Source organism: Elephas maximus, chromosome 4 (assembly GCF_024166365.1).
Source record: "Elephas maximus indicus isolate mEleMax1 chromosome 4, mEleMax1 primary haplotype, whole genome shotgun sequence".
Lineage (NCBI taxonomy): Eukaryota > Metazoa > Chordata > Mammalia > Proboscidea > Elephantidae > Elephas > Elephas maximus.
In genome coordinates this window covers 49,887,632-49,959,720 of record NC_064822.1, presented here as the reverse complement: position 1 = coordinate 49,959,720, position 72,089 = coordinate 49,887,632, and positions in this window count along the sequence as shown.

Below are 72,089 nucleotides of genomic sequence, written 5' to 3'. Positions count from 1 at the left end.
CTATGGGGCAGTTCTACTCTGTCCTATAGGGTCACCATGAGTAGGAATTGACTTGACAGCAATGGGTTTGGTTTGTTTTTTTTGTTGTTCCCTAGAGAGTGGAAGCTGTTATCGAGAATGCTAAAGTTTAAAACATTTGTTTGGTTTTTAGAATTAACGTGATGCTAAATGGGCCCTAAAGGGTGGATGACAGTTGTCTTTTACTGAAGTCTTTAAAAGAACAGGGTATGTAATAGAAATGTGCTGCTTTAGGACACAAGATGCATGGATCCTGGTTCCTCCTCTGCCATTAACAAGCTGGGAGACCTTGGATAAATCATTTAATCTTGAGTACCTGGGTGGTACAAACAGTTAACATGCTTGGCTGCTAACTGAAAGGTTGATAGATCAAGTCTACCCAGAGGTGCCTGGGAAAAAAGGCCTGGAGATCTCTTTCTGAAAAGTCAGCCATTGACAACCCCATGGAGCACACTTCCACTCTGACATACATGGGATGAGTTGGAGACAACTTGATGACAACTTTTTTTTTTTTTTTAATCTGCAAAATACCATTAGTAAAGGTACTAACGTTTTATATATGTATGAAGGAGCCCTGGTGGTGCAATGGTTAAACACTTAACTGCTAAACCTATGGGGCAGTTCTACTCTGTCATACAGAGCTGCTGTGAGTCAGAATTGGTGGGACACGGCAACATATATACATATTTAATTTTTTAAAAAATCAAGGCGACATGTTTTAGAGGCTACTTTAATAAGTTTGTAGCTACAAAAGAAGAATGAATGAAAGGGGACATATCTTAGAATTGACTGAAAACCAGTAAATCAAAGAGACGATGGAAAGATTGAGCTAAGATCAAAAGGGAGGAAAATGTTTCATGAACTGCAGCAATGCCTTGCATTCGAAGTGATATTTTAAAAAAAAAAATATTTGCTAAGCATGGCATTAGGATGGATGTGTGTGCCAATGAGCAAACTTTTTTTTAATTATGAGGGAAATTAGTTACTGTTTTAATTACTTAGAAAGTGATTATATTGAAGCGATGCCCGGCCCCCCCAACCTTGGGATGCTTGAGCAATTTACTGTGATCAGGAACATATGCACACAGAGTAGTTTCTTTAAAAACAAAACTCAGTTTCAGGAAAACTAAATTCCTGCTCCTTTCTTGCAAGACAAATACCCGTCCCAGTCAATGAGAATCTTGCCTCAACCTCATCTTGAACGTTGTGATGAAAGGTGAATTTCAATATTTGTGCAAAGCTCTTCGGAAGGCCAGGAAAATGATCAATAATAACTACGATTTGTTTCAGCTATTGTTTAAATTTCCAAGCAGGGGTGTTTGAGATATCTACTGACTTAATTGAAACCCAAGATGCTAAAAAGCTTGTTAGAGATCCTAGAATGTGTACTGTGAAGCATTGTTCCTATGACTTTCAATCAAGGACAGAAAAATCAGCCATGTATATACATACATATATGTGTGTATGTACATATATATATGGAACCTTGGTGGCACAGTGGTTAAAAGTAAGAGTTCAGCTGCTAACCAAAAGGTCCTCAGTTCAAATCCACTAGCTGTTCCCTGGAAACCCTACGGGGCAGTTTTACTGTATCCTATAGGGTCGCTGTGAGTTGGAATTGACTTGATGGCCCTGGGTCTGGTTTTGGCTATACACATACACATACAAACCATATAGGCAATTTATTTCCATCGTGTATACTATTTTAACATCCATTGCCATGAATTGTTGTTTATGTTTTGTGGCTTTATGTATTTTTTTCCTCCTTCACAATTTCCTCCCATGCCAATAAAAATCCAGACCCACCTATTGCTCCAGTGTTGCCTTGAAGGCCTTAATGTAAGATAATGAGATTGTAAAAAAGCAAAGGCAATTCCCCAAAAATTCCAAGGAAAATTCCTCATTTGGCTCAAACAGGAGTGTAAGAACCCAGCATGTAAATCAGAAATCACACAATTAGCTTGTTAAATATTTTGGGACTGAGACTTGAACCCTTAAGAGTCACCAGCCATAATGGAAGTATTTTGGCCATTTGATATTCATGAGACTGGGAGGGTTTAAGAAGAGCTAAGGGCTAAATACAAGGGGTTTGGCTTTCTAATGTAAACACCATTATCATTTGGAAATCAATTAACTCCTTGGGTGAGAGAATGAGAAGACCAGGGCCCTCTGAACCACTATTGTGAGCTGGGGCTATTTGCTTCAATTAAGAGGAGACAGAGTGGATTATTGTCTCAAGCTAAGGAGTTGGGAAGAGTCAGAAAATTACACTTTACCCTAGTCAATAACAAAGCCCAAGAAAGAGACAAGCTCTGCATCAGGAGAGTCTAAAGCAAATTAGCTTTTAATCTGAAAATTTTCTGAATAAGGAAGCACCCAACAATTAGGACAAAAACACAAAAGCAGTGGCCTTTCTAAAGCATTAGGTTCTCCTTGAGAAGCTACCCTGTTCCCATTTCATGAAGATCTGTGTGATTAACGTTTTCTCTTCCTTTGTCATCTACTTGTCAGAGATTTAGGATATATGGTAAAACTAAATTTTAAATTGGCTTTTCAGTACAAAACTGTTAGTGACATTAATTTGAAATCATTACACTAAAACTTGAATGAAAGCTGTAATACGTTCTTTGACTGGTTGAAAAAAAGAATTTGGTAAACTAGCAGTCTGTCATGTCTTCTGACTGGGTGTCCACAATCCTTTCTCTTAAAGGGACTGTCCTCTGTCAAACCAAGCTACTGAAGAGTTACAGCTACCTTTCTAATTCATTCATTCAATTATTCATTCACCCATTTGATAAATTAATATTAAGGGTCAATTTGTGCAAATTGTTAATCACAATTTAACAATGTCAAACCAAGCTACTGAAGAGTTACAGCTACCTTTCTAATTCATTCATTCAATTATTCATTCACCCATTTGATAAATAAATATTAAGGGTCAATTTGTGCAATTGTTAATCAGCTCGGCTGCTAACCAAAAGGTTGGAGGTTTGAGTTCAGCCAGAGGTGGCTCGGAAGAAAAGCCTAGCAATTTACTTCTGAAAAATCAGCCACTGAAAACCCTATACGGCACAATTCTGGTCTAACACTCAAGGGGCCACCATGAGTCAGAGTCAACCTGACGGCAAAAGATTTATGTATCACAGTCCTAGGTTGTAGGAGATTCTTGGGAATAAGACTCAATATTTTCTTGGGGAAAAAGAGAAGTAAGCATGGGATGTTATAAGCATATAGGAGAAGCAGCCTGTCTTTGGGAGACAGGGAAGGATTTGAATCCTAAAGGAGAGGTAGAAATGACTATACTCAGGGTCTCTGGGGCAGAAGAAAATATGGACCAAGGCACAAGGTGAAAGAAGTTCAAGCACTGGGGAACTGACAGTGGAGATGAGGGATGTGAGGGAGGACTGAAACAGAAGACTGGAGAGAGAGGTAAGCAGGAGCCGGATATGCAAGGATTTCAACTGGCAGTCTAACATGTTACCCTAAGGGCCAAGGGAACCACTGAAGCAAGTGAGTGCCATGATTAGATATATGTGCATGTTTTAGAAGGATCAGTCTGGTAGCAAGGTAGGAAATGGTTCACAAAGGACAAGATCGGAGGCAGAGAGGCAAATACCAGGCCTGTTAGGCTAATTCAGGTGGAATATGTTGGCCACCTGACCTGGGGTGCAGAGGAAGAAAAGAGAACTGGTATTAAGAAGGGGGAATTGGTATAACTTTGTTGTTAATTAGGAATACCCAAACCAAAACCCATCGCCATTGGGTTGATTCCAACTCATAGTGACTTCACAGAGTTCCCAAGGCTGTAAATCTCTACGGAAGCAGGATGCCACATCTTTCTCCCATGGAGCCGCTGGTGATTTTGAACCACTGACCTTTCCGTTAGCAGTCGATCACTTTAACCACTGTGTCACCAGGGCTCCTAAGTAGGAATAGAAGGGTAAGAAGTGGGGGAGTCAGAGACTACTCTGGAGTTTCTGGCTGGGGCAACTATGTTGATGGAGGCACCTACCATTCCCTGAGAACAAGCAACTGGCAAGTGGAGTGTAGGTGCTTAGCTGGGGTGATGTTCAAAAAGACGCATTTTTAGTACACTGAGGAGTCCCTTGGTGGTGAATAGTGTTAATGGGCTTTACTGCTAACCCAAAGGTTGGTGGTTCAAGTCCACCCAGAGGTGTCTTGGAAGAAAAGCCTGGAAATCTACTCCCAAAAAACCAACCACTGGAAACCCTACGGAGCACAGTTCTACTCTGACACACATGGGGTGGCTATGAGTTGGGCTTGACTGGATGGTAACTTTTTTTTCTTTTTCAAACTGGGAAACTATTATTCTAGTATATGTTGCTCTTTGTTACCTGTCTTTTTTTTTTTTTTTTTAATTCCTGACATACATAAAATAACTCCGGTTAATGCTCATAAGCAAAATCAAGGTCCTTGTCTAATTTGGGTTTTGGTTGACTAACAATGCTTCCTTAACTATCTCTGGGGGAAGATTATTTTTTTGTTTTTGTTTTTTTTCCTCAATCCACTGTAGTCACATTCTTTTGTAAAATATAATAAAAGTGTTGCAATGTCAAATTGCTATAAAAATTTTTAAATGCTTGCTCTCAATTTTTGTGCTTGTCTCGCTGTTGACCAGTTGCAAAAAGTTTCAGAAGGGCCCTGACCGGACGATCTCTCAACTTCTCTTTAGGTTATATACACGGGCCCTTGGGTATTGTTTTGCAGTTGTTTTATAAATCAGTTACAGAGACCTCACTCTGACACACTTTTTTCAGATTTGGGTGTTCCCAGTCGTCTAACTTATATCACAGTTAAGAATGGGAAATGCACTGCTGGAAAGCAGCTCTTCATCTAAAATTTGCTTCAGGATCTCTATTGTTTCCAAGAGACAAGCATGAGGTTCCATTTTCCTTTAAGAAAAACACTAAACTAAATATTATTCTAGTCAGATCCAAGAGAAGTCAGCCATGCTTTGCAAAGTTAATCACAGCCTTCCTCCAGGGTCTCACAGCTCTCAGGAAAAATTTTGCTGCTGCTGTTGCGGCAACATCAAAATATAGATTTTATAAAATGCAATGATTTCTCTTGTTTGCTTTAATGCATGTGGATTTGAGTCCTCGTGTGCCTGCACCTTTTGGTGTCGTTAATTGAAAGGGGTATAGAAAATCAATAGTGTCAGAAAGCTAGTTTAAAAGCAGATGCTCCTAAGTATTTGTCAATTGGTATGAAAGTTTTTGATATTCTTTAATCGAATAATGATCATTTCTGGGAATTTACCCTAAGAACTATCTGAAAAGAAGAAAATAGCTAAACAATGGATATTAATTGAATTGTGACTGAATATAAAAATAGTGGAAAAAGAGAAACAACCTAAAGACACAACTTTATGGAAATGATTAAGTAGGACCCATTCACACAATGGAATGATGCATAGCAATTTGAAATAATGGTTTTAAAACCAATGTAGAAGATAAAAAAAAAACTTATGTAAACGTTCAGTGAAAAAAAGTACAATTCAACCTAAGCAAACATCGTTAGCCTAAAGCACATTGTATGTGTCAGTCCTTGGTTTGCTTGCTCTTGCCTTTTCCCTGCTCTACTCTGATATGGGGTGCTGACCTCAGTAGGCTCCTGTGTTAGCTAACTTCTAGCTGGCTTCAGTCAGTGGAGGTGTAACAGCAGGCTGGAGAGTGGGAGAAAGGAGAAGCTAGGTTATTTATCCTGTCCTTTTTCTCTGACTCTGGCTGAAGCAGCATCTTTTCCATCGTTTCTGCTCTATTCCAGCTTCTGCTGGATGACTGTGGTTCCTTACTCTGGTGACATTGCCCCTTCCAACCTATGTTTTTTCCAACCTAAGGGTTGGAACAATTGCCACATCATTTCTGTTTGGCTTCTCAACTTTGCAGTCACTTGTGCTAACTGATTTTTTGCATTATTTCTCTGTACTTTAAGTACATGTGAGTGGTTTCTTTTCTTCCTTTTCTCCTTTCTTTACTCCCTTCCTTCCTTCTCTTTTTTGTTTGACCTCTGATAAAAAATATACATTTTGGAGTTTGGAGGTGAGTGGGTTTATTTGGGAGGGGTTTTCCAAATGATGAAGTTGCAAGGTAGAGGATCATAGTTTGGGAATCTGAGCAAGCAGGAATACTAGGAGTGGGTGGTGGTGGGTCGAGTGAAAAGACCACTCTGGACTTTGAAGTGGGAAATTTTAAATGATGTGCATCCCCCCACTCCTCACCTGGAACAAAGAATATGTGAGAGACTGTGGTAGGAGCTGAGAGCACTAGGGTGAAATTTCAGAGCCCAAGAGACCAGGAGATCAGTGTAATTGTATAATGTATATCCTCCAAAGGAAGCCCTAGTGGAGCAGTGGTTAAGAGCTATGGCTGCTAACCAAAAGGTTGGAAGTTCTAATCCACTAGGCACTCCTTGGCAACTCTATAGAGCCATTCTACTCTGTCCTATAGTGTCACTATGAGTCGAAATTGACTGAATGGCAATGGGTTTGGTTTAGTTTGGGTTATACCCTCCAAGATAGCCTGCAGTGACCCCTGGCATTCATGTCGTTCCCTCTGCACTAACTAGGGCTGACATGTGTAGCCAGGAAGATACTGTGAAATGTCAAAGTGTGACTCCTGAGGTTAGGCATAAAAGACATTGAGCCCTATGCCTTGCTCTGTCCTGGATCCCTCGCTCTGGGATGTCATGAGGATATTCAAGCAGCCCTATAAAGAGATCCATGTGGCAAGAGACAGAGACCTACTGCTGACAACCAGCACTAATTGGCCAGGCATGGGAGCCAGCCACCTTGGAAGGGCATCCTTCAGCCCCAGTCAAGCCTTCAGATGACTGCAGCCATGACCAATAGCTTGACTTCACAAAGGACCCTGAGCCAGGCCTCTCAGGTAAGCCACTCTTGGATTTAAGACTCACAGATACTGGGGGAGATAATAAATGTTCTTGGTTGTTTACACTGGTAAACTCTGGGATAATTTGTCAAGGGGAAATAACTTGCTACTATCGACGGCACTGGGTGGTGTTTTTATGTATTATATATATTTGGTGTACAGTATTCAAACCTTGCGACTCAAGTGTCACGTAAAGAATATGTTTTATTCTCTTTTCCTACATAATTTGTGATGCCTTCTTTGTAATATACACCTGTTGATATCTGGTTTAAATCCACAGTGTTTTAAGGTCATTCTTCCCATGACCCCAAATTTCCTTCTGTACAGTAAGTCATGGAAGTAGCAATAATCCAAGATTACTTACTTAAATTAAAGACAGAGTTCACAATTCTTGGCATTTAAAATTTTAACCTTTCCAAAACTAAAGGTTATACTAGACTTTGGACTTTTAAAAATTATTACTGATTCACTTCTGCTACTGAACACATTAATTTCCATCAGAGCATCATTAAGGCTCCATTGATGCAGCACTGATTCTAAATCAGGAAACAACTGCCGGCATTCACAAAGACCAAGGTATGGGAACAACTGTTCTGGGCTGACAAGCAGGCGTCTTCTCACGCAGCGTCAATGCTGCGTTTCTTTTGATTAACTACATGTGCATTTTCTCTTAATCCCAGTGGCAGCCTCCCCTGCTCATCTTTCTTGTTGTCCCCATCGGAAAATCCATAACCACAACCTTTCCCAGCCTTTAATCCGCCTCTGGAGAGTTAGGGAAGCCAATGAGAGCATTGTTCACTTGGCAACGGTGCTGCCCTTCAGGGTGCAGAAGCTTGGTAGGCGTCAGTTAACTTCAGGATCCTGTGAAAAGGGGAAGCCGTAGGTATTGTGCCCCATGCCAAAGGTTAGTGGCTGCTCCTCCCTGGGGAAGCTTGGCTTGGGATCGCTTCTGTTTGCAGTCCTATGTGTAACCTTGGCATGCAATCAGCAGAGAAAATATTCATTATTGCCTGTCTGCCGAAGACAATTTCAATTATTCTGGCATTTCAATGGATGAAGAAGCCCTTTAGGCTGGCCCAGGAGATTAGACTTAAAGGCTCTGTAAATTAGGAAAGTTACAATCAGTATATTATCTGGCAGGCAGCTGTGAAGACACCAGAACCGGCAAAGAGAGACAAATTGCTATATTCCGGTTGTGGTTTTGATATATCAATTTACAAGTTTAACATACACGTTTGTGAAAGAATGATTTTGCATTTCTTAAATCACTTTTAACTGCCGGCACTCGAAGTTTCTGAACCTGTAACTCTGAATAGTCTGCTTGCACTGCTGACGTTTTGTTTTAAAGCCCAATTTTAGCGAGGAAAATATATTGCCGAGAACAGAGCTTGGGAATTAATCTTTCCTAAAGTTATTCAAATAATATAATATATGGCAGCTAATCAGAAAATTCCATTTGCAGAAATGTGAATAATGTCCCACATAAATGCTTTTTCTTTAATGGAATGTTTTTCATGTCTTTTTTCTTAGATTCACCGTGATGTGATAATTATGTCCGTGTAGGTAATACATATTATTTTACCACACCTGTTTGATGTGTAAGTATAAAAGTAAAAATACTTATCACAATAACATACCACAGTACTTTACAAACAGTTAAATCAATGAGGTCTATTGGTAAAGAAGTTTTCTATGGTTCTTCAACTTTTTTCTGAATATTTGGAAATAATTCAGATTCTTAGAACTCGGATACCATTTAAACAGATTTTTTACCCGCCCCTCCCCTTTTAATGCCTCCTTTAAAAAAAAAAAAATCTTTTGACACTGATTAATTCTTGTAGCTATGCCTGAAATAAAGTGAACATTTCCTCAGTGAGTTTAAGCTATTTTTCCTTCTCAGATTTTAAGAAAACAATTCAGCTTTTTGTTCATGTGAAAACTGTTTTTGAGCTAGACAGTGAAAGTGAAGAAGTTTTCATTTTATGGTTTTCTTATGTCATTTACGGAAGGCATAAATAAGTACTAAAATGTAGATACAGTGAAACCTCTGAGATCCTGAACTTCACAGGACTGCCTTGTTTTTCCGAGTCTCCCAAGTTTTTTGCCATTGACGGAGTGCAGTTTCCATTTTTCTGTCACTCTCTATTAGTGGAAAATATTTGCGTTTTCCTTCTCTGACAGGTTTCCACCTTACATAGTTTTTGGCTTTTGCAGGTTTTACTGTATTTTTTAAGACAGCTATGTAAGCAGCATGCAGCTTTCTTATTCCCTGAGTGCCCAGAATGACTTTCTCCTGCTCATCTATGACTTTTAAGCCAAGTACATAAAACTCCAGAAGAAATTTATTTGTGTTGGAAATATTTATGGTTATTGGGTAAAGCAGGTGGACTGGTTTGGGTATATTCTCACCCTCAGTTTACTTAAAAAGATTTTTAGATTTAAGCTAAAAAAAATTATGTCGAGTATTTATTTGAAGGTCTAGGATAACATTCAAGTAGCATGTGTCCAAATAGCATCTCGCCGGGGCACTTCTCTTATGCATTGCTTGCAAGTGTTGAATGTAACAGTCCTTCTGGCAGACTGCCTCTATAGACCTTGTCAGAAAGGTGTTAATCAATCAATAACATGGGGTTCATTTCTTTCTTTCTTGTTTACAGAACTGGATCACCCACCAGGGACAGTTTCTTGTCTTTTACAATACCCAGGAAGTGCCCTTCATCACAGACGCTGGAGTTTGACTGTGTCTGTGTAGAGTATATTGTGCTGACATATTTTCTCCTGGGAACTGTGGGGCTAGTTCAGGCAAGCCTTTGCAATTCTTAAATGGACAGTTTCAGGCTGGAGAATTTAAAAGACAACCAAATAGAGTTTTAATGCCCTGTAAGATAATAATGAAAGACATTTATGAAAAAAAAAAAAAATGCAGTTGGTTTGAAAGCCAGGGCCCACACTCCGTATTTTGACAGCAGATGGATGGCTAGCTTGACTAATCCTGGTTTGCTTTCTGACTTGGATTTGTCTCACTGGCCCAGTGAGATTGTGAGGGATTCCTCCAATCTGGTTAATGTTCAGAAGCAATGTTTGAGTTTTAGACTAATTATGGGCCAACCACTGACATTTTTTTTCTATAATGTGAGGACTGGTGCCAGCAGTAACTCAGTGAGGTTTAACATAAAAGCAAGATAAAACAATTAAAGGGGGGGAATATTTGATTAAGTGGATCATTGATTTATAGTGGGGTAAATTAAAATTGAAAGGAGAGTGAACTTTTTATGGCAATCATATATTATGTTCATTATCAGAGACTCTGAGTCCTTTGTGCTTTTGTGATTTAAAAGGAATAAACCAGTTTAAGGAGAGTAATCCTGGCAGGCATCATTTTTGTCTTCTCTTTGAGTTATGGTTTCTTTTCATTGCAAAGGTTAAATAAATCATACTCAAGCAACCTCATTGCAAAATATGCAGTCAACATTTGAATAGACTAGAAAATGGAGTAACAAGGCGGCACATGGCAAAACACACACAAACACTTTTGTTTTGGTGACAGGGCCTGAAATGCATTTCAATCATCATTTATTTGGTATTTGCAAAAATTGCGGCCGTGGCAACATCCCTTAAGGGGTCTTGGGCCCGGTGTCTAGGGGAGCCAAACGCTGTGTGAGTTGGTGTCAGAGCTGGCGAAGTTGTGAAACAGCTGTGTCCCACATGCCTCCTCTTGTTCCATGACCGGCCCCACTGCAAGTCTCTCAGTAACCTGAAGTCACGTTGTTTCTGAAGGTCGCTTTGGCAGTTGCTTCAGCGTGCCCCTGACAATCCACCCACAAACTCTCTGGCACTTTTCTTATAGAAGCCAAAATTGCTTTTTCAGCGATGGTGTTGGAGTTGCAGCAGGAAAAAGGAGCTTCACAGTCTATCAGCAAATGGGGTGGGGGGGAAGGAGGGGCTGGCAGGGTCAGCACAGGTGAGGGAAAAGGGACAGCAGAGATAGATGCTTTGGGAAATTAAAAAAAAAAAAGTTTTTTTTTTTTTTTTTTGAAATTTAAGGAACTTTTAAAGAGAAAAACAAAACAGCGTGCGCCCCCCGTCCCCACACACGGAGCCCTGGTGGTGCGATTGTTAAGCACTTAGCTGCTAACAGAAAGTTTGGTGATTCGAACCCACCCAAGAGTGGCTTTGCAGGAGAAAGATGTGGCAATCTGCTTCTGTAAAGATTAAAGCCTTGGAAACCCTATGGGATAGTTCTACTACTCTGTTACATGGGGTCACCATGAGTCAGAATCAACTAGATGGCACCCAACAACAACAACACAGACACAAACCTAGGCACACACGCACACACACACATTTATCTATCTGTCTATCTATATACACATATATCGTGGACTGCGGAAATGCCGGTAAGAGAGGATGGCCCTCGGATTGAGAGACTGACCATGTGAATCTACACTGTACATTCTGTGTTCACGCTGACCGTCTTGTACAGCACTCAAAGGGAAAGAGGACAGAAGAAATCAGAAAGAGTAGGGCTGACTGTATCAAGAGAATATGCAACTGGTCAAATTGTTTAATTACAGCCTTGATTCTCTTGAGAGGACATCTAAATTGCATTTATCAAATTTTATCCAAGTGTTATGATTTTATTGCTATTTTTATTTATTTATTTATTTTTGTGTATATAGGAAGGAGCCATTAAACAGCTAATGGTTCAAACGAAGAAGTCTAAGCTGTGTTCTGGTCTTGACTCTGCCCCTCTCCAGCTGTGTGACCCTGGGCCCGTCCTGTATCTCTGGTTCCTGGCTTCCTTGTGTGCAAAAGGAGGGGATGGTACTGGGTGATGGATAAGGTTCTTTCAGGCTGCTACAGACTGATTCTGAGGTTATTTAAAGTAGGTGAAGGAAGGCTCATACTGTCAGCTACAACTAGGGTTTCAATTCCAGCTCCCCCCTGCAAAGGTTAGATGAGTAAACATTTTGAGGGCTGATGGGCAATTAGCCTAAGTTAGAGAAGGTATTTTCCACTTTTCAGAGGAAGCAGTTGTTGAAATTCCTGTGACCAAGGCATAAACAAATACACAATGGGGATCTTGTTTTTGTTGTAGTCAAAGGAGTGAGCAATGAAATCGATTCCAATTTTGTCAGCGTACTTTTTGTTGCCAAGCGTCTTCACCATGGAGCTAAGGGAGACTCGGGGCCATCTGCTCATCTTTTCAGAGACTGGCTTTTATACGGCACTCTGACATTTCTTCCCCTCGGTACCTTGCTTAGGACATCTAATTTAGAGTCATTCTAAACCAAAGCATTGATTCAGAGATGAGAAATCAAAGAGGGTGGGACAGAAGTGAGCACGTTCAAATGGGGTGGAGGTGGTAGAGGAAGAGTGTCGGCAAAGACCACATCCAAGTCACAGATAATTTTATAATTTGCTCACAAAACTGCCTTTTCTGAAACAATTTTGCCTTGTACTATTAGATCATTAATATTTTTTTAAGCTTTTAAGATCCAGTCCTTAATCACACACCTCAGATTGTGAAGGTCCTGTAAAGAAATATAAAAAAGTATATACGTCATATGTATATATGATGTATATATTAGCAGGTGCCTGCCTAACTAACGTATGGAATTCATCCAGTCACTCAACACATGTATGCTGCGCTCCTACTGCTTGAATTGCATCACGCAGTTCACAGTGGTGGGGCCAGAGACAACTTAACCCAAAAGTCCTGTGAGGAACCATGGGCCTTGGGCTAGTCTCTCCCCCTCCGTCAGTAGAGAAAACTGGGATGGTAAAATTTAGTGAAATGCTAAAAAAAAGTTGCTGTTTAGCTGATTCCAACTCATGGTCAACCATGTGTGTCAGAGTAGAACTGTGCTCCATAGGGTTTTCAATGGCTGATTTTTCGAAGTAGATCACCAGGCTTTTCTTCTGCAGTGCCTCTGGGTGGCCTCAAATCTCCAACCTTTTTGTTAGCAGCTGAGCGTGTTAACCATTTGTGCCACTCAGGGACTCCTCACTCTGTACGTGTGGTTGTTGTTGGGTGCCATTGAGTCAATTCTGACTCATAGCTGCTCCATGTGACAGAGCAGAACTGCCCCATAAGGTTTTCTAGGCTGTAATCTTTATGGGAGCAGACAGTCTTTCTCCCACAGATGGCTGCGTGGGTTCAAACCAATCTTTTGGTTAGCAGCTGAGCACTTAACCATTGCACCACCAGGGCTCTGTACTTACCTTCCTTTATGTCCTGACATAGCTTTTGGTTTCACTCTGTTCTTTGACCTGATAAACCTTTGGATTTCTGAGTTTCATTTTCTTTTTTGTTTGTTTTCATGAAGGAGTTTCAACCTACTTGAGGCCATTGTCTTTCACAGCAAATATGAGTGTGTGTGTGTGTGTGTGTGTGTTTGGAGTGAGGCTGAAATGAGGTGATGAATGAGAAGGGACTTTCTAAATTGTAAATTGTAATGTACTAAGATTATAAGAACATTTATCTGACAGGCAAGTTCTTAATAGTTATGTTTAAGTTACTTCTTGTGTAGCTCCTGGAAGAGTGCTCCACCAAGAAAAGCGAGGAAACCAAGAAAGAGGAAGAGTGGGAACCAACTCAAAAGAGGGGTGAAGTAAAGCCCCCAGGATGATGGTGACTGGAGATCCCAGGATCTCCAAGAGAACCACCACCAGATGGGATCAGGAAGACAGAGGGCCCAGGAGGAAGGTCCCCAAGATAGTAAAACTGATAGATTTTCTGATGCATTTGAAGAGAATAAGAGAAATTTGGGGATTCTTTGGGACAGTTTAGGTGTAAGTAGTGATAGGTTAAAAGAAAAAGAAGCAAGTGAAAAAGTAATCCAGGAAGGACAAGAACCGTATAAGAAAGGAAAAGCAGGTATAGTGCATCATATGGCTCAGTCTGGGAAAGTTTTTGCGTAAGTAAGAATAATGTGCACACTAAATTCTGATTTAACCAAAATTATAATATGATGTCATCAGAAAGATGGGGGTAGGGAAGTAGGGTAGACTGGGGATTGTGCTGGCTTTTCTTACAGACCTAGCACACTGTCTGGTACACAGTGTGGAGAGAAATAAATAAAACAAATTGAGGGCACACACAGCAGCAAAGAAAAGTCACAAAACCTAAAACAAATGCACCACCCTTATTCTTCTCTCTCCTCTCTCCTTGTTCTTTTCCATACCGGAGCTGGAACAATCTTTTCCAAATATAACTGACCAGGCTACCCTTTGCTTAAAACTTTCAGTGGCGTCTCATCGTTCTTATGTAAAGGACAAATTTCTTAATGTGCTCTATACTTGACTCTCCAATTTCATCTCATATGACCATCCCCCTTTTCTCTGTTCCTTGTTCTTGCATCTTGCTCCAGCGCTGGGGTCTTTGCAGTGGTCTTCTCCGTGCTTGGGATCATCTTCCCTTCTCCCTCACTCATTTCACTACTACTCAGCCTTCAGGAGGAGCCCCGGTGGTGCTAAAGGTTAAATGCTCAACTGCTAACTGAAATGTAAGCAGGTCGAACCCAGGAGAGGCTTTGTGGGGGAACAAATCTGGCAATCTGCTCCAGTAAAGATTATAGCCTAGGAAACCCTATGGGGCAGTTCTACTGTGTCATATAGGGTCCCATGAGTCATAATACACTGGATGGCCCACAACAGCTACAACATCCTTCAGGTATAAGTATCAATTCCTCCGGTGAAACTTCATCACCCTTCCTCAATCGAAGGCTTTTTTTGAAGTTTTCCTGGACACACCTTCCTTGGCTTTGTTTTGTGACAATTGCCGTTGTTATACTTATTTGTGTGATAATTTGATTAATACCTCTCTCTCCCAGTAGAATATAAGCTCCTTGAGGCCAGGAAACACTAATGAACCAGCATCGGTATCCCCTAGCATAGCACCTGACATAACGTAGTGGCTCAATAATGAGGAGATGAAGGAATAAAAAAAACAGTGCGCATTCATAGAGATGGGGGTCAAGTGTTGGGGGGGAGGGGTGTCTGCAATTGCTGATAATGTTGGTGACCGTGGTTTGTGGGCTAACTTTGTGTGTAGCATACTTACATATTTTCAGAACAAACTGGTAAGCCGCTGTTTCCCCCCATTGTCCCTCTGAGTCACTGCCCACTAAAAGCAACTCAAGGTGTGTGTGCAAACACACATATACACACACCCCGACACATTCCAAAGCTCCAGGCTCCAGAATTTCCACCCGCAACATTGGTGGTGATTCAGCATCACACCACTACAGGCATTCCTCACAAAATCAGTTTTCTGTGAATACTGACCAGGAGAAATTTGCTGAGGTGAGAGGGTCGTAGGGTTGTGGGTCGGTGGAGGGGGAGGGGAGGGGGTTGAGAAAGAGAGAAGTGGCTCAGAGATGAAGTGGAAAACACTTTCAAAAGCTTCTCAGATGTTCAAATATTTAAAATGCACATTTCAAGTTCTTGAAATAATTAGTCATTAACTTCCAAAGGTGGTCTGCATTGAAAATGAGGGTGCTGGACTATTAAATTACTGGCTGCTCCTTAAAAGCTGTGTGCTAGTTTTGAAATGTGGCTATTGTGGGTAAAAAACTGACTCATACTTTCAACATCATGAAAAGCCATTCCATCTGAGCAGCTGCGAGTGCAGTAACTGACTTTCTTATAAAAGAGACCATCCATCTATGAAAAATCAAATTATTGAATTGGCTTGTTTATAAATATAGACTTTCCCTATTTCTTGCCATTGGGCAGAAATTTACTCCTCCAAGGTTTAAAGTTGTTTCCTATGGCATTGATTTTAGTACTGTTTGCAAAGAAGATGTATGATTAAATGAAAAAAGAACATCAATCTATGAAAAGTAAAGTTATTGAACAGCTTGTTTATAAATATTAAACCCATTGCCATTGAGTCAATTCTGACTCATAACTACCCTATAAATATAGACCTTTCCTATTCTTTATCATGCGGCAGATATTCTCCACCAGGGTGTTCAGAGTAAAGTTCTTTGCTGTGGCATTGCTTTTAGTAATGTTTGCAAGAAAGATGTATAACTAAATGTCAGCTAGCTCAATGTGATTATTAAGGAAACTAAGTAATTCATCAGTATCAAAAACATGTGAGTACAGTTTTCTCAAAGTTATAGTTAGAAACCCAGAGGATTCAAGTGGTTTAGAAGTTGTAATATAGATGAAAACAGAACAAGAACATGTCACAACGCTCTCCTCCTCCTCTTTCCCCCACTGCTAAAACTAATTGTTAGACCTTTAGCTGAGAAGAAATTTGAAACCGTATATTCTTTGCCCATAATAGCATCTCTGCGGATGCAGGAGGCCCCATCTCTGCAACCCCAATACCTTCAAGCTCTCTTTGGGTCATTCCCAACTCTTTACCTTGGTCTCCAGTAGCCAATTAGTCACAGTTAAAGAGGTGCTCCTCTCCCTTTAGCAACAGCACGTCTTTCCTTGGAGTATACTGTAATTTCAAGTCTTTCCTTCTCTTTCTATATTGACAATAGTGTTAATCATATCAAAAACAATGGTAATAATAAGCATGGCCAATGTATATTGAGTTCTTGTCCTACTTCAGAAAAGGTATTTTTACTTGCATTTTTTCAGATTAAATTCTCGAAGCAAATTTATGACATGTTGTTGTTGTTCTTATGTGCCACTGAGTCAGTCGGAACTCATAATGACCCTGTGTACAACGGAAAGAAACACTGGTCCTGCGCCATCCTTACAATCATTGCTATGTTTGAGCCTGTTGTTGCAGCCACCGTGTCAATGTGTATCTCCTTGAAGGGCTTCCTTTTTTTGCTGACCCTCTATTTTACCAAGCATTATGTCCTTCTCCAGGGACCAGTGACTCCAGATAACATGTCCAAAGTACGTGAGATGTAGTTTTGCCATCCGCGCTTCTAAGGAGCATTCTGGCAGTACTTCTTCCTAGACAACTTTGTTTGTTCTTCTGGCAGTCTGTGGTATGTTCAACATTTTTCACTATACCATAACTCAAAGGCATCAATTCTTCTTCGGTCTTCCTTATTCATTGTCCATCTTTTGCATGCATATGAAGCGATTGAAAATGCCATGGCTTGAGTCAGGTGCACCTTAACCCTCAAAGTGACATCTTTGTTTTTTAACACTTATTATATAAAGAGGTCTTTTGCAGGAGATTTGCACAATGCCATATGTCGTTTGATTTTTTGACTGCTGTTTTTGTGGGGGTTGATTGTGGTTCCAAGTAAAATGAAATCCTTCACAACTTCAATCTTTTTTCCGTTTATCAAGATGTTGCTTATTGGTCCAGTTGTGAGATTTTTGTTTTCTTTATGTGAGGTATAATCCACACTGAAGGCTGTAGTCTTTCATCTTCACCAGTAGGTGCTTCAAGCCCTCTTTACTTTCAGCAAGCAAGGTTGTGACATCTTCATATCTCATGTTGTTAATGAGATTTCCACCAATCCTTATGCCACGTTTTTCTTCATGTAGCCCAGCTTCTTGGATAATTTGCTCAGCATACAGACTGAATAAGTATGGTGAAAGGATACAGCCCCCATGCACACCTTTTCTGATTTTAAACCACTCAGTATAACCTTGTTCTGTTTGAACGACTGTTTCTTGGCCTATGTATAGGTTCCTCATGAGCACAATCAATTGTTCTGGAATTCCCGTTCTTTGCAATGTTATCTGTAATTTGTTATGATCTACACAGTTGAATGCCTTTACATAGTCAGTAAAACACAGGTAAACATCAGCAACGATATCCCTCATTCCACATCCTCTTCTGAGTCCGGCTTGAAATTCTGGCAGTTCTTCATTGATGTACTACTGCAACCATTTTTGAGGTATCGTCAGCAAAATTTTACTTGCTTGTGATATTAATGATATTGCTCAATAATTTCTGCATTCTGTTGGATCACTTTTCTTTGGAAGGGACACAAATGTGGATCTCTTCCAGCCAGTTGGGCAGGTAGTTGCCTTCCAAATTTCTTGGCATAGACAACTGCATCTGTTTGTTGAAACATCTCAACTGACATTCTGTCAATTCCTGGAGCATTCTTTTTTGCCAATCCTTTCAGCGCAGCTTGGACTTCTTCCTTAAATAAAATTTACGACATACTGTTCCATTTTGTAGATGAGAAAAATGAGACTTAGGTTATGCAACTTGGTAGTAAGTGGTGAAGATGAGGTTCAGATGAATTAAACTTTTTGATGCCATTCAGTACTATCCTAACCATAATAACACTGCCTTTCATGTTTCCAATTATTCTACTCTGGACAGTTAGGGTCAAAATTCTATGTTTGACTCACAGTTGACCCACTATAACCTTCTTCTAGGTGAGGAACGAAGACCTTGAAGACAAGAAGGGTGTCCAATTCATCTTTGTATCTTTAATCTTAGCCCAGTATGCAGCATAGGATAAGTGATTAATAAATATTTGGTAAATGAATAAAAAAAAAGTGCTGAAAAGAAAAGGTCTATTAATCACTGCTACCATTTTAAAAATTGATGCTTTCTTCTATTTTTGAGGGGATGATTATATTTTCTTTTTTTGTCCTGTGTGTATAGAAAGTGAAAAAACCATGATTGAATTTTAGAGGCAAAGCTCTCTGACTTTGGGAACAGTAGTAGAAGAGAAAATCTTGAGTAAATTAAAAAATGAAACATACTGTTTTCCTTGGGATTGCTTCATAAAGTAGCTCTGTACCTGATACATTATGGGCATTTCTTGAATATAGATTGATAAATTGGTTCATGAGCTTCAAATACATTTCTGTTTGATAATCAGATCCTGCCTTACCTCCTTTCCAAATACTTGAATATATATCTGTTCGAAGCCTTGATTTAAGAACTTAAAAAAAAAAAGCACAAGACCATGTGTTTAGTTTTAATCCAGTAAGTAGAGGAGTGTCTGATCCTTGCTCATTTTTCCTATGATTATCTTAGTTTGAGTTGAAATTACTGCAAAGCTATTTACTAGAACATTCACTAAGCTACTTGGAATGTTAATTTTCTTGAAGCAAACATTACATATTAAAGTATATGACCTTTGATATAAAGAGAAAGGGCATTGGTTTGAACCTTTTTTCCCGGCTCTTTCCTTCCCCTTACCTTCTTCACCTTAAGTTTTCTATTCTGCCCTGTTTTGTTACTTCTCACTTTACCACTGCTACCATTCTCTGCCCCCTACTTGCCCCAGGTTCCATATCTTGGGTTCACTACTCTCCTGGAAATAAATATTTCCTTTTAACAGACAATGAAACAGGATTATAGAAGTTAAGTGACTTGCCCAAAGACACAGAGCAAGTAAGAAGCAGGACCAAGGCTAGACGTCATGGATCAAATTTTGTCCCCCAAATATATGTGTATCAATTTGGCTAGGCCATGATTCCCAGTATTGAGTGATTGTCCACCATTTTGTCATCCGATGTGATTTTACTATGTGTTGTAAGTCCTTTCTTTACAATGTTGATGAGATGGGATTGGTGGCAGTTATGTTCATAAGGCAGGACTCAATATACAAGACTGGATTGTGTCTTGAGCCAATCTCTTTTGAGATGTAGAAGAGAGAAGTGAGCAGAGCGACGGGGGACCTCATACCAGCAAGAAACAAGAGACAGGAGAATAGCACGTCCTTTAGATACAAGGTTCCCGTGCTGAGAAGCTCCTCGACCAGTGGAAGATTGATGACAAGGACCTTCCTCCAGAGCCGACAGAGACAGAAAGACTTCTCCTGGAGCTGTCAACCTGAATTTGGACTTCTAGCTGCCTAGACTGTGAGAAAATAAATTTCTCTTTGCTAAAGCCATCTTCTTGTGGTATTTCTGTTGTGGCAACACTAGATGACTAAGACACTAGGACTCAGATGAAACTCAAGTTCATATTTCTTTTACTAGAAACCTGCTTTATTAATTACTAAGTTAGCCTTCTTCCCATTTTATATTTGCCTTCTGTTCTGATTAATCTGACCTTTTAACATCAAACAATACAAAAGAAATAGTTTTATTTGAATTTAAATCCTTAGCTGCAATAATTGGATTAGTAAGAATATACCACAGTGACATAGTAGGCATATCCGCTAATTTATTTATATATTATTTATCATACATATTTATATTATTTATACACTAATTTTTCTTGACATTACCCTCAAAACATAGCTTAAATGTTTTAAGAAAACAAAAGTCTTAGATATTAACTTTTCATATACTATATTTTTAGGCAAATAGTGAGTGTCTTCTTCGTTCGCCAACCGTGACTCCCCCCAATGAGGTATTTTCATAGGTGCCAGGTTTTTTTTTTTACGTGTCTCTGTGAAAGAAAATGGAGCCCTAGTGGTGTAGTGGTTAGGTTTTAGGCTGCTAACCAAAATGTTGACAGTTTGAATCCACCAGCTGCTACTTAGGAACCCTGTGGTGTAGTTCTACTCTGTCCTATAGGGCTGTTATGAGTTGGAATGGACTCCATCACAACAGGTTTGGTTAGGTTAGGTTTGGTGAAGGAAAATTACAATGCGAGCTTTTGAGGATGCGTGGGGGTGGCAACCACACGCAGAAAGCACATGTTATTTGCATAAAAATATGGTAGTCAACATTGAGGGCAGAGACTCCTCATGTCTATTTCAAAATGCATTCTGTTTATTTCCCTGAATCAGAACATACAGTTTTAGCTGTGTATATGGCCATCCACTATAAACACTATGTTTTCCAACCTCTCTTGTAGCTTAGTGTGGCCATATGTCTAAGTTCTAGCTAATGAACTCTGTCAGGAAGTGCCAGAGAATCTTTTTCTCCTTCCTCATTCTTGTTGGCTGGAATACAGATGTAAAGGCTACTTCTTGGAAGCCATTTTAGACCATATGTCAACACACTAAAGATGGGTACAGCAGCACTATAATAGGAGCCTGGGTCCCAGATGATGGTAGAGCCACTGTACCAGGCTTCATTGGCCTACCTCCAGACTATTTTTATGTAAGAGAAAAATAAATTTGTGTCTTATTTAAGCCACCAGTATTTATTAGCTAATTATATGCAGCCTATTGAAATTTACCTGATACGATATTCTGCATGGTTTTAGAATCATTGACTTAGAATTAAAGGTGTCTGAGAGCTCATTAATAAACCACTGTAACAGATGAGGAAACTAATCCCCCCCAAAACATGAGTACCTGTACTTTATTAATTCCTCAAAACCCCAACAAAATTATTTAATGGCTTTAGTGAACAAGCAGAAGACAAAATACTTCAAATAAAATGTAGGAAGTATTTTTGTTTTATTTGCTTTAGTTTTATTTCCCCCAAAATGTATCTGTTATAGGAAACAAAAAATTATGCTATGATCCTTGGGTCTTTTTTGGGAATTTGAATTAAAACTGGGACTCGTACACACTGAGAGCATTCTTACTACCCTGTAATCTATGAATAATACTGTTAGAGAAACACAATAACAGACAGAAAATATCTATATCTAAATAACGATTGCTAACAATAACACTAAAATTCTAACGTTCTAACCAAATCTGTATGGCAGTTATTTCTGTTTTCACATTTTGCCTCTTTACCTTAGCAGTTGCTTAAGATTTGCCAGTGAAGACGGAAGCCAAAGATCCTCACTGACACTTAAGCCTTAGAGATTCTATTTACCAACATCAAATATTAAAAATTACAGTATACTTTGAAGTCAGTTTTTAATTTTGGAACTTGGGGAAAATACTTTGGTTGCATCCATGAAATCTCCTTAATTGTGTTGCGCTGAGACAATGAAAGTAGATCTTACACAATGGGGGTGTTAGTGTCTCTGTGGTCTTGTGTAAGACTAGGGAATCTTGCAGCCTCTTTATCTGTAAAGCAGAGCCTCAAGCAATAAGCTCTTCTGAAAAGATCAAGGGAGCGAAAATAATCCTAAGTGTGTGAATATAGGGTTGTCCCAATCTAAGGGTTGTCCCGTGGATCTGATGCCACTGCTTCATTTCTCAAGTGGGTGTGTGGCCATCACACATCTGTTTGTTTTATACATTAACTTCTGAACAAATTATATTTTGCTAGATTGATGACTTTGTTTTCCAAGTCTGTATTACCAATTGTTTAGAAGCCTGTGAACTATGTGTATAGAGTGTGTGTGTGTGTGTGTGTGTACTATAGGATGAGAACTTCAAAATCTTGAGACTCTTTAAAAAAATTGAAATGACCTAACTTCTGGATATTTGCTTATGTTTTAGTGTTACACACATAGGGTCTGACCTTTTGCAGATCCCATTAGAAAGACATTAACCCTGGAACTGACATGGAAATACACTTCCTCCCTTGGACTGACTTGAGTGGTTTTAGTTTAATTGACCTTAAGAGTCAAGTCAAAAACCCCACCCCCTTTTCTGGCTTACCAAAATGGAAAACAATATGATTCTCTGGAAAAATTTCATGAAGCACATGACGTATACCTGCAATGTTCAAAATATTTTTTTGGATGTGCCGCAGGAGGAATGGAGAAGCAAGGCTCTTCTTCGTACTTCATGGTTTCTAATTTTTCAAAGCAGGGAATAAACCAAAACGGGTAAACAATCGTCAGTTCGTAACAGTATATCATTTTAACTCTTGTCATGTTCTACTTTCAGAGGCTGCACTATTAGTCATCAAGAAAAAGCCACTCATGTATCAGAGGTATTCATTACCCAACAACTGAGTCTGCTTAACTGACCCACACCCTCAAGTTAACCATTTAAGGCTGATGGAGTGTACAGCATTTCACCTGTTGCAATTAGGCCCAGCATAGCCCAAGGATGCTATTGGTAGCCACTGGTACTAATTCTTCCAAGTCATTTCTTGACTATTTACAACAGTTAAAACTATTTTTGTTAAAGGGCTATAAAGATGGACATATCTGGCATTCTTCCTTCTTCTGGGAGAGACTTTGCTTTCAGCTTTCCTGATTTACTTGTTCTGATGATCAGATATGTTCAGTGGTGGTTGCCAGCTGGAGGCAGTGGTGGTAAGAGGTACCCCAGGAGTACAATGCCCCCACCCAGGCTCTGATCAATTCTGGACACCTGTGAGTCATGGGTGAAATCCCATTTCATTCTCTTCAGAGCCATGGCGAGGACTTTTCTTTATTCCCCTTGTCCCCGCATCAAAGGGCAGTCTTGTAATGTGCTTGTGACCCAGCCATAATGCCCAGGCCAGTGAATACAGCTTCATATTCAGGTGCAGGCCTTCCAGTGGGTGATGCCTCAGCTGCTCTTATATGAATGTTGTGATGCTTGCAGCTAGGCACCAAGGCCGTTTCTATGTTGTTGTTAAAGATGCCACATTAAATATCCCAATGCTCTGTGCTAGAAAGGAGGAAAAATTGACATTCTGACTTCCCATACGAGAGTGGAATACGTGATTCACAGTCCTTCTGCAGCATTAATCAGGCCCTGTTTACATGGAAAGAAGCCAAAAGAGCTAGAGCCAAAGAGGTGCCTTTGGAAAGCCAAGTGATGATGTCATCTGGGGCAGAGCAGCACCGGCAAGCCACTTAACTGGCTTAGATGCTTTGTATTTAGCAGTGGAGCAAATCCCATTTAAGTGTCAGAGGAACACCAGAGTGTTTGGCCCATTCTTGGGATTTACACGGCCTTATTATGATTTGTTTACTAAATAGTGTAACTCCATCATTTGTTATTATCTGAAGCAAGAAATGGTCCAATCAACTGCTAAAATAGGAATAACGGAGTTCTGAGTCCTTGCAAGGAGAAAAGACGCATGCGAAATAAAAGAGGAAAAATACTACTGGCCCTGGTGTGATGATGCTTTGTTAATTAATTTGGTCATATTCCTTCTTGGCTTTAGGAGTATGTGTTCACATTCTCATCCTCAGACGGAACTATTCTCAATGTACCACCAAAATATATACAAAGAATTCCAGAGGTTGCTCCTTCTTGAGAGGTTGCAATGCCTCTACATATATAGGAGAAGGCAGACATCAAGAATAGATTATCACTGCCCATTTCATCTTATCTGGGGTTTTAATCAACTATGAAACTGAACATGATAACTGAAGAATACTCATGTTCTTGATAACTTGGCTTCACTGTTTTAAAACAACTGAAAAATAAATAAATACTTCCTTTCCGATGGAGAAGCTGAACAGGTATCTTTAAAGACAAGTGATCAGAACTTTGGTTTTGGATGTCATTTGGATTCGACAAGTATTTATGTTTTCAAAGAATTGATCTCTTACCTTAGCCTGTGCAGCTCCAGTTCCTGATTATTATTAGGTGCTCACATTTAGCTTCACCTCTGGAAGCTTACATTAACCTGATTAATTAATATAAGGCCCCATGTATCAAGTGTTATACTAAGTTAGGTGTTGAGGCCACAGTGGTGGCCATGATAGACATGGCCCATGTCTTGATGGAGTTTACAATTATGTAAACTCATCATATTATAGAGTTTCTCTGAGAAGCATGGTGTAATTTGGGCCTGGTTTGGCTACTTTAGTGTAATTATACCAACACATGAATTATGTTGTTGCTGCTGTTATTAGTTGCCATCCAGTTGATTCTCACACATGGGGTTACCGTGAATCAACCTGAATTATAGACATTGCTTTTCAGAGGACTTCTCAGACTGAAAATTCTGGATGAAAATCAAATACTCCTGAACTAGAATTTTTTGTCTGTTCATAAAATGATCAAAACAAGGGTAAATTAAAAAAATAAAGGTGCAGGTTAATTTAGAAACTGACAAATAGTCCCTGAATAATTAAAGATAAACGAGGAAGAGATAGTCTCTTTAACAAATGGTGCTGGCAAAACTAGATACCCATTTACAGAAAAATGAAACAGGATCCATACCTCATGCCGTATACAGAAACTAACTCAAAATGGATCAAAGACCTAAATGCAAAACCTAAAAACCATAAAAATCATAGAAGAAAAGATAGGGACAAATCTAGGAGCCTTAGCTTATGGCATAAGTAGACTATCAAGCATAACTGAAAAAGCACAAACAGCAGAAAATAAACTCGATGCCTGGGACCTCCTGAAAATCAAATACTTATGCTCATCAAAAGATTTTTCCAAAAGAGTACAAAGTAACCCACAGACTGGTAAAAAAAATTTTGGCCATGACATATCTGACAAGGGTCTAATCTCTAAAATTTATAGGAAACTCCAATAACCCAACGACAAAAAGGCAAACAAGCCAATGAAAAATGGTCAAAGGACATGAACAGACACTTGACCAAAGAAGACATCCAGGCAGCTAAATATATGAAGAAATGCTTGTGATCACTAGCCATTGGAGAGATGCAAATCAAAACTACAATGAGATACTATCTTACGCCAGTAATAATGGCACTGATCAAAAAAAAACAGAAAACAAAAAATGTTGGAGAGGCTGTGGAGAGATTGGAACTCTCATATGCTGCTGATGGGAATGTAAAATGACACAACCACTATGGAAAATGTTATGGCGCTTCCTTAAAAAGCTATAAAGAGAAATGCCGTATGGCCTAGCAATCCAACTCCTATGTACATATTCTAGAGAAATAAGAGCTGTGACACGAATAGACATATGCACACCCATGTTCATTGCAGCTTTATTTACAATAGCAAAAAGATGGAAATAGCCTAAGTGCCCATCAATGGATACATGGATAAACAAACTGGTACATACACACAATGGAATACTACACAACATTAAAGAATAACAACAAACCCTCAAAACATCTCACAATATGGATGAACCTGGAAGACATTAAGCTGAGCGAAATAAGTCACTCACGAAAGGACAAATACTGTATGAGATCACTATTATAAGAAGTGAAGAAAAGGTTTTCACATACAGACATTCTTTAGTTGTTACTAGGAATGGGAAGGGGGAGGGGAAACCACTAGCTAGATAATAGATATGCACTAACTTTGGTGAAGGGAGAGATAATACACAATATGGAAGTCAGCACAGCATAATCAAGGTAAAGGAATACACTGAAAGATATGCAAAAGTAAAAAGTAACAACAGTAAATACTAATACATACGCAATCTTGCAACAACAGTAATAACAAGTGATAATGTATAAATGGATATATAGGTAGATATGTAAGCTGAACAGGGTTGGGAGGGTGTATAGAAGCATACCCATGTACATATACCTATGTGTACATGCTGCAAATATACCTATGTATGCAATAGTGCACACAGCGGGCACAGTCATGAAAACTTCTTAGCCATGACCATACATCTCCTGGGACTGAGACTCCGGGCTTGAGGGCTAGGGATCATAGTCTCAGGGGACATCTAGGTCAATTGGCAATGTTCTACATCCTACCTTGGTGAGTAGTGACTGTGGTCTTAAAAGACCAGCCATATAAGATACAACAATTGGTCTCTTCTCATCCAGAGCAAAAAAGAGTGAAGAAAACTAAAGATCCAAGGAAATAATTAGTCCAAAGGATTAAGGGACCCCATGAACCCTGGCCTCCCCTAGCCTGAGACCGTAAGAACTAGATGGTGCCTGGCTACCACTACCGACCACTCTGACTGGGACTGCAATAGCAGGTCATGGGCAGAGTGGGAGAGACACGTAGAACAAAATTCAAACTCATAGATAAGACCAGACTTACTGGTCTGATAGAGATGAGTAGAACCCTTGAGACTATGGCTGTTAGACACCCTTCAAACTTGGAACTAAAATCACGCCTGGAGACCACATTATAGCCATACAATAGACAGTCCTATAAAATGAACAATAATACCAGTGAGAGATGTACACCTCAGAACAATCAACTATATGAGACCTAAAGGACAGCATTTGGCCAAAAGCAAAATTCAGAAAGAAGGTAGGGTCAGGAAAGTGTGGCCAATGGGCCTAGAGGACCCGGGAAGGAAGGTGGGAGAGTGTCGGCACATTCAGGGGTTTGCAACCAATGTCACAAAACAAGCTGTGGATAAATTGTTGAATGGGAAACTAATTTTCTCTGTTAACTTTCACTTAAACAACAATAAAATATTAAACTGACAAATAGTTCCTGAATAATTTAAGATAATTTTTTAAATAATTTGTACTTAAAGACTTAGGATATTTTATGTAAAGTGAACCAAGGAAGGGATTTGAACTTCATATTTAGCCAATTATTCAATCCAAATGAGAAATTGTACTGCTTTTACAGTACAGAGTCCAGCAACTTACTCACAAGGCTCATGATGCTGGGGTTGAGGTAGGGTAATCAGCGGAGCAAAGACTTTAATGAAATAAAGAAATAGTCTGCAAGGAATAACAGGAGTGCAAGAGTCCTTATAAGACAATACTTGGAAAAAAGCTTGCTTTCAGGATTAGACAAACGACAAGGCAATGGTAGCAGGCTTGAAATAACCTGGCTTCTTGGAAGCAGAGATTCTACATCCTGATAGGAACTGACACAACACTCAATCTTCTGAGGCAGAAAAAATGGAGTTTCATTCAATTTAGGGACTTTCAGAACAGTTTCTTTAAAACTAAGGCCCTCTCTACTTGGGTTTTAGATATGAAGCTATGGTTGGTTTGGATTCTATTTTGGTCTCTATATGCCAGGGTTCAGTCTCGACTTCTCCCTACACATATTCGAAGATTTCTTAGCATCACATGGTTATTCACCCAACTTCCCAGTTGTGTAGAATGGGAATTTAGCTCTAACCCTTTAGTAAGAAAAGTAGCCGATTTTCTTCCATCTTGAAATTGTGTTTGCCAACTACAGTTGGCAATCTACCCAAGAGGCAAACTACTTACCAGACAACTATCTAAGACGGAAAGAAGTGACTGGTTCAAAGACTTTGACAATGAAACTGCTTCATACATATCACAACATTTTATGAAAACATATTTCCTATTGCCTTCTTTTGTCAGGGACTATTAATTATCAAACAACAAAAAAAAGTCAGTAATTGTGGTTGATAACCACTCAAGCCTCGATTGTTTGTTTCAAGTAATATGTATTTCATTCCTCTCTTATTGACATTAAGAGTGAGTCTACATTCTCTAAACTAATGTTGAAATGTGAAAATTTAGCCATGTAAACTAATCCAAAAAGATTGTAAAACTATTAACAAAGAGAAATTTTGGGTGTTTTTATGTATAAAATGAAAGGGAAAATTGTTAAATGTATTTCACTTTGGGCTATAGAAGGTATCCCCCCTGCCATTGAGTTGATTCTGACTCATAGCGACCATATAGGAGAGAGTGGAACTGTCCATAGAGTTTCTAAGGCTGTAGGGAAGCAGACTGCCACATCTTTTTCCCTCGAGAGGCTGGTGGGTATGAACCACTGACCTTTCGGTTAGCAGCTAAGTGCTTAACCTCTGCATCACCAGGGCTTCTTAACAGAAGGCATAGCCATATAAAATTCTTTTAAGGAAAATGTTCATTTTTAGAACAGCTAACAATATTATGAATACAATCCGTAATCAGGAATGCAGAATTCATCCGTTGAACTGTAAATGAAGGAAAAAGGCTCTCTTTTTTAGATATAATTATGTAGTAGACAATTTACTTAACTTTGAAATCCTTTTATTGTCACTAGGGAAATGTTTGAATGACTGTTATGGAGTCTTTCAAATCGTGCCATGTGACTTCTTCAAAAAGCTATATGAATAGTGCATGCTTTAAATCATACACCCTTAAGATGCTGGTTTCATATTGTTGGGGCAAGAGTATTGGTTTTTGCAATGGTTTAGGAGTTGCTCAGCTTGGTAATCTATGAAAGGCAGATTCAAAAAGATACTGAAAAGAATTAGAATTTCCCCAAATAGTCACACTTCTGCTTATAATTGCCAGTCCTACTATTGCCTTTTATCAAAAACCCATAGTCCTTCTTATTGCTTCTCACATGGCCAAGCAGAGGCAAAAGGCATCTGTTGGTAGCAAAGAAACCTCCACCCACAGTCACAAATAGCCATGAAGGTATAACCCCAATTCCTCTCCACACATATGCTTTTGGAAAACATTTTCTCTCAGGTTCTCACTAGTTTACTTGGGCTAGTGTTATAGACTGAATTATGTCCCTAAAAATATGTCTATGCCTATGGTTATAATCTCATTTGGGAATGGGTTGTCTTTGTTATGATAATGAAGCAAGATTTGGGTAGGGTATCTTGAGTCAATCTCTTTTGAGATATAAAAGAGATTAAACAAGTGAGCAGAGCAGAGATGGTGTTTTAGGCTGGGTTCTCTAGAGGTGAAAAACTAGTGATGCATATATGTAAAAACATATATAGAGACATTTAGCTCAAGGAAATGGCTCACACAGTTGTAGGGGCTAGCAAGTACCAAATCCATAGGCCAGGTGTCAGGTTGGAGGCTTCTCCTGACTCATGTGGTTGTAGGGGCTGATGAACCCAAAATCAGCTACTCAGGTTGAAGGTTACTGGCTCATGGCATTGAAGAGCTGGTGAATCCCAAGATCTGCAGCTCAGGTGGCAAGCTGCTGGCTCACATTCCAAGAACAGGAGATCAGAGGATGACTAGTTAGAATCAGGATCCAGAGAGAGCTTTCCCAGAGCACACATATATACTGGATGCTGACCATACCCCAAGGAAGCTGACTGGCTTTCAACTGATTGGCCTTTCAGCTGATTGATTACTCATATCAGATCACAAAATTGAGGATAATTAGATAATACCTACCAAGTCATTGAGAATCATGGCCTAGCCAAGTTGACACATTACCTTAACCATCACAGTCTACCCTTTGTCAACTTGGCACCTGTATACATCTCCTTAAAATCCATACATAATCTCTAAATAAAAACAATTATAAAGTCATACTCACACCTAACATGATACAATTGACACACATGAAACCATCTTATGGATGTTTTGTTTTTCTTGAAGTGCAGCTTTATTCATTTCAGTTTTACAAGGCATTAAAACTAAAATGGGATGATTTCTGCTACAAGTCATTGTGTGCTGTCGAGTTTGTTTCAACTCATAGCGACCCTGTAGGACAGAGTAGAACATTCCCATAGGGTTTCCAAGGCTGTAATCTTTATGGGGGAGCCCTGGTGGAGTAGTGGTTAAGAGCTCAGCTGCTAACCAAAAAAAAAGTCAGCACTTTGAATCCACCAGCTGCTGCTTGGAAACCCTATGAGGCAGTTCTACTCTGTCCTATAGGGTTGCTATGAGTTGGAATTGACTTGACGGCAACAAGTTTGGTTTGGCTTAGAGCATATACAGCACATACAGAGCATATACAGGAGGACATTGCCCCAAACCTGCAAAGTATTACCACTTAGCTGGTGTCATAAGTGTGTCTTTAGAAGGCCCTTCCATCATTCCATCAAGCCAGCTGCTTCAGGATGATGGGGAGCATGATAACATCAGTGAATTCCATGAGCATGGGCCCATTGCGACACTTCACTCTTTTAATCTGAGGTAGTGCTGTGTGGGATACCATGATGGTGGATAAGGCATTCTGTAAGTCCACGGATAGTAGTTTTGGCAGAATAGCTGGTGCAGGGATGGCAAATATGTATCTAGTGTAAGTATCTATCCCAGTAAGAACAAAACAATGCCCTTTCCATGATGTAAGCAAACTGCCACTAGGTTGCTGGCTGATAGCCCTGAGGAATAGTGCCATATTGGGGACCCAGTGTTGATCTTTGCTGCTGACAGATTGGGTACTCAGCAGTGGCTGTAGCCAAGTCACCTTTGGTGAGTAAAAGTCCATGTTGCTGAGCCCATGCTTAACCTCCAGCCCTGCCACCATGACTACTTTGTTTGTGAGCCTATGGGGCAGTGACAGGAGGGGCTGAAGAAAGAGAATGACTGGTTTCCACAGAAAATGCCACCCTATCCACTTGATTGTTAACATCTTCCTCTGCTGAGGTCACCCTTTGGTGAGTATTCACATGAAACAAATATCTTCACTTTTTTGGCTCATTCGGAGGGGTCTATTCACATAGTTCTTCTCTATACATCCTTGTCACCAATTTTCCGATCATGTTCCTTCCAAGTCCCTAGTCATCCAGCCAAACCATTGGTCACAGTATACAATCACACATCTGGCCGTTTCTCTTTCCAAGCAAAGTGAACAACCAGGTGCACTCCTTGAAGTTCTGCCCATTGGGAGAATTTCCTTTCAGTAGAAGGCAGTGTGTGGACTATCCTTCAAGAAGGTCCCAGAAAGGGGCCTCAGTGCTGCCACTGTCCACTTTTGAATCTTGCCCTCATATCAAGCAAAACCATCTGTAAACCGGGCAGCAGTTTTCTCTTCCTCAGTCAACTGGTCATAAGGAACTCCCCATGAGGCCTGTGTTAGTTATCTAACGCTGCTGTAACAGAAATACCACAAGTGGATGGCTTTAACAAAGAGAAGTTTATTCTCTCACAGTCTAGTAGACTAGAAGTCCAATTCAGGGCACTTGCTCCAGGGGAAGGCTTTCTCTCTCTGTCGGCTGTGGAGGAAGGTCCTTGTCATCAGTCTTCCCTTCGTCTGGGAGCATTCCAGCACAGGAAACTCAGGTCCAAGGATGCACTCTGCTCCCGGCTCTGCTTTCTTGGTGGTATTGAGGCCCGCATTCTCTGCTTGCTTCCCTTTCCTTTTATCTCTTCATAAAAGGTGGTGCAGGCCACACCCCAGGGAAACTCCCTTTACATTGGATCACATTGGATGTGACCTGGGTAAGGGTGGTGTTACAATCTCACCCCTTTACTCTTTAACATAGAATTACAATCGCATAATGGAGGACAACCACAGAATACTGAGAACTGTGGCCTAACCAAGTTGGCACATATTTTGGGGTGGACACAATTCAACCCATGACAAGGCCGGAGGTGCAGCCTAGGAGAGTGCATATAACGGGACAGGAGTGGACATCATGGGCATTTGGGCTGCTTCCTCATATATCTTACTTCAGGTCCTGTTCAAACCTGACCTCGTATACACCACTTCCATTTAGTGATGGAATGCTGCTGTGTATGTCTGACTTTATGACTTTATGATCAGATAGCACACAGTCCATGATGGGCAGCTCAGGCTGCCTGGTGACTTAGTGGCCCATGGTTAAGCGTTCAGTCTCTACTCAGGCCCAGTAAAAGGCCAAAAGCTATTTCTCAAAAGGAGAATAGTCATCTGCAGAGGATGGCAGGGCTTTGCTCCAAAATGCTAGGGGTCTCTGCTGTGATTCACCTATATGGACAAGCCAAGGACCCTAAACAGCATCTTTATCTGCCACTGACACTTCAAACACTATTGGATCAGCTGGATCATATGGCCCAAGTGGCAGAGAAGCTTACTTATGGCAGCCTGAGTCTGTCGCACGGCCTTCTCTTGTTCTGGACCCCACTCAAAACTAGAGGCTTTTTGAGTCGTGTGATAAATAGGCTGAAGTAGCACACCCAGATAAGGGATATGTTGCCTCCAAAATCCAAAGAAGTCAAGTAGGTATTGTGCCTCCTTTTTAGTTGTGGGAGGGGCCAGATACAATAACATATCCTTCACTTTAGAAGGAACATCTCAACTTGCCCAACACCACTGAAACCATAGAAATTTCACTGAGATAGAATGCACCTGAATTTTTGTCAGGTTAATTTCCCATCCTCTAGTATGCAAATGTCTTACCAATAAGTCTAGAGCCTTTGATACTGCTTCCTTACTAGGTCCAATCAGAATAATGTCATCAATGTAATGGACCAGTGTGATGTCTTGCAGGAGGGAAAGGTAATCAAGGTCCCTGTGGACTAAATTATGACATAGGCCCGGTGAGCTGACGTAGCTCTAAGGTAGGACACTGAAGATGTATTGCCAGCCTTGCCAGCTGAAGGTAAACTGATTCTGGTGGTCCTTCAGCACAGGTGTGGAGAAAATAGCTGTATACCAGATCAATAGCTGTATACCAGATACCAGGAAATGTATTAATTTGCTCAAGCAATGAGACCACATCTGGAATAGCAGCTGCAATTAGAGTCACCACCTGGTTAGGTTTACAGTAATCCACTGTCATTGCCCAAGATCCATCCATTTTTTTGCATAGGCCAAACAGGCAAGTCGAACGAGGATGTGGTGAGAATCATCACCCCTGCATCCTTCAAGTCCTTGATGGTAGCAATAATCTCTGCAATCCCTCTGGGAATGTGATATTGCTTTTGGTTTACTATATTCCTAGGTAGGGATAGTTCTAATGGCTTCCACTTGGCTTTTCCTACCATAATAGCCCTTACTTCACTTGTCAGAAGTCCAACGTGCGGGTCTTGACAGTTGCTGAGTATGTCTAGTCCAATTATGCATTCTGGGACCAGAAAAATCACTTCAGGATACATTCAGGGACCCAATGGACTCACTGTGAGATGGACATGAGCTAAGACTCCATTCGTAACCTAATCTCCATAACCTTCCACTCTGACTGGTGAGCCACAGTGATGTTTTGGGTTTCCTGGAATTAGTGTAAATTCATAGCTGGTGTCCAGTAATTATTTCCTTTTACCCAATGAACAGTCACTCTTGTAAAAGGCCTTCCTTTGGGAAAGGCAGGGAGAAAGATTAACGGTATAAATTTGTGGCAGTGTAGTAGGTTCCTTCCTCAAGGGAACACAGCCCCCACTAAATTGAAGGTGTTGTAGGTCTGTAAACTGACTCATGTCTGGGAATTGATTGAGGGGCCATGACTCTCTATTCTGGTGATTGGAGTTAGATTGCTGTTCACCTGACCTAGAATTTTTCTGCTTGTACAGATCAAGTAAATGTTTAATAGATTTTCATGCATTTCACTCCTAGGGACACCATGAACAAGTAGCCAACGCCATAAGTCCATACGAGTCAGACTTTCTGATTATTGTTTTGACTCTGATGTCCATTATGGTAACCATGCCCACCTTATCTTTGGTAATTAAGTGCCGCTACTTAGCACTTATCACCACGGGGGTCCAATCAGCCCGTTGTAGTTAGGTGTCTTAGTTCAGTTAGGGCAGTTCCTACTGTCAAATATGACTTATGTAAAATAGCAATCACGACAGTGTTCAAGGGTACCGGGGCTCCCTTCGTAAATTTGTTCCTCATCATTGTGGTGATAGGTTTCCTCTGGGGACTCCATGGGTGGGTCTGTGGGTCCAACCTGATTAATCCACTCTACCATGCTAATTTTTCTAAGCCTTTGGATTCCTTCTTCTACAGTATACCAAGGCAGGTCTGGTACTTCAGCTTGATTTAGTGAAGGCTGGGTTTGGTTTTTGGTTTTTTACCACATAATCCATGCTTCAGTGATCCAACAAAATAAGCTATTAGATCCTTTCCTAACCTTCAAGTCGAAACATTAAATGAAAAATCTGTACTTAGTGGGCCCATATCAATCAACTCAGACTGATTCAACTTTATGTTCCATGCACCATTATCCCATATCCTTAATAGCCATTCCCACACATATTCCCCAGGTTTCCGTTTGTATATATTAGAAAAATTAAGCAGTTCTTTTGGAGTGTAATGTAACTTCTCATGGGTCACACACTTTGTATTTCACCTCTTATAGCTCCCTGGGACTTAAGTCCTAGTTATAGGCCTAGAAGCAAAAATGGGTAGCGGCGGTGGTTCTGGTGACATTCAGCAATGTCTTGTAAGAATCTGCCTCAGGTGATGCCATAGGCAATGGCCCAGATGCAGCTACAGGTGGTATCTTAGACAAAGTCTCTTCAGACACATCTAGGTTAATCTCATCATATAGAGGTGGAAGGGATATTTGTTTTACTGGGGAAGGCAGCTTAGCAGATAAAGATGGAGTTATTTCTTCAGATGGGAGTAGGAGGACTGGCTGTGTTGGGAGGAGTGAGTCAATGGAATTTTGAGGTTCAATGTCCCCATCTTCCTGATTATCTGCCCATATGTCCCCAATCCAAGTTTTAGGATCCCATTTCTCCTCAGTCAATGCCCTCACTTTAACTTTAGACACACTTTGAGGTTGGGAATTAAATTGACATTGCGATTCAGCCACTCTTACGATAAGACTCTGGGTTTTGTCTTCAGCAATATCAGCTCTGTTACTATAATAAATGAGGCTTTCTATCATGGCGCAAGTGATAATTTTCAAGTCTTTTATGCAGCACTTGAGCTGTGACTCTGAAGCTCTGAGCTTATCTCTTTCTGTCACTGGTTTGTCTGGCAAAAGCAGGACCAATCAACTAGTTTCCTTATACTTCTCATTCTGATAAAATTGTAGAAAAGTATCAAATATGCAATCACCCAGAGACCTGTCTCTCACAAATATTTGGTCTATTGTTGAGCATATTTTGCATATTTCTCTTGCCTCCTCATGGATTAGGGGTGCCTTCTTTACTACTGGAGGCAGAGCCATCATTGCCTTTAAGGCCGGCCAGACTTAAAAGCCAATTCAGAAAGCTCATCCTTACTATTTTTTCCCTGTAGAATCACTTTCAGTTGGCAAGTCCCAAATCTGTGGGTTAGGCATCAGGCTGGAGGCTTCTACTGACTCACATGGTTGCAGGGGCTAAGGAGCCCAAAATCGGCAGGTCAGGTTAAAGGCTGCTGGCTCATGGTGTTGCGGGAGCTGGCAAATCCAAGATCTGCAGTTCAGGCAGCAGGCTGCTGGCTCATGTCCCAAGACCTGGAGGTCAGAGAATGACGAGTCGGACACAGGATTCAGAGAGAGCTTTCCCAGAAAATCCATATATATTGGATGCAGGCCATATCCCCAAGGAACTGATGGGCTTTCAACTGATTTGCCTCCAAGTAATTGGCTTTCAACTGCTTGGCTGCTCACATCAGGTCACAAAATTGAGGATGATTATATAATATCTGTCAAACCGTTGAGAATCATGGCCTAGCCAAGCTGACACATAACCTTAACCATCACAGACGGGGTAAGATAGATGCCAAGACACATGGAGATCTCCAAGGAACCAGGAAGTCAAAGCTGAAGAGACAAAGACCTTCCTCCAGAGCCTACAGAGATATAAAGACTTCTCCTAGAGCAGACACTCTGAATTTGGACTTCTAGCCTCTTAAATTGTGAGAAAATAAATTTCTATTTGTAAAGTCACCCACTTGTGGTTTTTCTGTTATGGCAGCACTAGATAACTAAGACAGATAGCTGACAAGTGCCAAATTGCAGTAAGAGTAGAGAGAGAGGGTTTAGGGCCAACTCTTTTTGCTCTGTTGTCTTGTGAATGAGGGTGACAATATTATGAATAGACTGAAAGCCTCAAATTAATATACCAGCAACATAATAACTAGAAGTGCTACATCTAGGCATAACAGCTACTTGCTATATGAATGGCAGGGGAAAAGACATCCCTCCTCTGAGTTTTGGGTTTGTTCAGACATAGCTCAAGTCACAGCTATAAGAAATTACTGTTAAAGCATGAAGTAATCAGTCCAGTTCTTTCCTCTTTTAGTTGTGGGTGGAAGGAACAGACTGTGGTTAAGGTCTGTTAGCGTATTGTGTCTCATTCATTTTTACTGCCTTCCTCTGCTTTTGCTTTTTGTGTCCTTTTGATGGGCCTATTACCTCCCATAATGCCCACTTCGGCATTTGAATACAGCCAGCTCTGCCCTGACATTCCAAAATACCACAGTTCAGGAACAGACAGGTAGATAAGGGGAAACTGCTTTTCCAAGAGTGGTAGTCTTTCTAGAACTCTAAATCACACCATGCAAACAGCAGAAATTGTGTGCGGGTGCTTTACACCAGAGAGCCACTCTTTTGGCGATTACAGGTCAGAAGATCAGTTTCTTGGAGTTTATTTTTCTATTCAGTTCTCAGGTTTAAATATAGGATACCAGTTGGGTTGACTTTTTCATATCAAGCAGAGAACCTATTTTACCAAGGTGGAATTCTGAGAATTTCCAAAGATGAATGGAAAAGGAGAAATGCAAAATTTAATCATGTTTTAATAGGTTCATCTTCTCAGCATTTTCATATGCATCTTAAAATTACATAATCCAGGCCAAATATATAGGGACTTTATATATTTTGATTACTGAAGTCTAGCCTAATTACATTAGGGTCAGAAAATATAATTTTAATCTTTAGAAATTTTTAATTTCTGTATAATTTCAATCTTTAGAAATTCACAGACTTGCTTTACACCTGAGTACATGGTTAGCCTTTGTAAAAGCTCTATTTTGTAGTCATGGGGTACAGTGCTCTCTTACATGTCCATTGCATCAAGTTTGCAAGCTATATTGTTAAAATCTTCTGTATCCTTAATGATTTGTGTGTGTGTGTCCTTATTCTACCAGTCACTAAGAGAGGAACTTGCCTATTTCTCCTTGTAGTTTTGTTCCAAAACTCATTTGCTGGATACAGTTAACACCACCATCACCACCAATAACAATGCCCCAAACTCAAATAAGCTGTGTGTGCTTTGTCATAAGGATTTCTTTAAATAACAAAAACCATTGAGACTAAAATTAAATTGATGGATTGTACTATTTTTTAGCATCATATTGTAGTTAAACATCACTCTGACAGGTACAAAAGTATTTTTCATTGGTATAGAAAGAATAGCCTCAAGGGTGTTACCCATATTCTTCATAGCCTAAATGAGAGCCTGCTTATGGGCTATATATGAATTCCAACTAATGATCAATTGATAAATATTTATTAATCATTTACTATGTGCTCAGCACTCATCTGGGTACTAGAAGATATGAAGGCTGAAGACCTCACTCTCAAGCAGTTCACAATGTAGTCGTGAGGTTAAAGCATAAAGCCATATATAGGTGACAAGTGAATAATAGACCTGCTCTGTCCAGTATAGACACCATTAGCTACACGTGACTATGGAGCACTTGAAATATGGCTAGTCTAAATTGTGATATGCTGTTAAGCGTACAATACACACTGGATTTGGAAGATTTGGTACCAAGACAAACAAGCAACACCAGCAGCAAAAGATTGTATAATATTCCATTAATTTTTTTTTTATATTGATTGCAAAATTTTGCGATGTAGTCAGAGCCAGATAAGCAGTGTCTTGAATGAAAGTCATCTGGTGTTTGGCTGAAGGTCCTTAAATGACCTCAGCCATGGCTTTTTATTTCCTTGAAACTTATCTGCACTCTCTCAGTTCGCTACCTTTACATGTTGTTTGCTATTTCTACACTGGCTTTCCATTCTTATTCGCTGGTTAAGTTTCTTTCTTCTCCTTTAAAATTAAAGCAGATTACAGTCTAAGATTTTTTTATGTTTTTGTATCTTCTGCAACAAGCGTATGTCTGGTATATCACTTGCTCAAAAAATAGTTGCTGAATGAATGAATACTTTTGATTCTCGATGTGTTTTAAACAAGCTCAGTAAATTCATATTGTTAGCTCAAAGTAGCTCAGTCAATTGACTGGAAGTTTTGCCTGGGTAACTTCCTCAGTTTCCCTTATAGCACAAAGAAATTATTGGTAGTATCTACCTCATGGAGCCCTGGTGGTGTAGCGGTTAAGAGCTTGGCTGCTAAACAAAAGGTCAGCAGTTTGAATCCATCAGCCACTCCTTGGAAACCCTATAGGGCAGTACTACTCTGTCCTATAGGGTTGTTATGAGTCTGAATTGACTAGCTAGCAATGGGTTTGGTTTTTTTTTTTTCTTTTTTTAAATAATTTTTATTGTGCTTTAAGTGAAAGTTTACAAATCAAGTCAGTATCTCACATATAAACTTATATACACCTTACTACATACTCCCATTTACTCTCCCCCTAATGAGTCAGCCCACTCCCTCCTTCCAGTCTCTCCTTTGGTGACCATTTTGCCAGTTTCTAACCCCCTCTACCCTCCCATCTCCCTTCCAGACAGGAGATGCCAACATAGTCTCAAGTGTCCGCATGGTGCAAGTAGCTCACTCCTCATCAGCATCTCTCTCCAACCCATTGTCCAGTCCAATCCATGTCTAACGAGTTGGCTTCAGGAATGGTTCCTGTCCTGGGCCAACAGAAGTTTTGGGGACCCTGACTGCTGGGGTCCTTCTAATCTCAGTCAGACCATTAAGCCTGGTCTTTTTATGAGAATTTGGGGTCTGCATCCCACTGATCTCCTGCTCCCCCAGGGGTTCTCTGTTATGTTCCCTGTCAGGGCAGTCATTGGTTGTGGCTGGGCACCATCTAGTTCTTCTGGTCTCAGGATGATGTAGTCTCTAGTTCACGTAGCCCTTTCTGTCTCTTGGGCTCATAATTACCTTGTGACCTTGGTGTTCTTCATTCTCCTTTGATTCAGGTGGGTTGAGACTCATTGATGCATCTTAGATGGCCGCTTGCTAGCATTTAAGACCCCAGATGCCACACTTCAAAGTGGGATGAAGAATGTTTTCTTAATAGGTTTTTTTGCTGATTGACTTAGATGTCCCCTGAAGCCATAGTCCCCAAACCCCTGCCCCTGCTTCACTGACCTTCAGAAGCATTCAGTCTATTCAGGAAACTTCTTTGCTTTTGGTTTAGTCCAGTTGTGTTGACCTCCCCTGTATTGAGTGTTGTCCTTCCCTTCACCTAAAGTTGGTTTTTTCTTTTATCTACATCATAAATTGTTATGAGGATTTAATAAAGCATTTCAGATAAAGTATTTAGCAGAGTGCCTAGAACATAGTGAGCACTCAAAATATTATTTTTGATGAAGAAAGAAGTTCATCTTTCCATGATGTCATCTTGATGTTTTCTGCTTTCTTATCTGAAAGCTTCTTTTTTTTTCTTTTTGTTTTTGTAGGAATAGTTGCTACAGTTGAGTGGAAATGTAGTAGATATCACAAAAAAGGACCTGGTGGCATAGTGGTTAAGAGCTACAGCTGCTAACCAAAATGTCAGCAGTTGAAATCCACCAGGCACTCCTTGGAAACCCTGTGGGGCAGTTCTACTCTGTCCTAGAGGGTTGCTATGAATTGGAATCGACTGACCTGCAATGGGTTTACCACAACATAAAATTTTTTTTTGTCTTCCTCTTCTTCTCAAACATATAAAAGCTGCTCATCTTTGTTCAAGGCCCACATTAAACATCTCCACAAAACTTTCTGGTTATTCGGTCCTACAGCTGGCTCTCCCTTGAATTTCTACAGCACTTTTGGGTAACATCATCATTGGTACTTAGCACATATGACCTTTGGATCATATAATCATTTCATGGGTGTCTGTCTTATATTTTAGATCAAAGCCTCCACGTGATCCATAATTACATCTTGTACATCATTGTTTTCTTAATGGCATAGCCTTTTGCTTACAGTGAATTCAATAAATATTTGTTGATTGAATAATTGTTCAGGATCCAGAATAAGCTATATTCACATGAAGATAAGCCATTTAACTGATCCTTAATGAGAACATACATAAGTACTCATGCTTTTATATTTTACTTTAATGGGTTGATCAATTTACATTTATTCAATTGTTACAAATTATGAAAGCTATATACACGTAACTACCCAAGCAGAAGCTTGCAGGCAATACCTTCTCTAAATCATTATCTTGTGTTTATACACAATTAACGCACAAGGATCATTCTGGATTAAAATAAGATCTTTGTTTTTAAAATAAAAATGTCCTTAAAAAACAGTCTACAGCCCAGAACTAGATGGTACCTGGTTACTACCACTAACTGCTCTCGCAGGGATCATAATAGAGGATCCCAGACAGAGCAGGAGAAAAATGTAGAACAAAATTCAAGTTCACACACACACACACACACACACACACGCAGACACAGACACACAGACACACACAAAAGACCAGGCTTGCTGGTCTGACAAAGACTCAAGAAAAACTAAAAGTATGGCCCTTGCCCAACTCAGACTGGTTTGCAATTCTTTTAATTCAGCACTGAAATCACTCCTGAGGTTTACCCTCCAGCCAAGATTTGACAGGTCTATAGGGCCAACAATAACACACATGAGGGAAATGCTTCATAGTTCAATCACGTATTTGAGACTAATGGACACACTAGCCCAAAAACAAAGACAAGAAGGCAGAAAGGGACAGGAAAACTGGACAAATGGAAACAGGGAAACTGGGGTGGAGAAGGGGAGAGTGCTGACACATTGTGGGGTTGGCAACCAATGTCACAAACAATTTGTGTTCTGTTTAATAAGAAATTAATTTGCTCTATAAACGTTCACCTAAATCACAATAAAAACAAAACAGTCTACAGTTGGCTAAAGCTGAATTTGCTGTCCTGAATACAAACTGCCTTTACTGAGCATATTGCTCATGTTTGAAGCTGATACCATTGGGTGTGAGTCTTTCATGCAGGTGAGACTGAAGAGCCCTGTGTAGTTCTCAGCTGTTGTTTTCACCCTGTGCCCATATGAGGACTCTCCTTTGGTTTGTGGTTATAACCAAAGAACATAGAGACTGTTTGTGGTGCTTTGCCTTATGGACTACGTGATGCATGAGCCCTAAATAGCCACATCATCTTCAATTGCTGCTTGCTGTCTTGGCCAGTCTGTTGTTTCCTAACGCTCTACGGCTCAGCCATATATGGCTTGCGGTTTCGAAGTTAATGTCCTAGACTGAATAAGATTTAGTGACTGCCTACGATGTGTCAGGTAATTAAAAAAAAATATTTCATTATTTCCCCACTTTGCAGATAAGAAAACCGAGGCTCAAAGAGTTTACGTGATTTACCTAAAGTCATTGAACTGGAAAATGGCGGAGGCAGGATTCAAACTCAAGCTCTCTGACTCCCAAATTCTACGCATTAGGCAATGCTGACTCTCACTGTTAGCAGCATCTCTGCCTTAGTTTTATATGTCAAAACAGTAAAACATCAAAGAATTTATTTTTATATTTATATATACAATTTTTATTTGATGGCATCTAATCACTGACCAGGAGCCCTGGTGGTGCAGTGGTTAAAGCGCTTGGCTGCTAACCAAAAGGTAGGTGGTTGGAACCCACCAGTCTCTCCTTGGGAGAAAGATGTGACAGTCTGCTTCTGTAAAGATTATGGCCGTGGAAATCCTGTAGGGCAGTTCCACTCTGTCCTATAGGGTCAATATGAGTTGGAATTGACTGGAAGGCAACGGGTTAATCATTGACCAAAGGAGCCCCGGTAGTATAACAGTTAAGCGCTCAGCTGTTAACTGAAAAGTTGATGGTTCAAATCCACCCAGACTCTCTGAGGGATAAAGACCTGCTCTATGTAATTTCATCTCTGAGTCTTTCCCCCTTCCATTCCACTTGGTAATCCCTATTCAATTTTCAAGGCTCATCTCAAGTGCCACCACTTTGAAATATTTTTCTGATTCCTCTATGACAATTAACTACACCTTCCTTTATTCCTCTTGTTTAGAATTCTATTACAGTGCCCATGATACTTGACAACACTTTATTTACTGTTGAGTATCTCTCTTTCATTCTTAGGCTTTAAACTCCTAGAGAGCAGAAATGTGGCTGCAAATGTCTTTGTGTGGTTGGTGCCTAGCAGAGTGTCTGCACGTTAAAAAAAATTACATTAGCTTTTAATAAGTATCTGCTGAAATATTTAACTAACTTTCTCAAAAGACTTTACAGAGATGGGAAAAAATTCTTCACAGCCCAGAGAAAATGCTTTTTGGTAAGATGAAACAAAGCAAAAGCAAAGAAAAAAATTTTTGTTTGTATTTACCAGATTTCCTTATTTGGTATTTTTTCCATTTAGTATTTTTAATTTCATTGAAAGAGGAGACGGTGAAAATAATGGGTTTGGATGAAGGCTAATCAGAAGAGGATGGTAATCAGGAGACCAGTGTTCGAGGATGCAGGCAGAGAAAATTACGGACAAGGAGAAAAACAGATCCGATTTGACTATCGTGATTAATTTAACACAGGGATCATGTAATAAAAAAGTAGTTACCTTATTTTAAGGAGTCCTAGTAATGCAGTTGTTAAGCTCTTGGCTGCTAACTGAAAGGTCATTGGTTGGAATCCACCAGCCGCTCTGCATGAGAAAGATGTGGCAGTCTGCTTCAGTAAAGATTACAGCCTTGGAAACCCTGTGGGACGGTTCTCTGTCCTATAGGGTCTCTATGAGTTGGAATTGACTCAATGGCAATGGGTTTTACTTTACTTAATTTTGACCATTTTTCTATGCAACAAGGAAATGCACAGCTATGAGTTGTAATCTTGGTGTGGGAAACCTCAGGGAGTGGAAGGGGAAGAGTGAGGGGATGGGTACATGCTAAAGAGAAAGGTGGGGTACAGAGTTACTGAAAAATACTTGTTGCTGCCAAATCAATTCCAACTCATAGTGATCCTACAGGACGGAGTGGAACTGCCCCCATAGAGTTCCCAAGGAGCACCTGGTAGATTGGAACTGCTAAGCTTTTGGTTAGCAGCTGTAGCACTTAACCACTATGCCACCAGGTTTTCTGATTTTGTGAAATCACCTTAAAATTAATTCTGGATTATTTTGATTACTCAGGGATTTTTTTTTTTTTCTTGGACATTTAAAAAGTGAGAATGAGAATAAATCTTTTAACAATGCTTCCAATCCCATCTTTTTTTGTTGTTTTTTATACTGATCTAATCAAAGTTTTAGTTAATTTGCTAATTATTTACTTGGTAGGAAATCCAGTAACATTTCCACTGCTTTCTAGACTTTAATCTGCTGCATTTGGCTTTCATGAAATATCCTACAAATTCACTACAATTAACTTAATTAATTGTATTTTATGACTTTAGGTCAGAATGCCAGAATTTCTGTGCCAGTTTCATTGTACTTAATGAAACCTCAAGAATATATTTCAGATATTGGCTTTCAGACCTTTCTTTTTGAATACATTGCTATTTACTTACTATGTGCCAAAGCCACCATGTCAATGTAATTGAAAACAAGCAAGAAGGAGACTGGAAGGCTCAGATGAATGGAAATGTGATACAGACCCTTCCACCCACAGCCCACTGGCTGGAATCCAGGCGAGGCTGATGGGGACTAAAAGTAATTACCATCTGATGGTTGGACAATGGTCTGTGTGAAATGAGCTGGTTATCTCAAGTCTAGTTCCTCATGGACAGGTGTTCATATTGCAGTTTCCACCTTCAGTGACAGTAGCCCAGGAACTGAATGAGTCAGAGAGACCAAAACTACCTTTTCTCCCATTTGCGATTGATGCCCATTTGTGATACAAGGAAACGTCTGGCTCCTGCCTTGAACTTTTCAATTGATAAAGAGAGATTGGCAATGTGAAAGTCTAATCAGGCTTTTTTTCTTTTTTAAATGAGTGTAAAATTTATATGTAAAACAAGGACAAAGGTTAGGCATTTTTAATTTGTCTATTAAAATCTATGCAAGTATCACCCAATGAAAAAGCAGTGTTAGAAAAAAGGAGAATACCATGACTATTTCCTAGCAATATAACTATTTGCCCGGAACCCTTAAAATTTCAGGCTTGCCTTACAAACCACGGAAGAATAATAATAAGGAAAACTCCCTCCCCATATCTGTTATAAAAATCATATGAAACAACCAAAGTCAATATCCATATTATTACCGACTCTGCCAAAGCTGAAAAGTATTTCCTCCATTCATTTAGCAAAAGATTTTCCAAACTTTATAAATATTGTTATGTCTCTCAAATGCATTACCTCACAGGTCTCTTCTGAAAGGTATCCAAATTCCACATTAAGGCACTTGTGGGAAAAGTAGAAAAAATAAATGGTTTACTTTAAATGGGATTTGGAAAGGGTATGATTACGGTCTGAAATGTATCGCACTGACATAGTTAAACTGAACTTCCTAATGGATTCTTAAATTTTGAGTAAGCATTAAATCCATTTATTGAACTCCTTTCTGTATGTCTAAAAGTTACAATAAATACATATATTTTTCCCCTGATGGACTTTCTGCAGTGAAGGATGTCACGCACTAGTTGCACAGGCTGTGCTTGAAGGATGCTGAGAACGCAGAGCTGGTGCTGAACCAGAAGGTTAGGGGGAGTCACGATATTTTCAGAGTGAACAATTAAGTATGTGAACAGAGAGAGAGATTTGCTTAGCTACATAAAGAAGCATTGCTAAAATACGCACAGCAAAATGTCCTTCAGTAAATCTACAAACGGATGCGGTCTCTAGCACAGCATGTTTTATGTCATCAGGTAACCAGAGCTGAATTGTGTCCAGAAACACATTAGATCTTGCACTTACGTGGTGCCAAGCAGACAAATATATAGAAGGACACACAATGGCAAAATTCAAGCATGAATAGGGAGCTGGATTTCCATTGTTTGCTCACAATAACCCTTGGGTGGAAGGAAGGAAATAGGCTGTATTGCCTAATAACTAGGAATGCCCCAGAGAAAGAAAAATAGACAGATCCCCATTTTGGTGGTGCCCTAGCTAGTGTGGCCAGCAGTTCCTGGTGATAAGTTTGTCAAGGGCTATTTTGCAGATCCTGATCAAATTTTAAAGCCATAAACCATCCATGTAGTCAAGGAGCCTGTCTAGCCATGAGGGATACAAAGGTATGATTTATAATCTCTGCCAAGGAGACATCTAGATGGGAAAGTTTGCTAGTAAGTTGCCTATGAGAAAGACTCAAGGATAGAAGAATGGTGACAAGCAATTGTTTCTCTGCTTGATTATCTGAATAGAAAAATATTTTTGAACTTTTAAAATTCTAATAGGGATAAATTTACATTTTGACATTTGGTCAACAAGAATAATAAACCAGAGCCTTAAGATAAAGGCGAGTAGAAGTCATATAACCTAAAAGTATGTAGATAAAGGTGAATTGATACTAAGAAAATAAAAGCATCAGAAGACTTCTACTCTCTGGACTTGAGAAACCAAAACAAAAGTGTGAATGAAGATCTTTTAATAGTGGTTGTAAATTTGTAATTTTCCAGTGTAATACTATAGCCAGTTATGTTTTTATCTATATAGCTAAGTTAATTGATATTCAACAAATGCCCTCAATCCTGGTTTTTACTTTTACTTTTCCCACTCCCTGCGACCCTCATGGTTATACCTGGCAGGCAGGCTAAGTTGGTTTCAGAGTCTCTACAGAGTTTTTATTGCTTTAGGGAAAAGAAGAGAAATCTCAGGAGGAGAGCTTGTATGTGGAATATAAACAAGAGCACTGATAGTTCTTTGGCCCATAATTAAAGTAACAGTCTGGAAATATGGATCGTATGCTAATACTAGGATTCCTGGGTGGAGCAAATTGTTACTAGCACTGGACTAGTAACAGAAAGGTTGACAGTTCAAATCCACGCAGAGCCACTTCGAAAGTAAGCCGTGGTGATCTCACAGCCTTGAAAATGCTTTGGAGTGAAGTTCTACTCTGCACAGGTAGGGTCGCCATCAGTCGGAATTACCGCCACCAACATGCGAATGCTGTCTTTATAGTCATTTAAGCAAATAGTTTTTGAGGGAATGATGTCTATTGAATACGTGCCATATGACATAACACACACAAATTAAAATACATAACATATGCATATATAAAATATGTACAGAACCCTTCTAGAATCCTTGTTAGTTTTTATATATTAACTTCTTAAGAGGTAGGAAAAGGTAGGGGAAACTCTCATTGGCTATTAACTATCAGCAGCTCTTTCTGGTAACGAGTTATAAATTGTCTACTTACGATCAATACAGGCTTTATTTTGTTAACTGTGTGTGATATTCATTCACCACACAGTCAGAAATAGGAACAATACCTTGCATACTATTTTGTAATGAAATATCTTAAAAATCATTAATGTCATTAACTGTCTATCCTAATTAAGTTTTAAACAACTAAATTTAAAAAAAGATGTTCAAAGGCTCTGTGGGGACCATTTATATCAATGTTTTGAACTGTGTATGTACATAAAGTACTGATGTAAGGATAACAGCTCACAGATAAGCAATTAGAATGTGTGTCATGGGTACGTGTATGTATACACATAAGATACCGATTTATGGGCGCTAAAAGAAGCCCCACTAATGTGATGGTAGACCTTAGAAAAATCAACTGGCTCTCCTGTTTCACCTACCAAAAGAAATCTGTTTGACTTGCTCACTTTCTTCCACTATGTCTATCCTCAGAGAAGGATTCTGCTTTTTCTACTGCCTTGAGGTTGATACTCTGAATGGGAAAAGTTACGTGACTCAGTGCCCTGATTACCTCATGTAAAAGTTAAGTTGAGCTCTTCTGAGGAAAGATGTATTATTTCAAAACAAGTAAGAGTCTTAAATCTTGCATTTCAATCTGCTCCCTTTCATGCAAGTACCCTTAAAAATACCTTGCCTTTCTCACACACACACACGCACACACACACACACACACACACACACACATTTTACATGGTTCCAGCTTACACTAGATTTCTTCCAGAACATTTATGAAAAGTGTAAGACATATTCTAGAAAAAGGAAGAATAAGAAATCACTGTTTCCTTAACTTCTACAAGACGGGAGTCCTAAAATGTAAGCACTAACTTCAAACTTTCTTTGTAAACTTTGGGTGCTCTACTCTCTGAAAAAAACTAACCAACCAACCAACCAAACCCATTGCCATTGAGTTCATTCTGACTCATAGTGACCTTCTTGGACAGAGGAGAACTGCCCCACAGAGTTTCCAAGGAGCGGTTGGTGGATTCAAACTTCGGACATTTTGGTTAGCAGTTGAGCTCTGGAGAAACCCTAAAGCTTTTACAGAGCTGAGCTGGATGCCTCAATTTTGATGATATTTTATGATTTTTACAAGAAACATCAAATTGGGTTAAAATAAAGAGTGGATCAAAGAAATCCACACACTTTCTGAGAAAACCACTGAAATGTGCTTGATGACATTTCAAACCCTTTCAAACTCAGACTGGAAAAACCTCTAATGATGTATGTTGTGCAAAAATGATATCCATGGCCATATAAGTATTGCTAGGTACAGCTCTCCCACAAAATCCTAACACCTTTTTGATGTAAACAAGAAAGGAAGCGCAGAGTTCCTATAAAAAACACTGACCTTTTTCATAATCCCAACAAAAATAGTGCTATATTTCTATTTGAAAAGAAAAGCTGTGATGGTATAATTTCCATACACTTAAAAAAAATATTCTTTTATTCTTTTGGTTTCATCAGTGAAGCAGGTTCTTGTTCCCTGGTCCACTTTTCCATCCACTTTCCACTTGACTCCCTCCTGCTTCTAGACTAGGAGAAGAAGGTGTACTTAACACATCAGAATCTGCTTTATGAGAGTAGAGAATTTGGGGGCTTCACGGTGGATTTGGGGGTGGTAGAGAAAGAGTGTGGGTCCTAAGGCCGGTCAAGGAAGGGATGGGCTACAGGGAGCAAAAGTGCCCAAAGGACAATATTCATTTCAGGTACGCAGAACCTTGTGTGGCTGCGTTTGGTCCTAACTGCTGAGAAGCAGGAAGTGTGACTGTCGGGGTGGCTGAATCAGTCCCAAGTGCAGACAGTTATAAAACGGACTGCAATGGAGAAAACTGACAACTTCAGGAATGAGTGTGCTTGTACTACCTCCCAGGCACAAAGAACATGTAACTTACTTTTTAATGTCTGATTTAATTGCTGTTGTTATCCTGCCTTAAATATGCCTTAAGATTGAACAACGGCTCAGTGATTCACCTGTGCACGCCTGCCCTGTATCCTCCTGTCTCCCCGTGCTTCCCTTTACCTTCCCCCGGCCCCCCTTTAGAGGAAACCCATGCAGGATAAGCATCTAGCCTAGTGTTCATAAGCTCTTTTTCTATTGGTGCCAATCTTGAAAAACGAGAATCAGAAACGGCTAGATGAGAACCCAACGCCCTAGCGAGGAGAGATGAGGGAGAGGGGAGGGGAGAGAAGCCAGATGAAACAGACACTGCTCAGATGTCTCCCATTTTTCCATATTCAGGAGGAAACCTATGGTGCAGAGCTGAAAAGAGGTGATATTGTGATTAGGGGAAAAAAAAAAAAAAAAAAACAGCAGACAATACCTCCTCTATGAGAGCAGCTTTGTTCTTAGGTGTAATTTAAAAAGCAATCAAACAAATGAATTTACAATGGAATTTTTTCCACCTTTAAAGTTGTTTGGTGACAGGGTATGCAAATTGGCCAACACGTTGGAGTGGGTAGCACCACACTACAATTAGAGGCTGTAGCAGAGTTAAAGAAAAATAAAACGAAGGCCAGAAAAAATAATAGGAAATGTAATCATTCACTTCATCAAAAGATTACATAATAAAAAAACTGAACAGGAAGTGGTTAATTGGCAATATCACCAAAGGACATCCCTTTGATACTCTGCCTTATAAAAATAGTCATCCTATAAACGTTATAAACTTTATAATTCTAATGATTTATTATAAAGCAATACATAGCTCTGTGCATGCTATCTCATCTCTGGCCACCACAAATTTGTTTACAAGCCAAGATTCCCCAATCGATCCCAACGAACTTCCAATCGTTCCAAAGGCCAGCCTCTTATCCTCCCTTTGGTCTAATTGGTTCCATTCAAATGGACAGTAATTGCTGTGAAGGCAGCTGCCCATGAACCTGAGAGAATGATATTTTAAAACCCAGTTAGACACCATTGTAGCAGGTCACTATGAGTTGGAATCCACTCAACAGCAATGGTTTTATGGGTAGAGGGTGTTGAGTACGGTGGCCTAAATTTTCTCATCAGGAATCTGCATCATTTCCCAAGAGGGTTTAGACTGAGAAAAATGGAACCAAGAATAATAATTTATTGTGTTTGGTCTGAGATACTTACAGCTGTTCTAACTAAGCCTTTTGGAAAACTCAAAATTTCACCAACAGTAACAACTTAGGGGGAAAATAAAAAACCAAAAGGATTAGTTAAGAAATATGTTTAAAATTTGTCTTTGATTGTACTTTTTGTGCTAAATCCATTTCATGGCGTTTAAGATTTTTTAATTTTTAAGGTGCTTTCCGCTTACTCTGAGGTGCTTAAAGCAGTGTTAGATTTATGGGTGCAGCTGGTACTTGGAATGATTCTGCCTCTTCACATGTAGGGGGACTAGAAAGCTTTTTCTTGCTATGTGTATATTAGGCATCCCTGTTTACTGCTGCTGTATCCTATTGTTGTTCAGTACGGTCGAGTCGTGGAGTCGATTCCGACTCATAGAGTCCCAATGCACAACAGAACGAAACACTGCCCGGTCCCGCGCCATCCTCACAATCGTTTTTACGCTTGAGCTGTATCCTAGCAGTCCTTGTATTAAAAAAAATCACGCATGCCTTATCTTCCAGCACCGAAGAAATGCATATTGCCATGTGATTTCATGGGCATATGCAGGTAGTAAATGACTTCAGAAAAAATAAGGAACTTGCCTACAAATTTTTAAAGGGTGCCTGAAGCACAGTTCCAAATAACAGGCAGGATAACAATGTACTATCATCACTGTGCAATTTTATATCGTGTTTATACTGAGATGAGAGATCAAGTTCTTATGTTTGGCTCTCCATTTGGGAGACCGTTTACATGTCAGAAGAATTAGTATAATGTCTACAAGTGACATTGCCTTCTTGTGGCTAGGCGTATTCACGAACCACACATAATTGAACAATACAGTCTCTTACTGAGCAGGTGTCTTTCTAGATTGTATTAAGCAATAATTTATTCTGTTATTGTTTCCTCAGAGCAATTACTTCCTATGGCAACTATACTGTACTGAAAGGCATTTTGAACAGTTTTGTGCTTTAGCTTCATGCAAGGAGTGCAATAGTTAGCATAATTTGGGAATAACATGGAAAAAGACCGAGAATGGAATTCAAAATACAAAAGGACAGGAAGCCATACATCATCACACAAAGTAACATTATGACTTGGTGGCCTTAGCAGGGCCTTGTACAAATGCTGTAAGCTGTAGCCAAAAACACCATAAGAACTCAAACTTAGGAACTGACTGTAAACTTGTCTGGAATGGCCCCCAGATACCTTGGCCTTTGTTTATATAAGTCTTTGTTTCCCTCTGACAGTACCAGGAACCTAATATTTTCCTACTCAAGTATATTTCTGTATTCATTGTCCCTGCCATGCCAGGTTAAGTTGACAGGTTGACAGCTTGGCTGCACGAGTGAAAGATTCTTTAGTGAGGATCTTCCTTACCCTTTTTTCTCTGCCTATTAAGTTTAATTCAATTCTATTTTTTTCTGGCCAACCCAGTTCAAGGCTACTCCCTAGGAAGTATCAGAGAACTGAACTTGGACTAAGAAACTATACTGAATTTTGTGGTGAGTCGGGAATATTCTCTTGGGATGAAGGTTACAGCCACTTGGCTTGAGACAGAAGTCATTGGTACCAATTCCATCCCTTCCACAAGCTTGCTGTGTGACTTTTGGGTAAGTCATAACCTTTCTGTTTTTAGTGTCCTGAAAAGTGGAGATAAAGCTGCAGTGCTTTTCATCCATCTACCTCACAGGAGTTTTTTGAAGGTTAGTTAATTAATTGTCAAGACGTCTGCATATGAGATGTGTTAAAGGAATGTGAAATAATGGGACAAATCAGGCAAGGGAAGAAAAGGTAGTGATTGTGGAATAATTGCTAATTTTCCAACATCTTCAAATTTCTAGGGCACTTGTCAGGTAAAGTTTTCAAATTTGATCCCTTTAAAAATTATTTCGACATCAGGATGGCTATTTCTGGCTTCATTTCCTTCTACAGGATTTGGTGTAGGATCGTGTTTGTTCAATAATTGTCTTTGAACTTATGTAAAGTATAAGGAATTTTGGGGGGCTTTTGCCTGTAAATATGAGCTTCATTTTACCATATCTTTAAGGATATAGTCAGTCTATATCCATGGCAAAGGAAAATAAATTGTCTTTGGGGGTCTGATTGTCTCTGACCAGGCTGGTGAAGGTTGGCAGAACAATAGAAGCTGGGACAATAAAAACGACCACTTCTTGAGCATCTGATCTACTCCCTTACATTATCTCATTTAGCCAAACAGCAACCCAGGGTGGGTAAATGATGATTCTGGGCCCTGACTCTTCTCCTGCTGTATTTCCCTTATGCATCTATCTCCTGGAGAGCAGCCACGACAAGTGATGTGTATATCATGGAACTACGAGGCATGCACTGGCTCTGCAGGGACTTGAACCCATGAACAATTCCGATCATATTAGTGCCAGACTTTGAGCTATAGCACTAATTAATAATCAAGCATTAACCTCAACACAAGTGATTGAAATGACAGCTGACTTGATGATTCCAAAATCTTATTGCTAGAAGGATAGTATGGGTTGGCCTGCGTATTTTAATTTCAGACATGTAAATATTTATCAAACTGCAGATATATGCTGGGAGGTGGGTGGGGGGATATAGAATTATAGAGACTGCCATAACAATTGCTTTTTCATTTTTAGACTGGTGTGGTGGAACTAGGAATGTGTGTGTGTGTCTGGGGTGGGCATGTCTACTTTATTTTGCTCACATTTGGACAAATTGGAGGAAAGTATGGGTCAGAAATTAGTCTCTTTTCTAATGTGTAAGACAACCAAGGACCTCATATGGTTAATAGTTGCTCAACCCCCCCCCCCCAACACACACCCTGTGAACTAGATCAGGGAAATTATTGCTTTCTACCGACTGGTGTATTGCTTTCTATCATTCTGTTGTACATAGGCACCTAATAACAAATAACACCACCGAATGAGAGACTGAGCTCCTAGGTGGCCTTCATCACAGTGGATCAATGGCTAAGCCAGAAATGGAAACCAACTCTCTGACTCTTGATATTCAGACTACCATTTACTAAAAATGAAAATTTTCTCTTTACTAAATGACTAGGGGACGTAAGGACGGTTTGTAGCAAATGCAGCGTGCTACCATAAACACCATTGGTCATATAAAACCAGTCTGTAGAATATAAAAGAGTAATTATAAAAGTTAGTGTGATTTTGGACAGAAGTAGAGTAAAAATAGCCAAGAATATGCTTTCTTCATTCCTTCCTTCTGTCAACAAACGTTAAGTAGCTTTTCAAGGCATTTAGAAGGGGTTGCTTTCAGAGTTGACAGTGTAGGTGGAATACATTTGAACGAAACGCTAAAACAAAAATAACAACAAAACACACACACCGTGCTGAGAAGGATTACTTCTCGTTGCACACATGTAGTGGAAAATGTTTCTGCGGGGGTGGTGACCTGTGATTGCCTGTGTGGGAGTTAGAGCCGCCTGGATTGTGAGGTACCAGGCAAGTGTAGGTAACTCAGCCAGAAAGCCACACACGCTCCTCTATTTATAGCTCCCCGTGGTGAAAAAGTAAAACCAAAGTGCAGCTTCTACCTGCTGTTCCCAACTGAAGCTAACAAAAAACGGATAAGACCTCCTTTTGGCTGCCTTTGTAGTTTTAACTGACACACAAAAGTGATGACTTAGCGGCTCCCCCCTTCCCGACCCCTCAAACAGGTGAGGAAGTCAGAGAGGCAGCCCCTCAAACGTTCAGTTTTCTTCTTCCTGGCCTCGAAATTCATGTATTCAGTCCCTGGCGATGTGAAATGCATTGACTTTTTTTTTTTTTTTTTTTTAAGGAAATTTCTTGTACGCCCTTCTTCTGTAGAGTTTATGCTTTAAATGAAAGAACTCTCTTTCAAATTCATTCCAATTAATACCAAAGAACTGTGTAAAGTACCTTTCCGGAGATATTTTTTTGTCCCTTACAGCTTGTGTGCAAGGTACACACACTCACACACAAAGTAGCAAATCCTTTACAAACCACAAACAAAACAAAACTGGTACCAGGGCAGAATCGCGTCTTGCAGAAGATGAACACAGCCTCTTTGTTAAGTTCACACTTTTCTAGTCTTCCTGTATCCAGGCGACTGGACTCATCTAAAACCCTTACTAAAATGATCGATTCTAAAGCTGTATTTTCTAAGGATGTCTGCAATGAGAGCTTATCATGTTGGAAACTGTTGGCAAGAGTTCATTACTATCTTTTTAAGAGAAAAATCTCTTAAGAGTAAGAACACTTCGTGGTGGCGGTGGAGGTGGGCGGGGGGTGGCATCGCCCCCAGATGGCGGCCGCCTCGCGGTCCCCGCCGCGCTGTCCCCGCAGGGCCCGAGTGAGCGCGGCAGCGGCGCGGGTAAGGCTGGCAGCGCTCCAGGCAGCGCGCAGGGTAAGCAGGAAGCTGCGGCCAAGCTGAGTCGCTAAAAAGCTACTGGAGCTAATAGATTGTGGTCATGAGGATAGCGGCAGCATCTCAGTAGTGATGGGAACACTCAAAAGCATCGTCAAAACATTTTCAGAAAGCTGCTGAGCTCTGCACTCCCGAGGCCGGTGCCTGCTGCAGCCCACTGCGAGTCTGCTCGAAGCCACAGGCTCTGGGCGCCCACTGCAGCGCAGCGCAGCCATTCCAGCTCCATCCCCGCGTGTGCGCCCAGGGCCTCTGGGGGCCAAAGAAGTGAGCGGCACCACGCTGCGCTGACGGGACTGTGTGCAGAAGTGCAAGCCCTTCGTAAATTCCCGGGTTGAGCAGTATTTACTTCTCCTCTTCCTACAAACACCCTACTCCCCCCGCGCCCCCCCACCCCCGCAATCTCTTTTAGAAATGTTGTTTTCACGTGATGTAAAGGGGCAGGGTTGTAACCTTACTCTTTTGAAAGCACTTTAGTATAACATCAGTGTGTATGTGGCCTCTTCCGGGCAAGAAACTCTGATGATCGGGCAGACGTGGGAATATCGGACTGTTACAGAAGGGGTACTAGTTGTTTCAAGCCTCTACCCTGACCCTCGCTGCCGAAACTCAGCGCTTCTGGTAGGAGATGAGTGTTAGAGTTAGTCCTGAAACTAAAGTGCACCATGAGAGAACCTGGACAAGTAACTGACAAGTTATGTTTGTGGGTGTGAGGCTGAACTGTGGAAAGGGTGACCAGCTCTGATCCCAAACACAAGGTTAGTTCTTTGTGCTCCCAGAAACAGGGGTTCTGCCTCTTCTTGGTGCTTGCAAGAGCCAAACTAACTTCAAGGAGCCCAGTGCAGAGCTAAAAAAAAAAAGAGCTAGGGAGGCCAATAACTTCACTGCCTGGCCAGATCTGAGGTAAACCTTAGAGTAACCTTGGGAGTTGGTTAAGTCTTTCGTCTTAATATCATCTTTTTAAATAGCACTTTCCTCTCTTTTTTTTTTTTAAGCCCACAATCCTGCCAAAAGATAACCGTTGTGTAGACGATACACCAAAATGGTATATATTCTTCCAGTCTTTGTTCCAGGCCCTCTACCAATCTCCTTCTCCCCATGTCCACAAGGTAAATTGAAAACATTGTTTTGCAACCTGTTCCCCCCCGACTTAGATTTTTATCATTTACCAAAACGGCGATCTTAATAAAGCTGCTTTGTTTGTCTTATGAACAGGATGGCTTTGAAGTATGCTTTCTGTTCACATTTTATATTCAAGTTATTTGTTGAATAAATGACCCAAATGTGCCTTACCCTTATATATCAAAGGAAGGTTAAAAAAAAAAAAAAAAAGTACTCAGTTAAGTGGCTCCAAAGGTTTGCACTTGGCTGCTAACCTAAAAGTTGGCGGTTCAAACCCACCCAGCAGTACTGCAGAAGAAAAGCCCTGACAGTCTGCTTCCTTGAAGGTTACAACCCAAAGAACTTTATGGGGCAGTTCTACTCTATAAGACATGAGGTTCCCCCTGACTTGAAATTGACTCAACGGCAGACGGCAACCATCACCATCACAGTTACCACCACAGCTGCTAACAACTGTCAAATCCCTGATCATAGTATAAAGGGGATTAGATCTCAGAAAAACAGCAGAACTGTTCCCTCTACCTTCTGCTCTTACCTCAGTCATGGCCTAAAAGAGTCATCAGTAGAAGCAATTGCTCCTTCTGGAACTGGCCCTACTATTCCATAAGAAAGTGTCTATTTCTACCCTCAGCACCTCTGGGGAATTGAAATTGGAATGGAAGTATAAAGAAGAAAGGCAGATAAAAACGGAGTTTTCACTTGTTTTTTTTTTTTTTTGAAAAGAGCTAAGTCCAAAGGTAGATTAATTTATAATTTTGCATAGAGATCTTTAAAATAAAAAAAAAAATTTTTTTTATTTATGTGGTTAAAAACACTTGGTCCTCTAAAATTGGAAAGGGCCTTAGAGACCACCTAGTCCAAACTCCTTCAATTTCTAAAAAATGGTTGCAAGGCTCAGAGAGGCCACCCAAGCTAGAGAAGACAGAGATGAGTTCACTGCTACTACAAGGTAATTTCCGTTCATTGAATTAGTCAATGTTTATTGAACACTTATTATGTGTCATCCACTGTTCTATGCCAAGTTTACCCAGCTGGAAGAAAACAGACAAAAATTCCTGCTTTCAATTAGTTTATCAGGTGTAAGACACTCTTCTAAATACTTTACATATGTTAACATATTTAACCTATTAACAATCCTATAAGGTATGGGCTATAATTATCCACATTTTAGAAATGAGTAGATGGAAGCACCGGAAGAAACTGGCAAAGTCTGGATTAAAATTTGGACAGTCTGATTCAGAAGCCCACACTCTTAACAAAGCAATATTGCCTATTGCTTTGATATTTATATATATACATACGTACACACACACACATATATATATTTATACAAAGCAATGGAGCCATGGTGGTGTAGTGGGTAAGCGTTTGGCTGTTAACAAAAAGGTCAGCAGTTCAAATCCACCAGCTGCTCCTTGGAAACCCTACGAGGCAGTTCTACTCTGTCCTATAGGGTCACTATGAGTCGGAACAGACTCGAAGGAACCTACCAACAACAACAACGTAGCAATAGATTGCCTATTGAGATATATATATGTATGTACATACACACATATATATGGATATAATCAATAAGCACTCTGCCATATATAAGCATGCATGTATATATGGAGAGAGAGATTTATATACGTATGTCTTTACAAGATTCTGACTCCTGTAAATACATACGTATATAAATCTCTCTCTCCATATATATACATACATATAGGGTTGCTATGAGTTGGAATCGACTTGATGCCACTGGGTTTGGGTTTTTTGGGTATTTACAAGGAGCCCTGGTGGTGCAACAGTTAAATGCTTGCCTGCTAGCCAAAAGGCTGGCGATTCAAATCCACCAGCAGCTCTGTGGGAGAAAAGACCTGGCGATCTGCTGTCATAAAGATTAACCAAAAAAAAAAAAAACCAAACCCACTGCCGTCAAGTCAATTCCGACTCATAGTGACCCTATTACAGCCTAGGAAACCCTATGGGGCAGTTCTACTCTGTCACCAAGGGTTGCTACGAGTTGGAATTGACTTAATGGCACACAACAACAACATGTATTTACGACATTGCACTATAGGCTTCTTAAAACTGAGACCAAAACTCTTCATATTACATTGCACCACCTCATTAGCCTTGAAAGAGAAAATCAACCTGGATAAGGGTAGGCATCTTCTGAGAGCTGCTTCTTATTAGAAATCTGTCTCCTGCAGTCCCTATCTTTCACTAAACAGATGTATTCTAGCTCTCATTTGTATCTTTTGAGTTTACAAGCACTTTTATATACTGTCTTTGAGTCTCTGCACAATCCTTTGAAGTAGATATCATTACCTTACTTCACAGATGAGGTTGTGAAGCTCAGTAAGGTTAAGTGACTTACCCAATGTCACTCAGCAAAGCTGGGACCTATATGCCCAGGCCTTCCACCTCCAGGGCTGGAGCCTCATCTCTTGGCACTAACAGAAAAAAAAAAGGGGGTCTGTTAATTCAAAGAGAAGTAAATTGTCCCTTCATTGATGAAGGCAGCTGACCAGGATGGGACTGTTGGATATTTAACTGGGTAACGAAAGTGAATTACTATACCACATGCTAGTTCGTTGCATAATTCCCAGTGCTTTTTCTTATTCCTACTAAAGTAATTAAAAAAAAAAAGTTCCCAATTTGAGATGCAGGAAGATATCTGCCTGGCAATAGCAACCTGGACCTTGAAACGTTAACAAAACAATCTCTTGAGTAAGGCCTGATTCTGTTGCTTTTTTCTTCCTTCCAACACAGAACTCGACAGCTTTAGAGGACAGAGAGAGTGTGAGCCTGAGTCTGCTTTCCTGCATTAGGCAAATTTGTGGGAAAAATACGCTAAGAAAGCAGTGGAATTGGTTCCCATATTAAAACACACTTATGTCGAGGTATAGGCAGCTGTTGACTTCCTGGAAACATATTTGCCAGCTTCTTTACAAACCATTTGTGAATAACCTTCCCCCCACCCCTCCTTTCCTTTTTCCTTCCTTCCATCCTTCCTTTCCTCTGTCCTTGTTCCCTTCCTTTCTCCATTTCTTATTTCCCCCCAACGGCATTTCAGAAAAAAAAAAAAATGTTTTTGGGCCAAGTTTTCTTATTTTCCCATTCAAAATGAAAATAGCTTTATAAATCTCGTAGGAAAAAGTATATTCTTTTAACTATTTTATTGAATAGGAAAGCATCAGTGAGAAATTTTATCTGGTTTTTGGCTATTGAACTGTTACTGCCTAGGGTTGTATGAGAAATGGCAACGTGGAGTCACTAATCTTTCATCCTAAAATTAGATCACGGATTGTTTTGGGAAGCCAGGAGGGCACAGATTGCTCATCGCAGGTGTAAATACTCCGGAAATGAAGTGGAACATACATACTGAACTAAAGTGTGACTTCATTCCAGCAATGGGGTGGAGAGACTCAGGGGGCAGAATCCAACCTTGAACCTACAGACTAACTAGGTCTGCATTCTCTTATTTCTGCTGGGTGTTTCCCAATATTGACTTTAGTTACAGCTCATATGTAGAAATAGTCCAACCTGTGACCTCACTGCAGAAAAGCATACCTTTTTGAGAACCATCTAGAACACTTGAGAACCACAACAGTTATGGCCTTTGACATTAAATAAACAGGACTAAATAAATCTCTCCTTGAGAGGGAATAACTTCTGATTTCTTTCTGGACCCTTCAGACTAATCTGAGCCAAGTTCTCAAAGCATGAATGCTTCACAAGTACCTTCAAATAGGTTTCATTGTTTTGTTTATTGCTCTTATCACTAGTACAAGCAATTTAATGTCTCTATTGCTAACAGCCCTATGAAAAGGGTTGCTCACTTTCGGTAAATTTGGAATGACCTTTGGGTGAGGCTGGAGGGTCCTGTTTGCAGGGAGGTAACTATTTCATGGCTTGAACTGCAGGAGTTAAAACCCCCTTTAAATTATGAGGGTTTTCTCTTGGTAGAAAGGGAAAGTCCTATCTCATCATGAACACATTAAAACCCAACAAATTGGAGAATAGGAAATGATGATACAATAATTGTGGACTGGGTTAATCTAGAGCAAAATAAACTAGAAATCAAAATTTATAAACCTAATATTAGTTCAGTGCCATTCGACAAAGATTTCAATAGGTCTTCTGTGGACTTGACGGCAACATTCCCCCCCCTCCCCCATGGACTTATAAGGGATACAGTTGATACAACATTGATGTATTTTAAAAAATCATACACAACAGGCCTATTTTAGGAGCAAATGGCCCTTGGCTTGATCACCCCAAGGTAAGAATGGTGTATTCCTGGTACCACTTAAAAATTTTTTCTTTGAAAACAAAACAAAAAACACTCCCTCCTCCTCTTCCTTTGAAGAGAACAAATGTACGAGTTCCATTTGTGAAAGTAGAAGAGAAAGACATTTTATTTTGCCCTCTCAGACCCTTTCCCATAGATAAAAATGAAATACATACCTTACCCGAAGTACACTTGTTGGCACAATCGCCATCAACACCCATAACTTTTACATCTTTGGTTCTTATGAATATTGCGTCAGGGAGAGAGGCTTGACTTTTACTGGTGCTTTCCATTTGTAAGTTTTCTCTTTAATTTCCTTAGAGTCATTTTCAGAGTCATAAATTACTAGTCAACGCTTTCATGTTCATCTGCCACCCTCTGTTTAGAACACAAGTCTTCTCAAGAGCACATAGCAGTTTCTGGTCTGGGTTCTAGTCCACCTCTGCGGCTAATGAATTGCGGGGCTTTGGACAAGTTACTCCATCTTCTCGGGTCTCTGTTTTCTCTGTAAACTCTGGGTGTTAGGCTAGAAAGATGATGTCTAAGTCCCTTCGAATTCTAAAACCTGTTACGATGCCAGGGGGCCAGGCATTCATTAAAGCTGGTTGGTGATTTACACCAAGTGCTGAAGATGCAGCTTCACAAGATCTTTATTTCAACAACTGGAGCTCGTGGGTAAGTTTGCTGGAGGAAAACTTAGGGAGAGGGCGAAATTGATAGATTTCCTGAGAGAAGAATTCAGTCTTAACTCCTAGTGTTTTAGACAGTGTTTGAACACCATCACTGACGTTTTCTATAATTTTATAAAAGTAACAATTATGTTCGACTTTAAATATGCTTATACTGGTATGTTGAAGAGGAAATACCTAGCACAGCAATACAAAGTATTTGAAATTCCTCCTTCATATTAGGAAGGTGCTCACAAATATGACATATTCTCCATAAATTCTCAGCCTCACAGAGGCTATTGTTGCTCTTAAGTAGGAAGAGTGAGGCATTCAAGCGCTTAGTAATGATTTTTAACCCACTCGCTGTTGTTGAGTCAATTCCAACTCATAGCAACACTGTAGAGTAGAACTGTCCCGTAGGGTCTCCCAGGTTGTAAATCTCTATGGAAGCAGACCCATGGAGCAGCTGGTGGGTTTGAACAGCAGACCTTTGTGTTAGCAGGTGAGCACTTTGGTCACTGTGCCACCAGGGCTCTGGTTCTTGACATATATCAATATAGTCTCAGCTGTTTTCCTTAAAAACCCATGGAAGGTCTATCGTTGTTAGCTGCTGTGGAGTCAGCCTTCTACTAATGGCGACCCTGTGAACCACAGACTTGGACTGTTGCGATTCATAGGGTTTTCATTAGCTGATTTTTGGAAGTAAATCACCGGGCCTTTCTTCCTAGTCTGTCTTTGCTTAAGCGTATTCAGCAAAAATCACAGCAACATATAAGCCTCCACTGACACAGGGTGGTGGCTATATGCGAGATGCATTGTCCGGGAATCGAACACAGATCTCCTGCATAGAAGGCAAGAATTCTACCACTGAACCACCACTGCCCTCAGAAAGCCTCTAGTTTACCTTTATTTGGAGGGTGGGGGGTGGTGGTGAAAGAAGGATGACAATTTATTGTCCTTGTTAAGTTTTAGGTTATCAAAATATCATACTAATTAATTCTTTATTGCTCTATGAAATTGAAAGTTTTTCACATTGGAGAATCAGGTTAGTATTTGGGAAATTATTGGCTAGAATACGGTTTATAGACTCTTCTGTTTCAAAGTAGGTAATGTCAGGGGATACAATGCAGTTTCATTCGTTCCTTAGTCTTAAGCAGAGCATGACTGGTAGCATGCCATTAAAGTGGAAGCTTAGAGAACTTCCGGATGTAGTTGGTTTGACATTCCTTTGGGACTGGTAGATGTGATTTAGATTGACACAGAGTTTAACTCTGTTTTGAATGGAGAAGTCACATGGCACAGTGGACAAAGTGTGGGCTCTGGCTTTGACTTTAGGCAATAATTATTGAACTTCTTCTTCTGTCTCCTCTTTGAGCATAATATTTACTTCATAAGATAGTTGTGAGAATTAAATTTTAAATGTATATAAAGAATCTGGCACATAGTAACAACTGAAAATGTGTAGCCCCTCCTGTCCCTCTTTAATGGGGAAAGTGGCTTGGGTAAAACTCCGTGGACTAAAAATTTAGCAATTAGATGTTCTTTACTAATCAATATATTTGAGACCTTGTTCTCCAGTAGGAAGTCAAATAACAATCAGATTAGTACCACTATAAATGTTATTAACCTCATAGTTCTGCCATCCATTGTGTTTCCCTGGTTAGCTTGCTCTCCCATTTTTTTAACAATGACGATTTCAAATGTTCTCCACTCTCAAAACTTCTTTATTCTTCTTCCCACCCTCTCCCCCATTCCATCTTGCTTCTTCAGTTTCAGCAAATCATAGATGAACTAAAAACCATCAAATGGAAACATCTTCATTTTCTGGCATTCAATCATGAAAACTTGTCTACACCTAGTATTTATTCCTTCCCTCTGGTGCAATAGAGGAGGTGTCCTTTCTCCCAGCTAAAACCAATCTCTCCATCTTTGCATCCAATCTCCTCCCACCTTATTGGGAAACATATTGTTGTTCACAGCCTTTCCCTTGAACCTCTCCCTTATTTCTCTCCTTCTTTTCCAGCTATTTTTATTAAAAGTTGTGTGCACTTACCATGAGTTGCAATTGACTTGTTGGCAATTGGTCACTGGTACTCGCTCCGCAACTAGATCCCATCACTTCTCTGCATCAGGTTTCATTAAAGTCACAAGTGATCTCTGCGTTGCTGAAGTCCATGGTCATTCTTCTGCTTCTGTCTTATTTGACATCTTAATGACATTTAACACCATCGGTCACACCTTCCATTTTGCAACATTCTCCTTCCTTGGTTCCTGAGACATCACAATCCTCTCTTTGTGCTGTTTACCCTTCCTTCTGTGGCTCCTTTACTGACTCATTTTCTTCTATCATCCATTTAACATTTCAGTTACCCAACATTTAGTTCCAGGTACTCTTTTATTTTCTTTTTCTACTCTTTCTCTGGAGCCTTGGTAGCAAAGTGGCTAAGAGCTCAGGCCGCTAACCAAAAGGCCAGCAGTTCAAATCTACCAGCTGCTTCTTGGAAACCCTGTGGGGCAGTTCTACTCTGTCCCATAGGGTCACCATGAGGCAGAATGGACTCGGCGGCACACAACAACAACTCTTTCTCTGGGGAATCTCATCCATGGTCGCAACTTTAATCATAAACTATATGCCAATGACTTCTAAATTTATATTCTCAGTCTTAACCTCTCTTCTGAGCTCTAGACCTAGCATATCCAAATTATTTGTCATTTCCACCTGAATATCTCAAAGGTACTTGTAACTTAACTTGCCCAAAAGTGAACCCAGGATCTCCACCAAACCTAATTCTCTTTTGCCTAAACCTTCTTCTCTCCATAACTTACTTGTTCTTAGTGTATGGCACTCTGAATTCTGCTCCTTTTCTTATCCTTTAGTATGTAATGCATCACCAAATCTTTTTAGTTTTACCTTCCATATATCTTTTGAATCCACTCACTTCTTTCCATCTCTGCAGGCTCCTTATTATTCCATCCTCTCTGTCACAAACTATTGCAATGCCCTCTTAATTGTCTCCATGTACCCTCTGAGCTATCTCAACAGTGGAGCCAAATTGATTTTTTTTGAAACACAAAGTTTATCATGACGTTCTCTTGCTTAAAACACAATAGCTTTTTTTTTTTTTTTTTAATTGTTCCTAGTATAAAGAAATAAATTCTTAACCTGGCCTATATACCATTCACACTATTTCTCTAGCCTCTTCTCAGCTCATGATTCTCCTTCCTGTTTGGTTCTTCAAATCTGAAATGACTCTCCTGCCATAGAAACATGATGTTTCCTCTGCCTGAGGGGCTCCTTTCTTTTTTATGCTTCTTAAATTGATTCTCTTCTGATATCACTTCAAATATTACTTTGCCGAGTCTTTCTGGTCTCCCCAAACCCAATTTGGTAACTACTGCTCTCATCACCGTGGTCTTTTCACATTTGTGTGATTATTTGATTCATTTAGACAGGTATTAATCCTTGAAAGCAGGGTTCAAGTGTCTTTTGTCCATCACTGACTTCTCATGGAAGAATGAAAAAATAAATAATTGAATGAATAATATAATTCATGAAAATTGTACATTCTTAGGGCAAGGACAGAAGAAAGAGAATAGGGATATTTATTTAAGACTGCTTTATTGAACATGGAGAAAATTCTCCCTTTGTAGCAGAGACAACTAGCTGTCCACCACAAACTCATATTCCCCCTTCCATAATATATAGTTATTGCTAAGTGGAAATTGCCCTGATGGGTCACATTTCCCAACAGCTGGAAGTAGAGGACTCTGAGGCCCTATGGGGATAGATGGGATGGTGGAGCCACAAAAGGGAAGCAGCCCGAACCTCCAAAAATCACCACTATGGACCCTTAACACCCAGATTGACTATTATTACATGAGCAAGAATCGATCTTCTATTGCAGGGGGAGACACACCTGGCCTACCACCTGTTTTTATAAAAAGTTTTATTGGAACACAGCTATCCTCATTTAGTTACATATAGCCTGTGGCTGATTTTGCACTGTAACAGTAGAGTTGAGTAGTTGCAACAGAAACTGTATGTTCCTCAAATCCAAAATATTTATTATTTAGATCCTTACAGAAAAAGTTTGTCAATCTCAGATCTGTAGTGTAAAACAGCTGTAATTTGGGGGTTTGATTGCTACAGCAACTGGCATTACCCTAACAAGTGTACCTCCCTAAAACATAAATCTTATACCTCTCTGCACCCTTTCTTTAATTGATTAATTATTTTAACAAATATTTGTTGGGCATCTAGTATGTGGTTGGCATTAGGGATACAAAAGTGAACGAGATATGGTTTCTGCTCTCAAAAAGCTTGTGATTTACATAGGGAAATAGATAAATCAATTGGCAATTAAAATACTGGCACAATCATGGAATATAGAGGGTGCTAACGGTCCCTGGGTGGTGCAAACGGTTAAGATGCTCAACTGCCAACCTAGAGGTTGGAAGTTCAAATTCACTCAGAGGCGCCTCAGAAGAAAGAGACCTACTTCTGAAAAAGCAGCCATTGAAAACCCTGTGGAGCGCAGTTCTACTCTGACACACATGGATCACCATGAGTTGCAATCAACTCTATGGAAACTGGTTTTAATGGTGCTTATCCAAGACTTGGGAAAGACAGGTGCTGCAGCAGACTCTGAAATGGAGATTAGTGTACAGAAAATTTATTAGGGAGTGCTCTACCTCAGGAGGAAGACCTGTAGGGGAAGAGAAGGAAGGAGGATTGGGCATGGAGAGAAGCTGGGCAGAAGTGTTTGCACAACAAAGGCCTCAGCCAAATAGAAAGGGAGCTCTGAGGCTGGGATGGCCCTTCAGAATTGTTCTTATTTGGGACAAGTGGGGATAGGCCTTTCCTCCATCAGTCAGTCATTTGATGCAGGCTGCCCCTAAGAAATGGGTGTGACCTTGTACAAGGAGTCAGCTGAGAGCTACTCCTGAGAGAAGGTTAACAATGGTACTCTCTGCAGCTGGGAGAATCAGTTTTTCAGTCCGGAAGGGGTCATCTGAATGGTGCACATAAAGTCCACTACAGGAGAGCTCAGTGATAATTCCCTGGGGTCGTTTTCAGCTTGAAAGTAGAGGAATCAGAAATGGGTAGTAGAGAGAGTCCCAGGAAGAGGGAACAATATGGTTAAATGACAAAAATAAGAAAGAACATGAGATTAGAAACTGAAATCTCACCCTCATAATTGACCAAAATGGCTTCCCATGAGTATACTTTCTGCCCCTCTCAGATGGAAGGAGATATGGAAGCTGTCACTGGGCATCTCTAATTATTCGCAGTTGCAGAATACCTACATTCCAAGAAGCTCCAGGTCATAATTAAAATTGTCTTACTTTTTTTGTTTTTCTTTAGCTGAATTTCCCATCACCACCACCAACCCATTGCCATCCAGTTGACTCCGACTCATAGCGACCCTATATCCCATATATAACTGCAATTTAACTAAACCTACCATCTGGAAGCAGCTTTGCAAGATCTATACTAGGAATGTAATAGCTTTATTTTCACATAGTTTAATTTTCTTGAGGCAGTGGTTCCTCATCAAAATCATGATTTCTCTCTCTCCCAAAATTCTCCATTCTGCTCAGAAACCTACCTGCTACTTACCAAGCAGCCCTGACTGGTGCAGGTGTGAGTAGAATAGTCACCACTCCAGTGGAAAAGGGCCACTGCATAATTTATAAACACAAACATAAAATATATTTGAACAACTGAACAGTGGTGTGACTAGGGTTGGTGTTACCCAGTATGATAACTCATGGTGTCACCCCCCTATGGACCTCCTTGCGTACCAGATCATACAAAATCCTTAGTGATGTTTTTTGTACTAGTGTTACTTGTAGCTCTCCTTCTTTTCCTTTAGTTATTACTTCACTCTCAAAAAAAATTACTGATTTTTTTTTACTAATTACCACAATATTGTAGCTAAAAAACCAGATTATTTGACAAAATCGTGACTATAAAAACACTGGCAGCAAGCAAAACTACCGTGTGTTTGTAGCGCATGCAGATGAAAACTTGTGATTCGAAGAGTCATTGTAACTGGGTAATAATGACTGCCCTGACAGGAAGGCATTAGAAGTTTCAAAAAGTAAATTAACACAGACTTTTAGCCTTATAGGTATATTGATACATGTAAGCTGGGCTTGCAAAAAATGTTTTTGTTGTTATAACTAAGTACAGGAATATTTTTATAAAAAAATAATGAATTTTATGCTGAAACTACACAAAAATTTTATAGACAGTCATTTTGGTGTCACTGTCTCTGACAGTGTCACCTGGTGGGGTCCACACCCCCTGTACTCTCCTAGTGGCACCACTGCAACTGAGCAGGGTAAATGATAAAGCGATTGCACTTACAGTTCAAAACAACTAACACAGATGAACAAATAGTCTCAATGACAGAAATATTCCACAGAAAATGTTTGTCGTAAATGTCTAGGAAGGATCTCTGTACATATTGTAGGTGACCAAAAGCCTCAAAATCCCACATTTGAAGTTTTGTGCTATTAGGTGTATCACTTATCAGATTCCTTGAGTAGGTAAACTGAATCTCTTTTTAAGTTTCTGGTCATTGTCTTCTACCCTCTTTATTTAGTTAATGGTACTTTATTTAGATCAAGATCGAAATTTAGAAATCATCTATTCATTAGTATGTGTCATGAATTGAGTTGTGTTCCCCCAAAATATCTGTCAACTTGGCGAGGTCATGATTTGCAGTATTGTATGATTGTCTACCGTTTTGTCATGTGATGTGATTTACCTATGTGTTGCAAATCCTATCAGTATGCAGTTAATGATATGGATTAGGAGTAATTATAGTGATGAGATCTACAAGATTAGACAGTGTCTTAAGCCAATCTCTTTTGAGATATAAAAGAGAGAAGCGAGCCAAGAGACAGAGGAACCTCATACCACCAAGAAAGCAGCACCGGGAGCAGAGCGTGTCTTTTGGACCTGAGGTTCTTGCACTGAGAAGCTCCTAGATCAGGGGAAGATTGATGACAAGGACCTTCCTCCAGAGCCAACAGAGAAAGCTTTCCCTTGGACCCGATGTCCTGAATTTGGACTTCTAGCCCACTAAAAAAAAACTGTGAGAAAATAAATTTCTCTTTGTTAAAGCCATCCACTTGTAGTATTTCTATTATAGTGGTTTACATGACTAAGAGAGTATATTTTATAAACAGAGTATTTAACACTGCATAATAACCATATGGAACCTGTATATAGAGCAAGAGGCAGTTGTTTGAAGAGAACAGGAGGATACTGCGTGGTTTAAAATCAGGAAAGGTGTGAGTCAGGGTTGTATCCTTTCACCATACTTATTCAATCTGTATGCTGAGCAAATAATCCGAGAACCTGGACTATGTGAAGAAGAATATGGCAACAGGATTGGAGGAAGACTCATTAACAATCTGTGATATGCAAATGACCCAACCTTGCTTGCTGAAAGTGAAGAGGACTTGAAGCACTTGCTGGTGAAGATCAAAGACCATAGCCTTCAGTATGGATTTCACCTCAATGTAAAGAAAACAAAAATCCTCACAACTGGACCAATAGGGAACATCATGATAAATAGAGAAAATATCGATGTTGTCAAAGATTTCATTTTACTTGGATCCATAATCAAAGCCCATGGAAGCAGTGGTCAAGAAATCAAACGACAGACGTATTGCATTGGGCAAATTTGCTGCAAAAGATCTCTTTAAAGTGTAAAAAAGCAAAGATGTTACTTTGAAGAGTAAGGTGTGTCTGACCCAAGCCATACTATTTTCAATCCCCTCATATGTATGTGAAAGATAGACAATGAAATGAATAAGGAAGACCCAAAAAGAATTGACACCTTTGAATTATGGTGTAGGCAAAGAATATTGATATACTATGGACTACCCGAAGAATGAACAAATCTGTCTTGAAAGAAGTACAGCCAGAATGCTCCTTAGAAGGGAGGATGGCAAGACTACATCTCACATACTGTGGACATGTTACCAGGAGGGACCAGTCCCTGGAGAAGGACATCATGCTTTGGAAGTAGAGTGTCAGTGAGAAAGAGGAAGACCTTCAATGCGATGGATTGATACAGTGGCTGCAACTGTGATCTCAAACATAGCAACGATTGTGAGGATGGTGCAGGACCAGGCAGTGTTTCAGTTGTACATGAGCCAGAACCAACTCGACGGCATCTAATAACAGCAACAATAAACCTATGGGGAGTTATGTTTTTTAAAAAATGTTGATTATGTATAATTTGTATGTATAGTACCAAAATATAAGTATGAATCACAATAAAAACAAATATCATCGAGTCAATCACTCACCTTAAGACTAGACTATTACAAATTTAAGCTGCTTGTATGCTCCCCCCATCCTTTTCCTGTCTCCCTTCTTTCAAAAGTGACCATGACCTTGAACTTTTTTCACTTCTTTGTTTTTTAATAGTTAAAAAAATCCCATACCTATTTCACCTAACCAATACTTTTGATTATTTTATGTGCAAGCAAAACACTGTACTAAATTTTGCCTTCAACAGATATGTTTTTTCATTCAACTTCGTGTATACAAAATTCACTACTGTTTTGGCATGTAAATATAACACTGCATAGTGTTCATTCCATAGTGTGAGAATACCACAATTTACTTACTCTTTTTCCTCTTGATAGACTTTTTTTTTTGCTTTGTTTTTTTTTTCCTATAACAAACCATGTTGCTATGAACAGCTTTTATGTCTCCAGACACATGCAGATGTAAGAATTTCCATTGCTCCCCACAAGAGCTGTGAGAGAAATAGCACAGTAAAGTAGTTGACTGTGTGAACACTGGAACTTGATGTCCAGGTTCAAATCTTTGTTCTGTCACTTACTAAAATTGTTTGGTCTTAGACAAGGTCCCTAACTTCTCTTTACTTCCACTTCTTTCTCTGTAAAACTGGGATAATAATAGACTTATGTCTAAGATTGCTATGAGATTTAAATGAGTGAATATATATATAGCCCTTAGAACAGTATCTGGGTACATAGTAAACCAAACCAAACCTGTTGCTATCAGGGCGATTCAGACTCATAGCGATCCTATAGGACAGAGTTGAACTGCCCGTTAGGGTTTCCATGGAGCAGCTGGTGGATTTGAATCGCCGACTTTTGGTTAGTAGCCAAGCTCTTCAAGGGTGCATAGTAATACGTGCAAATATTTGCTATTATTTTCTTAATCTTTGCCAGTCTGATGGATATAAAATAATATCTCATTGTAGTCCAATTTTGCATTGTCCTGTTACTAATCAGGTCATTTATTGGCCTTTCTTCTCTTACGGCTGTACATATCTTTTGATTGTTTTTATTACTGCGTTTTTCATGTTTTTCTTCTTGTGTTTCGTAGTTCCTTATATAGTCTGGATAAAAACAGCAATACCAACACCACTAACAAAAACTTTTGTTGATTCTATGTGTTACAAATAGCTTTTCCAAATTTTGTGGCTTAATGTTTTTACTTTCATTATGGAATATTTTATATTTCTCTTATGTTTACCATTTCTTGTATTGTGCTTAAGAAATCCTCCCACTTCTGAGTCATCAAGATATTTTCTCATACTTCATCCTAAAAAGGAGCAAAATTTTGCATTTTTTAGTTGGCAAGGATTTTATTTTAATGATTAGTGGGAGGTAGGAAATATTTTTTATATTTTATATATGCCTAAACAAATGTCAGTATCATTTGTTGATTTATATTGTTATTTATAATCTCTTATCCAGTGAACTGCGATGCCTCCTGGACCATGTAATGAATTTTCACGTATGTATTTGTTTCTAAACTCTTTATTCTGTTTTCCTGATTGATTTATCTATCTCTGTACCAATATCAATTGGTCTTAATTACTATTATCTTATCTTGGTATCTGGTATGAAAACTTCCTTCCTCTTATATTTTTTGTTCTTTAATTGTGTCTTGGGTAATCTCTAATCCTTGCTTTTGCATATAAATTTTAGAAACAGCTTGTCAAATTTCTTAAAAAACCACATTTGAATTATTTAAAAATTGCATTGACTCTATTGATCTGTTTAAGGAAAATCCACGCACTTATGATATTGAATCTTTCTATTCATAAACCCTCACCCAAAAAAAAAAAAAGAAAAACTCGTTACAGTAGAGTTGATTCAGACTCATAGTGACCCTATAGGACAGCTTAGAATTGCCCCATAGAGTTTCCCAGGAGCGTCTGGTAGATTTGAACTGCCCACCTTTTGGTTAGCAGCCAAGCTGTTAACCACTGTGTCACCAGGGCTCCACTTTCTATCCATGGGCCTATATTTTTTAGATCATCTTTAATGTATTTCAGTAAAGTTTATACATATATTTTCTCTATAAATCTTGCAATTCTTTTATTGGATTACTTCTAGGTTTTATATATTATGATAAATACATTTGGGTAGAAATACAATTGATTTTTGCATATTAATCTTATATTCAGCCACTTCGTTAAATTCTCTTATTCTGATATTAATCAGTAGATTGTTTTGTTTTGTTTTCCATATAGACAGTAATGTCATGATCAAATAAGGACAGTTTTATATTATGCTATACAATTCTTACCTTTTAGTTCTTTTTCTTGACATACTGTGCTGGTATGAATTTGTAGTATTGATTATCCTAAAATTTCCTTTGTCAGAGTATCCTTATCTTCCTTTTTTCAAAGGCGTGCTAGCCTCATAGATTTGCCAGGGATGGCTGTTCACTTATTTTCCATTCTCTGAAAAGCCTGAGTGAGACTGCAACAATCTGTCCACTTGAAAATTTGTTAGAACTCATTTATAAATCTGACTGGCCTGGTGACTTCTTGTTTTGTTTTATGGAACTCTCCTAAACTACTAATTTATCTTCTTTAATTGACAATTCAGTCTTGTCATTTCTTCTTGAATTACTTTTGGAAAGTTTTATTTCAATCATCTTTGTGCTTTCTATTTGTCTTCTATTCTTTTATTTTCTTCTTTTTTTTTTTTTTTTGCATTTATTTTTCTTATTCATTAAAAAAAAAAAATCAAATACAGGATAAAAATTCAGAATGTACCATACTTACGTATTAAGGTTAAGAACTATTTTGTAAAATTTTTGTTTCAGTATATGTATTTTGTTTTATAGTCTAAAATATTTGAAAGACACTGCTTTAGTGAAAGTATTTGGTGATAAACCATTCTGGCTTTTGTTTACTTGAAAATGCCTTTATTTTGCTTCGGGCCTTGAAAGGTAGTTCTGCTGTGTACTTAATTGTAGGTTGTGGTTATTTTCTCTTATCAGTTTTAGGTTATTATTCCATTGTGTTCTGGCTTTCTCTATTGATGTTATGAGAAGTATGTTGTTTCTGTTTTCAAGATCTGTTCTTTGTCTTTGCTCTTTTGCAGTTTCACTATGATTTAGATAGGTTGTAATTTCCTTTTTATTTATATTCTTTGTTTTGTGCTGAAGCTTTGAATTAATGTTTTTCGTCATTTGAAGTATTCTCAACCATTGTGTCTTTGAATATTGCCTCTCCTCCATTTTGCTCCCCTTTCTGGTGCTGTGATTAGGTTTATATTATATCCTTAATCTGTCCTCCACTTTTCTGAACTTCTCCTTTAAGAGTTCTCTTTCTACAGCTTGGATAATTTCTTCAAATATATCACCCAGTTCACTAATTCACTCTTTAATTGTGTCCAATTTGCTGTTTAACTCAACCATCAGTATTATAATTTCAACCATTATGCTTCTCATTTCAAAACTTCTATTTGCAAATTTGCCCGGTCGTTTTGTTTTGATAATTTCGTTTTTTTCTCTAATTTTTAAAATCTTCTATTTCTTTAAGTCTTTTATACATTGTTATTCCATATTTTGCATCTTATGTTTCTAATATCTGAAGACCTTGGGATTCTAAATCTAATTTTGTTATTTCTGCTACCACTCATGGTGGCTGGTTTCCACGTGTGTTTGGTTTTAATTGTGAACTCCTATCTTATTGCTCTTAATGAAAATTCCAAGGATTTAAATTGGCGATGTTTTGCTTCATAGAGGATTTCTGTTTGCTTTTGTCAGGATCCAGGAGAAATTGAGCTATTTAGCTATGTTTGCATCCTCAA